This window comes from Hibiscus syriacus, unplaced genomic scaffold (assembly GCF_006381635.1).
Source record: "Hibiscus syriacus cultivar Baekdansim isolate YM2019G1 unplaced genomic scaffold, ASM638163v2 tig00111772_pilon, whole genome shotgun sequence".
Classification (NCBI taxonomy): Eukaryota; Viridiplantae; Streptophyta; class Magnoliopsida; order Malvales; family Malvaceae; genus Hibiscus; species Hibiscus syriacus.
In genome coordinates, this window is record NW_024063173.1 from 502,620 (window position 1) to 574,708 (window position 72,089).

At 35.1% G+C, this 72,089-nt stretch overlaps 1 protein-coding gene across 3 annotated transcripts; it reads right to left on the bottom strand.

The window, feature by feature from the left end:
- Nucleotides 1–51,228: 51,228 nt before the first annotated feature.
- LOC120170143 (receptor-like protein 43) lies at nucleotides 51,229–57,157 on the bottom strand. Of its 3 annotated transcripts, XM_039178150.1 has the most exons (6): nucleotides 56,386–57,157; nucleotides 54,918–55,208; nucleotides 54,387–54,458; nucleotides 53,624–53,983; nucleotides 51,875–53,025; nucleotides 51,229–51,450 (listed from the first exon to the last, which is right to left on the bottom strand). In XM_039178150.1, exons 1-6 carry the CDS (start codon nucleotides 57,029–57,031, stop codon nucleotides 51,439–51,441), a joined length of 2,532 nt encoding a protein of 843 aa, XP_039034081.1. In that variant the 5' UTR covers nucleotides 57,032–57,157; the 3' UTR covers nucleotides 51,229–51,438. The 3 variants fall into 3 exon arrangements, with proteins under 3 accessions (XP_039034081.1, XP_039034080.1, XP_039034082.1); XM_039178149.1 differs by lacking the exon at nucleotides 51,229–51,450 and having other exon boundaries at nucleotides 51,482–53,025; XM_039178151.1 differs by lacking the exons at nucleotides 51,229–51,450; nucleotides 54,387–54,458 and having other exon boundaries at nucleotides 51,482–53,025; nucleotides 56,386–57,156.
- Between the last annotated feature and the right edge of the window lie 14,932 nt (nucleotides 57,158–72,089).

A 72,089-nucleotide genomic window follows, 5' to 3' on the forward strand; every position in this document is an offset into this window, starting at 1 on the left:
TAGTACTAGTAGAATGAATATGCCATGACATTAGCAACTGTTCAAGTTAGTTTTTTGGAATAAATTAATGATGCCCGATGATGATGAACTCTTTATGGCTAGAATTGAATGTACATGACTGTGGAGAATGATAGAACCAACTCTAGAACTTGTTTTTTTGTAACTTTTTGATACACGATTGTATGTTTTCTATGCTTAAAGAACATATAAATGTTTTATAAGAGAACTCTTGCATGTATTGGTATAAAACTTTGACAATGACCTTGAATGATGAAAACCCCACATGTTTCTGAAAATGAAAAAATGATGAAAAAATGAAATTATGAATAAATGCTTCGGCATAACTGTAGAGGTACACTCTGCTATGCTGTGGCATTGCCTGGATACTGCATTTAAATAAATGGAAGCCACAACATATGAGTGAATGAAAGTAGTCACGAGATAACTCTGCCCAATAGGCTAGAGAATAGAGTGTTTGCTCCACCTCATTGTCAAGTCTAGAACGGTAGGTATGATGAGCTGACACCCCTCTCGTAGCAGTGTAAGGAAAAAAGAGAGAAAAAGAAAACATTTTGAGAGTAAACTTGTATTTAAGTGACTAATAAATGTCGTAGCAAAACAAGAGAGCTTGCCTAGAAATTTTCTAGATTTGTTAAGAATATACTAGATACAATCACGCACACACACACAAAGGATCTTGCCCTAGTGAACAATACTTTGATTTCTCAAACTAGTCCAGCATATTGAAGCCAACTATTCCGAGGGCTAAGATTTTATCCCATATGACTATCTTAAACCTGAACTTTTCCATGGTATTTTTATTTTTCTTACTACTATCCATTGCTTGAAGACAAATAATAGCTTAAGTTTGGGGATTTGATAACTCCGTAAAAAGGCTATATTTATGTCCTTTTCACTTAAGTTATCGATTGTCTAAAAGCTCATATAGGGTCATATAGATGCATATAGGAGCATATAGTTGCATGTGGTGGACATTTTATTTTGAAAACGATGTTGCGTTATGGGGAAAGGGCTTTGTTTGATGATGTGCAGGATTTGGGAGCAAGGATGCGCGAGGAAATTTACCGTGACAAATTGGGAATGCTGAGCACAATGCAAATACAACGATAACTTGGACGGCATTTTTGGAGCAAAAAAGACAAAATAAGATGTTTTTATAAAAACCCAGATATCCTTGACTTCTCATGCTCTCAGCGGCCAACCAGCTGTCCTTGTCTTCACATGCTCTCAGCTGCCAACCACCTAGGAGGGGACCACTGCCACCTTTGTACCACCCCTCACGTGAAGGGAATGAACCTTGGGGTATCATTGAAATTTTGACAAAAATCCCTAGGTTTATTCTCCACTATAAATAGGAAATGAGGTCACAAAATTTGAGAGACTTGATTTTAGACCTTTTGTGCTTAAATTCTTGAGAAAAGAAATGAGAGGCGGCTGGAAGAAAAAAACTTCCACCTTTTTTCTTTCCTTCACCTTTGCTGTGGTGTTCCTTCATTAGCAAGTTTGAGGGAGTGGCAAGCTAGGCATCCGAGAGGAGCTAGTGAGATAGGGCAGTTCGTGTGGCCGAGGGGGAACTCTGACAGTTCTCGTCGAAGGCTTTTCCTCTATACCTTTACTATTTTTATCACTTATCATATTTCGATTGTATGGAACAGATGATTTTCATGTTTTGTTTCATGGAATTTGAACCCCACCATGAACTAGCTTTATTTGATGGGAGTTCACTATGGATGCTTAAGTTTTTTCTTTAAAGGATGGGTGTTTTTCTTTATGTTTTTATTTGTTTTGCTTATGGTGCTTAATGACTTAAGGTTGTAGGAGCTATGAGAGTAGTCATTCCTTAGCAGACTACTTACTGTTCGAGAGAAACTAAGTAACTCATCTTTAGTATTCGAGAGAAACTAAGGAGGATTAAGATAAGCAATGGGTTTTAGATAGTAACTAGACCTAATCCACCCTTAGACATAAGGCTAGGATTTCAATCGACTAAAAGGAGTAGTGCTTGTTTGAGAGGTTAGATGCTAGTGCTGACGCTGCATAGTATTGTCGTGATATATTTTGTTGATTTGAACTGATGGGATCCCTGCACCTACTAATGCCGAGAGGTATTGCCATGGAACTCTAAACTTGTCGAGTCCCTTGACTAGAGATAGCATAGGGCACCTTTAGTAAACTCCGTCAGGCAAGTAAGGCTTAGAATTAAGACCATCCTGAGAAGATAGACTTAATTTTCCTAAGTGATCCCTATTATTCATTCCCATAGTAGCTTGTTGTGCGAGGATTATCAAGTCATTTTATTCAAAACCATTGTTTACATTTTGTTTTGCCTTTACTTTCTCATTTGATTTCACTACACACAATTTATTATTCCACGACATCTCCATTTGCTTCCACATCACACTATCATTCCATCCCCACTAACATACATTTCACATTGCCTCAGCATTCTCATTAGTACATACCATCACACTAACTATACTTAGATAAAGTGGTTCTTTTCTTTGATTGAACTTATAAATTTCCTCCGATCCATGTGGAGACGATACTCGCTCATCACTTTATTACTTGTTCGATTGTGTATACTTGCACATACTTCGAGTCCATATTTAATACTCGCAAAATGCGGACAATAGACCTATGAGATCTACTAAGACCAAATCTACTATCAGAAGAATAAAATTATTTGCTCTACTAGCCTATTGATGATAATCATTATAAACCTAGGCCTAACACCATCATTAAGGGTCAGTCTGAAGGAATTCTTCCCAACATGCATTACTCATCTTTCGCTCACCACTCTTCAAAAACCCACTGATTACGACTCTTTTTCCAAATCAGAATGGGTGACAACCCAAATATTACCACTAATAACTAATTTGGTGAACATGTAATTCCTTCTTGATCGAAAGAATCAGCCAAAATGAACCAACAAGAGAAAAACAACAAATTCAACTTCCCATCCTCTTCTCAAAATCCACTCTGATTTACCTTGTTTTTCCTACCAATATTAGCAACCCATCTACGATTCAATTTACTACCAGACTTACCAAGGTACCTACTACCAAACCAGTCAGCAGTAACCATCAACCTTATCATTAGTTCACATACTCCTAAGATCAGAACCTCCTATAAGTTTACAACTTATAGAATGAGTTGTGAAACCTACTTATGTAGTTACAAGCCTCTAAGGTGGCCCAACTATAGTTGCAACAACAAGAGTTGATAAAAAAACTCTTTATGAGCATTTTATCTCCTATTTCCAAGGGAATGGACTCCAAGAAGAAGAGGAAGAAGGGACTCTAATGCTAAGTATAGATGTCTAGAAATACGTGATTGCTCACCTGGACATATTATATGACAAAATTCCTCATGGGCTTTGGCCAGAGGGGGACAACCTTGAAAATATACCTCATCATGACGACCCAAGGGAGTAGGAGTGGAGAAATAATATAACAATCATGATTATTAAATTTGATGATCTATGGATATTAACAACCCTAGAGGGGGTCGAGTTGTAAAAGAGAAAAGTCCTATAATGTCCCATTTACTGGCTGCTTCTTACCCCTATATTTCAAGATATCTCAGGAGGCCTATGGTGGGACTAGAGAACCCACTGAGTACCTATCACAATATAAGAACTATATGGACATTATGTGGGACTCTAACGAGCTAAAATACAATTATATTCCGGACCATCCTGTGAAGGACATCCAAAAACTAGTATGACTCTTTACCCACATCAATTGTAGGGGATTTTAAGTAGTTTTCACACATGTTCGCCAATCAATTTTTGGCAAATAAGGAGTTCCTCCACTCAAAAACTCGCTCGTTCACTGTAATATAGAGACTTAGTGAGCTTTTGAGGGAATACATGATGATATTTTCTAAAACTACCCACAACATCTATAACTTAACTAATAAATGGACAATCTCTACATACAACTCTAAAATTTGGCATAAGCCCCTCAAGTATGCCCTAATAGACAATAGGTAGACAAAAATCAATTAACTTTATGTGGTAGCCAGTTGATACGCTAAAGTGGAAGATATGAGGTCTATACCTAACAATGGTAAAAGTTCCTCTTCCTTATACCAAGAAGAATCAAAGGCTCTACTGAGGTTTTATGACTTTTTGAGGTTGAATTAAGGTAGAAAAATTTCCTTTTCCTCGATTATTAGAGGCAAAAATAGTGACTTATTAGACTATCATTGGCAAGTTCTTATGACCGATAGGTAGTGGAAGGGGCCATTTGGAGCCTATACCAACTACAAGCTCCTCAACACGTTCTTGTCTAAGATCTTCTGTTAAGTTAGAGATTCAATAATTCTAAATTCATCTCCCCCTAAAAGGAATGACTCCCAATGAAACACCACCCACTACTGCAAGCATTATAAGTAGAGGGGGTAAGAGGCCAAACATTGTGTCTACCTTAAGAATACGATGGAAGAGGTTGTTAGAAAAGGGGCGTTAGACCAATTGATGCATATGAGCGTGCACATAAATGAGTTCCAAGTAGTGTATCATGATAGACTTGTCCAGGGAATTATTGATTGATGTCTGTTACTGCACAATTGGTGTAAAAAGCACTGAATTAGATCAAAACCACGATGACATAAAATGCCCTTTTAGTTTGATTCTCATATGACAACCTTAGTAATCGACACCCAATCCCTGATGATGGGAATTATTCCTTTAATGGCTCTCCAAGAAACTCCCCAAACAAGTACAAAGAGTCACCCTCTTAATACATTGTGTCATGCTGAGGCATCTCTAATATACTAAAATATCAAAGTTCTTTTTCCTCTGCTTAAGCATCATAATCTTCCAAGAGTATTTTCCTCACAATTACTCTAGGAACTTAATATCCTATTCCATGTAGCCATAATATTGAGACCCCTTCGTTATGTAGCCATAATATTGAGATACCTCATCTTTGGCCAATAGCATTGAGCTACCTCTGCTATGCTCTTACTGAAAAGATTTATATACTATCTCTTTATTATTCGTCTAGAAGAGTTGAGACTCCTCCTTTACAAATAAGTAACGTTGAGATGTCTCTACCCATTTTTTTTAGTGAAAGTGTTGAGATGTCTCTGTACTCCCTGCAATCTCTACAAGGGCATAGTGTTGCCTTAACCCCAAGCTTATTGCTTATGAAATTTACCCAATGGGTCGAGTTGCATCTTCTATAGAAATAAGAGTTATTTTTATTGTGTTTTAATGAGTGTTGAGATGTCTTTTCCCTAGCAAAGGGAAGTTAGAAATTCCATATTGCTTATACTAATATAAAGATGCCTCCACCTATTCGTCACACTTCTTTGAGGGCATTGAACTGCCTCCTCTATTTACTAAGGGCGTTGAGACACCTCTGCTCCTCTCTAATTTAAAAAGACTTGTCTACTCCATCCCTAAAATCATATAAAATAGTAGAGATGCCTTCATTTTGGCAATATGAGCCTCTCCATTGTCGCTCACAAAGCACTAATATACCTTCACCCCTAAAATGTTGAGATACATCCGCATTATGTAATATTCTATCGAGTAAGAGTTTTCTTACACTTTAGATGTTACAACTAAAAGGATCATTCAAAGAATGATGAGATGCTCCCGCTCTAGCAATATGCTTGACGAGCATTCATTGGACTTCTCTAAGGGTGTCGAGTTACCTCTTCTACTGGTCGAGAATGCTGATAACACGTCTATTCCTCCATAAGTTAAAGGAACTTGTATGTTTCATCCTAATATCGATCGAAAGATTAGAAATTCCTTTATTTTGGCAATAGGATTCTTCAAAGAGTGTTGAGATGTCTATGCTCTAGCAATAAGAATCTCTCTATTGCTATTATGAGGGTCTATATATATTTGCCCTAGAAAGGGGATATTGGAAATTGCCCATTGCTTCTACCAAGACGAAGGTACATGCACCCCACATCTGGACTTTTCTAAGGGCGTCAAGTTTCCTCCTCTCTAGCTGAAGGTGCGGATATGCCTCCACTCAATCCTAACTAAAGATATTATTGTGATCTCTCAAATGGCCAAATAGAGTTGAGATGTCTTCGTTTATATGTATTTATCAGTAGTCCCTAAAAGGCATCGAGATGTGGTCATATTCTCTAATGTTTTACTAAAGCATTGAGAATCCTCTGTAAGATATATGTATAGGCATTGAAACAACTCCACCAAGTCTAAAAATTGTCAACTTAAATTTTACAAAAATTAACATAACAACTCATCCAAATTATGGAGTTAGGCAACTTTATAAAAGAAACATAGAGGCCCTTCACAACACATTTAGAATATATATGCCTACGTCCATTCACCAATTTAAATATTTAAGAGCCAGAAAGTTTCAAACTCATTTGACAAAACGTATGATCAACAAGAGAGAGCTTCAACTAGCCATAATTCGAAAGACAAATTAGGGAAAGAATCAAAACCTTAATAAAAGCAATAATTATTTACAAAACCCTAAGTGTTTATTATAGAAAAGGGCTAAACTAAAATATTAGCACCAAGAGCCTCTAAGTCAACTGTTGGGTCACGTGAAGAAGCATTTGGAGCACGATTAGGATTATGTTTCAGAACAGTCTCCACTTTAGGACTCGAATGAGAGCCAGTATCAACCTTATGCCAAAAATACAGTTTCACACACTTACAAAAGTCTTCTCATCCTTCCCGAAAAAGGTTATATGGGTATAAAAATAATTCCCCATGGGAAACATCCCACCAACACCGAAGGTCCCACTTCGATCTATTTAAGGGAGCAGAAATAGTTTGGAGTGCAAAAACCAAGATGAGTTCGTGATTGTCCCCAAAATCTTTAAACCCTAAAACTTTTACATGGCCTCATCAGCCACCTTCTTGACATCGACTCTTATAAAGAGTGACTACTAAATCTTTACATTTGAAGCTTCTTTTAAGTATGCTTTATCCACTTCGATGACTTCTAGAGCTTTCCCCTTCTCCCTATGACACTCTCTTCATAATTGTGAAAAGAAATTTTGAAGAAAAAGAAAAAGTTTTGCTAAAATATCATAGAAAATTGTCGAAACGCTTTTTCTTAAAAAACATATTTAATTTCTAAGTGTTTTAAAAATCTCCGTCTCGAATAATTTGGTGTTTCCTTTTAAAATAAAAGAAAACACGGTTCGAGGAGTCGCTGTCAATCTTTGATTAGGGTGTGATTGGGCACCCAAAATGTTTTGTCATTTTAATAAAATTTTAATTTAAAAATTATTAAAACAACATTTTTACGATCTGCGTTGTCAAAAATTTGAGTTCAGGAGTCGGTTATGCATGAGGAAGGATTAGCACTCCCACAGCGCCCTAAATCGGTACTTAGTCGAGTTTAATTTAATTTAAGATCTATGCCAATAATATTCTTTGAATTTTAGAACAAAACACAATAATATTTGATTATTTCCTATCGAGAAGAATCGACCTCTCATGCCTTAAAGCAGTTAATTCCTACCCCAACTGAAATTCAAATGTATAAATAAAATAAAATAAATTAAAATTAAGAATCCTTTTTGAACATATTCCTTGAATTTTAAGATGGAAAACGACAATATTTAATTATTTCCTATCGAGAAGAAATGACATCTCATACCTTAGAACAATCATTTCTTATTCTGATAGAAATAAAGAAATATTACTACTTCGTTCTAAAATTCATTATTTATTCGAGTGCATAAATGATGACAAAAATTAATTAAATACGATTTACAAATCCTTTTAGAAAGAAAAATGATATTATATTATTTAAAGACATCAAGATCGAACCTTTTACAAGTCCTAACGATCTTTTCTCGATATATTTAAATAGATGAACATTTCTTTTTATCACGTTCCCAAATTTTACATGTATTCAATTTTTTTAGTTTTCACTTAATGGGATACACTTTCATTTTAAATTTATCGAAAGCAACTTTCTTATACGTTAAGACATTCACTTCACAACAATCCTAAAATGAATGAATATTACCCTTAGTCAAATTATTTCAATTCGATTCAAGTAATGCTTATGAAGTTTCATATACTCAAATATTTAAATTTCATGATAACAATATATTTTATACATGGATAATATTCTAAGCACATACTATTCGTATTATGCAAATATAGGGTTATATAATAAAAATGGAAATTTTAGTGTTACAACAACAAGTCAAACAAATATCATAAGATATAATACAAGAGTCATACATTACAAGCACTAAAAATATTATAAACCCATATATTTAGGAACAAAATGAAAATATTTAAAATTGCAGGCTAGAAATTAAAATTAACAAAAGCAACTAACATAAGGTGACCAAATTGTAACACGTGCAAAATGAACAGGCAAAATCAAAAACTCTAAAAACCTTTTAATATGGATTAAAATTGCAACTTTATAAATTTAAAGACCCCATTCAAATAGTTTGCCCAAATAACATCAACTACATATATGGTGAGTGAAATGTAAAGCCAGCAAAATTCAAAGTTCAAATGCCACTAAGCAAAGTTTACATTCGATTACCAAAGTGCAAATGTAAAAAACTCGGATGACTCCTCACACAATTAACCCATAAAATCCAAATTGGGTTGCCCTAAAACACCAAAACGGTGTCATTTTATTTGATATATATACCATATTATAACTAAAAAAACCTAATCTTCTCATTCTCCCCTCGTGCTATTTTCATTCTTTCTTTCCTCTCTATTTCTCCCTCATCTTTCTTATCTCCACCAAGAGATTAGGATGTTTCCTCTCCGGCCACTATCTCTGATGGCCCCAAAAAGGGGTCAGTGACCCTGTGGCCTCTTAGAACCAACCCTCTTCTAGAAACCAATACTAAAATTAGCCTACCCCCAACCGACCGACCTCTCAAACTCTAAAAAAAACCCAAAAAAAAATTACCTTTGGTTGGACGGTCGGTTCTCTTTTCTCCGAAGAAGGAAACAACGACAACTTGTTTAATGGTAAAGGTAAGATCTTTCTTTCTTTTTTTCTCTCTTCTTTCATTTTTTTGTTTGTTTTTCGAACTTCTCTCTTTTCTTTTCTTTTTTTGAATTTTTTCCCTTTTTTTCCATTTCAAGAATTGAATCTCCCTCTCTTTCTTCTTAGTCACATGTTATTTTTCCTCTGTTTGGTAGATGATATTTTTCTGATTTGTTTTGCTATAGATGACGATGGCTAGTTGAAACGACGGTTTTTAGATGACGAGAACCGATGACAGAAACAGTGACAGCGACGAGGGCATCTTTTACTGGCGGTAGCGGCTCCTGGAAATCCTAGGGTTTCGAACCCTTGTTGTTTAGATTTTTCTAGGTTTTTGGTTTGGGCTTGCTGTGTTGGGCTAGGGTTTGGGCCGATTGGCCCTTGAGTTGTATTTAGGCGAAAACAAGTGTCTACAGCTGCCCCTCTTTTCCCATTCTTGTGTTAACAAGAATAGGGCAAAGACGAAAAGACAATGAGTTTTGATCCGATCAAATCTATGCTTTGAAATTTGATATTATCTTAAGTGAGACTGGAAATGAACAACATTTCAAGAGAGATTTTTGAAGATCAAATCTAAAAAGAGATCTACTCCATTGCTCTTCAGGGTATATCATATCTGGAAACATTGATTCACTTCACTACTGAACCGAGGCAGATTTCTTCCACTACTCCTCATGGAAGATTAAATATGAAAAAGGGATACGCTTCGCTACTCTTCAGTGTAGATCATATTTGGAAACGTTGATTCACTCCACTACTCTTCAGGAAAGATTGAATCGAGGCTGATTTGTTCCACTTCTCCTCACGGAAGATCAAATCTGAAAAAAGGATTTGCTCTGCTTCTCTTCAAGGTAAATCAAATTTGGAAACGTTGATTCACTCCACTACTCTTCAGGAAAGATTGAATCGGGTTTGATTTGTTTCTTTTGTCTTCAAGAAAGATCAAATCTGAAAAAGAGACGCAGAACACGTGCGTCTAGTCAAGCCTTCCCACCACAGTAAGGTAAAAAATTTTCCCTTTCCATTTGCATTTGCGTTTGCATTTAGATTAAGGTAGTTTGTTTTTATTTTCATGCATTGAAGACAATGCATCCCTCAAGTTTGGGGGAGGTGTTGTGTCTCATACTTAGTCAATAGCAATTGATGATAATTGGTTGAATATTTTGGTTATCATGGCATGAGTATGTTGAGACTATTTTTTGGAATGAATTAAGGATGTCCGATAATGAAAGCATAATTTTATTACCTAGGCTAAAATTATTTTACAAGACTGTCGAAGGATAAAACTGACCTTAGGCTTGATTCTTTGTAAACTTATAAACACGATTGTATGCTTTCTCTGCTTAAGGTGCTTAGTAAATTTTTAGGAAAGAACTTTCTGCATGCCATGGCATTGAAGAATTGTAAAGCTTAAGTTGAACTTTTTAGTGTTTAAATTTTGTGGAATAAAAGGGACACTCCTCTATGTAATGGCATGACCAGAAAACTCCATAAAAATAAATGGTTGCCTAGCATATGAGTGAATGAAATTAGTCACATGATGACTTTACTTGACTAGCTCGGGGGTGGAAGGTATGCTCCCTTTCACTTAGAGTGTGGAAGGGTAGGTGTGATGAGTTGACTCCCCTCAAAATTATAAAAAAAAGTGAATAAATAAGTAAAAACTGTGCTTGACGAATAATTTAATGCCTTGAAAAAAAAAGTACTTACTTGAAGTTTTCTAAATATGTTAATGCATAGACTGAGTACAATCACGTACACATACTAGCAAAAAATCCTAACTTAGGAAGGTACTTAAATTGTATGACAGTCCGACATGTTGAGTCTAAACTTTTTGCTGAGGGCTGAAATTTTAAACCACATGATTGTCTTTATATAACTTTAACGTGACAATTTTAATTTTTCTACTAATTATTATCCATTGCTTGAGGACAAGAAATAGCTTAAGTTTGGGGGGTGTGATAACTCCGTAAAAAGACTCTATTTTTAGTCTTTTTACTTAAGTTATGTTTTTTTAAACATTGTTGTCATAGCATATTAGTTTCATTTAGGTTATAATTGTATGTGGTGGATAAGTTTTGTCTAGGAAAGATTTATTTGGCTTAACTGATGTTGCTAAGGAGAAAGGGCTTTTATCAGTTGTGTATGTGCAGGAATTAACTTAGGAGGAAAATTTTAGTCGTGACAATATATTTCACAAGGGCCAGTGGAACACAGAAGACAAAGACAGTGAGGAACAAATTATTCTTTCCAAGACAAGATTTATCTTGCAAGTCTGAAGTGGATCTGATGAATTGTTGATGTCACCTTCTAGCTGTACGACTGACCTCACGTGCAATCATTCCCCCAAGATTCTGACCATATCCATCCGCCTTTCCATCTATAGCATGGACAAGTTAACATGGGTATTTAGGGAATATTTAATTACACAAAATACTAGGAAAATTCCCTTAATAAATACCCAGTCACAGTCGCCAAAAAGAGGAGGCAAGGAAGAAGACAATTTCCTTTAGGCGTGGAGTAAGCAACTGCAGTACCTTACCTTCCACCGTTCTCCAACCCGACCATCCTTGGTTCCCTCCATAGCTAGGCTATAGCAGAGTGGCGGTCAGGCCTCGCGAGAGGCTGGCCGCTAGAGCAGGTGCGGTGTTGGTCAGAGCTGTCACGGCAGAGCCCCATGTTTTGGGAGTCGTTCTTCCTTTTTTCTTAATTTCTTTAATTTGTTTTGGGGTTTGTATTAAATGATGATACTCTTGGATGACACTTTGGAAACACCATGAATTGCTTTACTTGGTGTTGGTTTTTGTTTTGACGAGACAATTATTTTATGGTTTATGAATGATGCGTTATGATTTTGCTTATGTTTGTTTTGCTCATTGTTTTAATATTTTGTCTTGACATTGTAAGAGCTTTCAAGAGAGGGCCATATGCCTAGGCGAAACACTTCTAGACCTTGTAAGAACTTTCGAGAGATTGTCATTTTTCTAGAAATTGATTCTTAGATTCGAGAGAATTAAGATAAATCTACGTGAGCAATAGAATAGATCCGGGATGGTGATGTTCTAACCTACCTACCTTAGAGATAAAGAGAGGGTTTTAATCGAATAAAAGGGATTGAAGCTTGAGTAGGATAGACAATGACTATAGTTCACGCTGAGGGATATTGCTACAACAACAGTCTGACAAGCCAAGGGTTGTAGCTAATGCTGAGTAGTATGGCCATAGCAACCGACTTAGAATACTCAGTAATCCTGTCGGACATCCTAAACATAACATAACAAATCCTTCCAGACTTAGAATTATTTCTTTCCACAGTATAAGACTAACCTGAGTGCTCTATGAAAAGTATGAATATGTAAGGTTATTCTAAATATATTTGAATCAATGTGTTTCCTTGTTTTGCCTATTTTTATTTGTTACTTTTTCATATTTTCTTTGCCTCGACCAAAATTTTCTACACCCATACTTCATAATATTCTCTTGCTTTAGTAACGTTCTCCATTGCTAATTGTTTTTCTATTTTGACAATGATACAGAAACTAGCTCGTGACACCTAGTTCTAGTTGTGGCGAAATATCAAAACCCCTACCAATCCCTGACTATGTATACTTGCACAGATTTGCTTGCCTTATCATATACATTTACAAGCGATCAAGTTTTTGGCTCATCACACCTACCCTTCCACACTCTAAGTGAAAGGGAGCATACATTCCACCCCGAGCTAGTCAGGTAGAGTCATCATGTGACTATTTTCATTCACTCATATGCCTAGGCAACCATTTATTTTTATGGAGTTTTCCATTCATGCCATTACATAGAGGATTGTCCCTTTTATTCCACAAAATTTAAACACTAAGAAATTCAACTTAAGCTTTACAATTCTTCAATGTCACGACATGCAAAAAGTTCTTTCCTAAAAATTTACTAAGCACCTTAAGCAGAGAAAGCATACAATCGTGTTTATAAGTTTACAAAGAATCAAGCCTAAGGTCAGTTCTATCCTTGATTGCTTGTAAATGTATATGATAAGGCAAGAAAATATGTGCAAGTATATACAAACAAATCAAGTAATAAAGGGTAAGTAAGTTATCGTCTCCTCAGGGATTGGTAGGGGTTTTGATATTTCGCCATAACTAGAACTAGGTGTCACGAGCTAGTTCCGGAATTCTTGTCAAAACAGAAAAATAATTAGCAATTAAGAGCGTTACTAAAGTAAGAGAATATTATGAAGTATGGGTGTAGACAAGTTTGGTCGAGGAAAAGAAAATATGCAAAAGTAACAAATAAAAATATACAAAATAAGGAAACACGTTGATTCAAATAAATTCAAAATAACCTCACATATTCAGACTTTTCAAAGAGCACTCAAGTTAGTCTTTTGCTATGGTGGAAAATTATTCTAAGTCTGGAATGATTTGTTATGATATGCTTAGGCTGCCTGACAGGATTACTGATTATTGTAAGACGGTTTCTATGGCAATACTACTCAGCGTTAACTACAACCCTTGGTTTGTCAGACTGTTGTTGTAGCAATACCCCTCAGCGTAAACTATAGTCGTTTTCTATCGTACTCAAGCATCTATCCCTTTTAGTCGATTGAAACCCTCTCCTTATCTATAAAGTAGGAAGGTTAGAACATCACCATCCCAGATCTATTCCATTGCTCACGTAGATCTATATTAATTCTCTCGAATCTAAGAATCAATTTCTAGAAAAACGATAATCTCTCGAAAGCTCTTACAAGGTCTAGAAGTGTTTTGCCTAGGCATATGGACCTCTCTCGAAAGCTCTTACAATGTCAAGGAAAAATATTAAAACAATGAACAAAACAGACATAAGCAAAATCATAACGCATCATTCATAAACCATAAATAATTATCTCGGCAAAACAAAAACCAACACCAAGTAAAAGAATTCAGGGTGTTGCCAAAGTGTCATCCAAGAGTATCATCGTTTAATACAAACCCCAAAACAAATTAAAGAATTTAAGAACAAAGGTAGAACGACTCCCAAAACAGGGGGCTCTGCCGTGACAGCTCTGACCAACACCGCGCCTGCTCTGGCGGCCAACCTCTCGCGAGGCCTGACCACTGCTCTACTATAGCCTGGCTATAGAGGGCACCATGGATACTCGGGTTGGAGAACGGTGGAAGGTAAGGTACTGCAGCTGCTTACTCCACGCCTAAGGTAAATTGTCTTCTTCCTTGCCTCCTCTTTTTGGTAGTTGTGACTGGGTATTTATTAAGGGAATTTCCTAGGGTTTTGCGTAATTAAATATTCCCTAAATACTCATGTTAACTTGTTCATGCTATAGATGAAAAGGTGGCTGGATATGGTCAGAATCTTGGGGGCTTGATTACACGTGAGGTCAGTCGTATAGTTGGTAGGTGACATCAGCAATTCGTCAGTTCCGCTTCAAACTTGCAAGATAAATCTTGCATTGGCAAGAAAAATATGTTCCTCACTATCTTTGTCTTTTGTGTTCCACTGGCCCTTGCGAAATATATTGTCACGGCTGAAATGTTTATCCTAAGTCAATTCCTGCACACACACAACCGACAAAAGCCCTTTCTCCTCAGCAACATCACTTAAGCCAAATAAATTTTTCCTAGGCAAAATTTATCCACCACATGCAATTATAACCTAAATGAAACTAATATGTTGTGACAACAATGTTTAGATAAACAATAACTTAAGTAAAAAGACTAAAAATAAAGTCTTTTTATGGAGTTATTAGACCGCCACTAAGGTCATTCAATCAGGCTTTTATTATCCTTCACTGTTCAAGGATGCTCATGAGTATTGCAAAGCATGTGATAGATGTCAGCGCACTAGGAACATTTCCAAATGAAATGAAATGTCATTGCAAAACATTCTAGAGAACGAGCTCTTTGATGTGTAGGGAATTGATTTCATAGGACCATTCTCATATTCTTTTGGAGACTTGTATATATTTCTTGCAGTGGACTATGTGTCCATGTGGGTTGAGGCGATTGCAACACCGAGGAATGACTCTAAGACAGTGCTTAAGTTCCTTCACAAGAGCATCTTCACACGATTTGGAGCACCTAGAGCAATCATTAGTGATGAAGGCACTCATTTTGATAATAAGTTAATTGCCAAGGCATTACAAAGATATGGAGTGTGACACAAATGTGCCACGACATATCACCCACAAACCAATGGGTAAGATAAAGTGTCTACCGTGAGATTAAGCAAATCTTGGAGAAGATGATGAATCCTAGAAGAAAGAATTGGTCCCCGAAGCTTGATGAAGCACTTTAGGCTTATAGAACGACATTCAAAATTCCATTGGGCATGTCATATTTCAAGTTGGTGTATGGGAAAGCATGCCATCTACATGTGGAGTTAGAGCATAAGGCATATTGGGCTATCAAGAAGCTTAATTTTGATGAGCAACTAGCTGGGGAGCAAAGATTACCAGACATTGATGAAATAGAAAAGTTTAGAGCTCAAGCATATGAAAATACCAAGCTTTACAAAGAAAATACCAAGAAGTGGAATGATCGAATGATTTTACCAATTAGCCAGCACGTGCTCCTCTACAACTCGAGGCTGAAGCTCTTTCCCAGCAAACTAAAGTGACAGTGGTCAGGACCCTTTGAAGTGCACCATGTCTACCCTCATGGCACTGTTTACATAAAGAATATAGATGATGGGACCACTTTCAAAGTCAATGGTCAACGTTTGAAAGTTTACAAAGGAGACCCTTCCTTGCGTGACAAATCGCCGCTCTTCTTGAAAGATGTCTGAGTTTTCCTGTGACGTATTTTGAAGATACCACAACATTTTGGATTTAATTCTGTGTATAAATAACATATTTAGTTTATTTTATTTTATTATATATTCAATTATTTTTTAGTTAAGGGATTTATTTTAAATTTTTTAGGACCCACATAGATGGCATGTAAGGGAGAGGAATGCTAAGGACAAAGCAAGGACAATCCCTAGCTTTTTGGAGTAAGCGAAAAGAAGACAAAATAGGAGGTTTTCGCAACCGAGAGATGAGAGACTAAGCCTCAACCACCAACCCTGACAGCACCACCAACATAAATAGTCAAGGTACCTTGCATTGCATTGCACTGTTTGCATAACATGTAGTCTAATTTTAACTTAGTTTTTATTTAGCATTGAGGATAATGCTTCTCTCAAGTTTGGGGGAGGTAGGGTTCTTAATTCATTTCATGATAATATTAGTATAATGAATATGCCATGACATTAGTAATTGTTCAAGTTTGTTTTTTGGAATAAATTAATGATACCCGATGATGATGAACTTTTTATGGCTAGAATTGAATGTTCATGACTTTGGAGAATGATTGAACCAACTCTAGAACTTGTTTCTTTGTAACTTTTTGATATACGATTGTATGTTTTCTATGCTTAAGGAACTTAGATTTTTTTTATAAGAGAACTCTTGCATGTATTGGTATAAAACTTTGAAAATGACCTTGAATGATGAAAACCCCACATGTTCCTGAAAATGAAAAAAATGATAAAAAAATGAAATTGCGAATAATTGATTCAGCATAACTGTAGAGGTATACTCTGTTGTATTGTGGCATTGCCTGGATACTGCATTTAAATAAATGGCAGCCAAGATATTTGAGTGAATGAAAGTAGTCACGGGATGACTCTACCCAATAGGCTAGGGAATAGAGTGTTTGCTCCACCTCATTATCAAGTATAGAACGGTCGTGTGATGAGCTGACACCCCACGTAGCAATGTAAGAAAAATAGATAGAAAAAGAAAACATTGTGGGAGTAAACTTGTATTTAAGTGACTAATAAATATCGTAGCAAAACAAGAGAGCTTGCCTAGAAATTTTCTAGATTTGTTAAGAATTGACTAGACACAATCACGCACACACACAAATGATCTTGCCCTAGGGAACAATATTTTCATTTCTCAAATTAGTCCAGTGTGTTGAAGCCAACTATTATGAGGGCAGAGATTCTATCCCATATAGATGCATTTAGGATCATATAGTTTCATGTGGTGGATATACATTTTGCCGTGGTATTTTATTTTGCAAACGATGTTGTGTTATGGGGAAGGTGCTTTGTTTGATGATGTACAAGATTTGGGACCAAGGATGCGTGAGGAAATTTACCGTAAAAAATTGGGAATGTTGAGCAAACTGTGAATGTCGCGACAACTTCAACGGCATTTCTGGAGCAGAAAAGAAAAAAGAAGATATTTTATAAAAAGCCAGTTGTCCTTATCTTCTCGTGCTCTCAGCTACCTGCCAGCTGTTTTTGTCTTCACGTGCTCTCAGCTGCCAACCACCTAGGAGTGGACCACTGCCACCTTTGTACCACCCCTCACGTGAAGGGAATGAACTTTGGGGTATCATGAGAATTTTGACAATCATCCCTAGGTTTATTCCCCACTGTAAATAGGAAATGGGGTCACCAAATTTGAGAGACTTGATTTTAGACCTTTTGTGCTTAAATTCTTGAGCAAAGAGATGAGAGGAGACTAGAAGAAAAAACTTCCACCTTTTTTCTTTCATTCACCTTTGTCGTGGTGTTCCTCCATTAGCAAATTTGAGGGAGTGGCAAGCTAGGCGTCCGAGAGGTACTAGCGAGCTAGGGCAGTTCATGTGGCCAAGGAATTACATGCCCCCTAATTTCATGTACCATACTCTATAAGCAACGCTGGAAGAACTCCCTTACTGATGTCGATAGATGCATTGGTACGATTCTTTTAACCTGCAATGGTACTATTCTTTTAACATGCAATGGTGAGTAATAGAGTGAGCTTTTGGAAGCTCAGTAATACAATACTACAAGTTGATACTACATGACATGCAGATAAATGGAAAGTTATATAATTTCCTTATTAAATAAGACATATACAAATTTTTGGGATAATCTAGAGTACCACTGGTAGTTTATCGGGTAGAAGCCATGAAAATATCAGTTCATAAGAACATTTCATACTATCACGTTTTCATGAGGTCGAATAAGATGCCTAGTGTGTTCCAATCACAACCAGTGAAAAGATATAAATCTTTTAAAACCATGCTGGAACCCTCCAACCATATTCCATTATGTAGTTTCCCATAACTACATCTATAAGGGCTTACCCTAAGCACACAACAAAAGGGAGCCAACCTAATGGAGTATCTTGGGGCCTGAGAGCCTACCCAAGAAAGATCTCAGGGCTACATGACCTACCCAAGAAAGATCTGAGGGCCACAGGGCCTACCTAAGAATGATCTCAGAGCCACGGGGCCTACCCAAGAAAAATCTCAGGGTCGCAAGGCCTACCTAAGAATGATCTCAGGGCCGTAGAGCCTACCCAAGAGTCACATTAGGTTCGTAAAGATTTACCATCTTGATCATAGCAGTACCTCCATATACCAGTTCTATCCAAAATCAATACCTCAAAGATACAAGTTGTACAGTAAGCAACATTTTCATAAATCTGTAATCATCGTAATCATATACCAGTGAAAACCAATAATCAAATAATAGTCATAGTCTATAAGCCATCACCAATAAGACGGTGCATCAAAAAAATAGTAAACCTTAGATTTCGGTGTACCACACTTCAAAAACAATAAACCAATTAAGTAATACATAGGGAACACACTAGAGGGTCCAAGTATTTTTCAATTACACTTAGTAGTTATCAAGCTGGATAACATGAAACTGATGTCTTTTGATCAGATCCCTGGAACGAGGTCCTATTGAAAGGAATCAATTACTATTCGTTCTAATCAGATATTTAAATCGATAATTTAGAATCCCACTATGATTCAGGTGCATTCGGAATGTGTTCAAGAACCTTTATACAGAATGAATTCTAGATTCATATTTATGGAGAGTGATTTCATTACTCATCCAATATGGGGTATCTAGAAATCTTTGCATCCAATATGACCGGATTGATTTGAGCTGTTAAGGGAGAAACACAGATTCATAACATTTACCATTTATATTGATCGATCGAATTATCGAACAACTCCCAGAACTGATGCCTGTTGACTGGTCAATTCCTTGCCCTTCTAGTGTATTCACTCTTTAATACCAAAAATTTATTGTCCATAGATCCTCTTCATAATCATCACTGAATAGATCTTAAGGGAACGAACAGATATTCCAATGGTCGTTATTTCATTTTCACATTTCAACGATATTAGGAAATGCCAACGTACTTGATTTATGGTTCATAACCCATATGAATGATACACTATATAAACTCATCAGAGTTTCCAGACTTATATAAATCATTTACTTAATCCTCAGTCATTGAGGTTACTTAGTTCATTTAGTAGTCAAGTCTATTCTAGTTACTTCGGGGTTTTCCAGAGTAATTCAGAAGTTTCTGAATTTCGGATACATATTGTACTTCTGTTCAGTTCAATTTGGTTTTCATGATTGATTTATCTAACGAATATCCATTACTTAGTACCGAATGCGCTCTAGAGTTTAGTTGAGCTGATGAACAACATTCAAGTTGTATCTATGCCGTCCAGGTACTGACATAGCATTAGCGTTGGTCGACCGACTTAAGGTGTTTTCCATAACTTTTTAAGGGCAATGCAACATCCATGTTTATTTGGATTCCTTAATTAATCCAAGACATTTACTTAGTCTAGGCCATAAGGGCATTTTGGTGCTCAATGTTTTTCCTTTCATTTCAAAGCTTGAGGATATCTATTCATTCCTGAGCTTGATGATATTCTTGAGTCATTTCCATTACAAGGGTATTTTGGTCATTTTATAGATCTAGGGTATTTCAATCCTTTCCTCCCGTCCAGTCTTATTATTTAATTCAAATTTATCATTTACTTCAGTCCTTTCGAACAATTCTGTCAAAAGAGCACCATCGATAGTTTATTCTTCAAGTATTTTCTCATAACTCAGAGATTTACGGATTATCAGGAATTTTCTGTATAAACATATGAACTTAACGATGAAACTAGTAATTCATCGATATAGGCATGACTTATTGAGTACTTTTCCATTCAGGGTCAATTTGGGCTACTTTTCCATTCAGGGTCAATTTGGGCTACTTTTCCCTCTCAAGGGTAATTTTGTAATTTCTTAACCATATAATTTCGGTATTAAAACTCTTAACAAAGATAATTATTATTTAGAGATTCTATTGTTAATCTCTTTTCCGGATAATCTCTAAACTTTAAATTATTCCATATCAAACTTCTAGTATCTTGTACAAGTCATCTTGGGTTTAGAAATCGGTTATCCATATTTCCTAAGCAAAACTAGTATTTTTATACACATCAGTAATTTCATCAGATCAATATGTCTTTACAAAACTTCTTATCCAACTTCCAGGGTCAATTATTATCTTTTTACAACATAAGGGTATTTTTGTAATTTTACCTAATCGAAGTATTCTCATAATTTATCATCCAAGTACTTTTGGCATTTAACCTTTAATGAGATAAATTATAATTTACATATTCAGGACTGATTCTTTTATCACTTAATGACAGAACTTGTAATTCAATAGAGTCTTAACTAATTTATCACTTAAACCGTATTCGGTTCGAGTCCATCCATAATCAAACAAGCATAATAGTTCAATCATATACATCCATGCATTTATCCATTATCAACATGTTCCATAAAGCATAAAGAGGTAGTAAAGTATTACCTCGATTTTTGTGCCATACTGAACGACCATTTAAACTATATTCGAATGCCCTCGATCTTGAAATCAACTTCCAATAATTCCTCACATACACAACAACAAAAATTTCATCAAAAACGGAGCTAAATTCCGAAAACGGATCGAATCAGGTGATTAATTAGTGAAAAAAAGCTTACCAGATTTGAATTTGGCAAAACGGACCTCAAAAATGGACCCAGGACGTTGAAAAACGTTGGGATAGGTATACCAGGAAAAAGTCAACGGTCGGTCAACGGTCAGTCAATGACGATCAACAGTCAACAGCGATCAACGGTCCGGTCCAGGCGGTTCAGTCCAGGCGGTTTTGTCCGGCTCGATCGGCTCGGTCTACTCGGTCCAGCCCAGTCCGACCGGTTCAGATCGGTCCAACCGGTCAATGGGTCAGGTCGGGCAATCGGGTCGGACAACCAATTACAAGCTGTCCCCCCACTTTCGAACCTTCCCCACTCGTAGGGGCGGCACGTGGGGGCACGTGCAGCGTCGTACGACGTCCTAAAATTTACACAAAAATTCCTAAAATTATTTTAAGATATTTTGAGACACTTACCAATCTCGGTTCACAATTTTGAACGGCGGAGAGCTCGATTCCGAAACATCAGAAACTTTAAATTCCTCACCTCCCTCATGCACTGGCGACAAAAGAGACAAGAAGGGCACCAGTGGACTCGGAACGATGCAAGGAACACGATGGTGCGGGAGGTGTCAAAAACGGGTGGCCGGATCGACTTGAATCGACGGAAAACTAACGGCTATTGAGTTAAAACCGACGAAACTTCCGGTTGAGATTTACGGTTAACGACGCCGATTCACGATGAAAGGTTTAAGGGATTTTGTTCATCGGTCGACAACGAACACGATAGTGGTTTCGGATCGACGAACGGTGGCCGGACGGTGGAGAAATTGGAGGTCAAAGGAGGGTTGGCGGGGGAGAGGAAATGGGAAAAACAATCTGGTTTTTCCAGATTGTCTCGGGGGAGAGAGAGTTTATAATTCAACACATAAGAAAAATGGATAAATTCAGGACTGGGTCCCTGAATTTCCTACCCTTCCTAAAAATGGTCTACCAACTTTGCAATTTTATAATTTAATCCTCAATTTCTTCCAAAGTACCACTTAAAATCAATACTTTATAATTTCTAAAATTTAGCACCCTAAATTGGGGTGTTACACAAGGGGAGCTCTGGCAGCGTGCGTCGAAGGCTTTTCCTATATCCCTTTGCTGTTTTTTATCACTTATCATATTTAGGTTGTATGGAACGGATGAATTTCATGTTTTGTTTCATGTAATATTCGAACCCCACCATGAACTAGCTTTAATTGTTGGGAGTTCACTATGGATGCTTAAGTTTTTCTTTAACGAATGGGTGTTTTTCTTTATGTTTTTATTTGTTTTGCATATGGTGCTTAATGACTTAAGGTTGTAGGAGCTGTGAGAGTAGCCATTCCTTAGTAGAATACTTAGTGTTCGAGAGAAACTAAGGAGGATTAACATAAGCAATGGGTTTTAGATAGTAACTAGACCTAATCCACCCTTAGACATAAGGCTAGGATTTCAATCGACTAAAAGGAGTAGTGCTTGATCGAGAGGTTAGATGCTAGTGTTGACGCTGAGTAGTATTGTCGTGATATATTTTGTTGATTTGAACTGATGGGATCCCTGCACCTACTAACGCTGAGAGGTATTGCCATGTCACTCTTAATCTGTCGAGTCTCTTGACTAGAGATAGCATAGGGCATCTTTAGTAAAATCTGTTGGGCAAGTAAGGCTTAGAATTAAGACCATCCTGGGAAGATAGACTTAAGTTTCCTAGGTGACCCCTATCATTCATTCCCATAGTAGCTTGTTGTGTGAGGATTATCAAGTCATTTTATTCAAATACATTGTTTACATTTTGTTTTGCCTTTACTTTCTCATTTGATTTCACTACACACAATTTATTTTGCCACGACATCTACATTTGCTGCCACATCACACTATCATTCCATCCCCACTAACATACATTTAACATTGCCTAAACATTCTCATTAGTACATACCATCACACTAACTTTACTTAGATAAAGTGGTTCTTTTCTTTGATTGAACTTATAAATTTCCTCTGGTCCCTGTGGAGACGATACTCACTCGTCACTTTATTACTTGTTCAATTGTGTATACTTGCACATACTTCGCATCCATATTTAGTACTTGCAAAACACGGACAGTAGACCTACGAGATCTACTAAGACCAAATCCACTATCAGAAGACTATAATTATTTGCTCTACTAGACTATGGATAACCATTATAAACCTAAGCCTAACACCATCATTAAGGGTCAGTTTGAAGGAATTCTTCCCAACATGCATTACTCATCTTTCGCTCACCACTCTTCAAAAAACCACTGATTAGGATTCGTTGTCCAAATCAGAATGGGTGACAACCCAAATGTTACCACTAATAACTAATTTGGTGAACATGGAATTCCTTCTTGATCGAAAGAATCAGCCAAAATGAACCAGAAAGAGAAAAACAAAAAAATCCAACTTCCCATCCTCTTCTCAAAAATCCACTCTGTTGTACCTTGTTTTTCCTGCCAATACTAGCAACCCATCTACGAATCAATTTACTACTAGACTTACCAAGGTACCTACTACCAAACCGGTCAGCAGTAACCATCAACCTTATCATTAGTTCACATACTCCTAAGATTAGAACCTCCTATAAGTTTACAACTTGTAGGAAATGTGAAACCTACATATGTAGTTACAGGCCTCTAAGGTGGCCCAATTGTAGTTGTAACAACAAGAGTTGATAAAAAAACTCTTTATGAGCATTTGATATCCTATTGCCAAGGTAATATATCTCAGGAGACCTATGGTGGGACTAGAGAACCCACTGAGTACATATCACAATATAAGAACTATATGGACATCATGCGGGACTCTAACGAGCTAAAATACAATATATTCCCGACCATTCTGTGAAGGACATCCAAAACTAGTATGACTCCTTACCCACATCAATTGTAGGAGATTTTAAGTATTTTTCATAGATGTTCGCCAATCAATTTTTGGCAAATAAGGAGTTCCTCCACTCAAAAACTAGCTCGTTCACTATAATATAGAGATTTAGTGAGTTTTTGAGGGAATACATGATGAGATTTTCTAAAACTACCCACAACATCTATAACTTAACTAATAAATGGGCAGTCTCTACATACAACTCTAAAATTTGGCATAAGCCCCTCAAGTATGCCCTAATAGACAATAGGTAGACAAAAATCAATTAACTTTATGTGGTAGCCAGTTGATATGCTAAAGTGGAAGATATGAGGTCTATACCTAGCAATGGTAAAAGTTCATCTTCCTTATACCAAGAAGAATCAAAGGCCTCTACCGAGGTTTTATGACTTTTTGAGGTTGAATTAAGGTGGCAAAATTTCCTTTTCCTTGATTATTAGAGGCAAAAATAGTGACTTATTAGACCATCATTGGCAAGTTCATATGACCGATAGGTAGTGGAAGGGGCTATTTGGAGCCTACACTAACTACAAGCTCCTCAACACGTTCTTGTCTAAGATCTTCTGTTAAGTTAGAGATTCCATAATTCTAAATTCATCTCCCCCTAAAAAGAATGACTCCCAATGAAACACCACCCACTACTGCAAGCATTATAAGTAGAGGGGGCAAGAGGCCAAACATTGTGTCTACCTTAAGAATACGATGGAAGAGGTTGTTAGAAAAGGGGCGTTAGATCAATTGATGCATATGAGAGTCCACATAAATGAGTTCCAAGTGGTGTATCATGATAGACTTGTCCAGGGAATCATTGATTGATGTCTGTTACTGCACAATTGGTGTAAAAAGCACTGAATTAGATCAAAACCACGATGACATAAAATGGCCTTTCAGTTTGATTCTCATATGACAACCTTAGTAATCGATACCCAGTCCTTGATGATGGGAATTATTCCTTTAATGGCTCTCCAAAAAACTCCCCAAACAGGTACAAAGAGTCACCCTCTTAATACATTATGTCATGCTGAGGCATCTCTAATATACTAAAATATATATCAAAGTTCTTTTCTCTCTGCTTAAGCATCATAATCTTCCAAGAGTATTTTCCTCACAATTACTCTAGGAACTTAATATCATATTCCATGAAGCCATAATATTGAGACTCCTCCTTTACAAAAAAGATTTTTATACTATCTCTTTATTTTTCATCTAGAAGAGTTGAGACTCCTCCTTTACAAAAAAGTAACGTTGAGATGTCTCTACCCATTTTTCGTAGTGAAAGTGTTGAGATGTCTCTGTACTCCCTGCAATCTCTACAAGGGCATAGTGTTGCCTTAACCCCAAGCTTATTGCTTATGAAATTTACCCAATGGGTCGATTTGCCTCTTCTATAGCAATAAGAGTTCTTTTTATTGTGTTTAAATGAGTGTTGAGATGTCTTTTCCCTAGCAAAGGGAAGTTAGAAATTCCATATTGCTTATACTAATATAAAGATGCCTCCACCTGTTCGTCACACTTCTTTGAGGGCATTGAACTGCCTCCTCTAGTTACTACTATCGGGGAAGAGTTTTCTTACACTTTAGATGTTACAACTAAAAGGATCCTTCAAAGAATGATGAGAGGCTCCCGCTCTAGCAATATGCTTGACGAGCATTCATTGGACTTCTATAAGGGCGTCGAGTTACCTCTTCTACTGGTCGAGAATGTTGATAACACCTCTATTCCTCTATAAGTTAAAGGAACTTGTATGTTTTATCCCTAATATCGATCGAAAGATTAGAGATTCCTTCATTTTGGCAATAGGAGCCTCTCCATTACCGCTCACAGAACATTGAGATGCCTTCCTATATTGTACAATTTTCCATTAGATTGTTCTTGCCTTATACTCTAGTTATTACAGCTTAAAGGATTCTTCAAAGAGTGTTGAGATGTCTCCGCTCTTGCCTAGAAAGGGGATATTGGAAATTGCCCATTGCTTCTACCAAGACGAAGGTACATGCACCCCACATCTGGACTTTTCTAAGGGCGTCAAGTTTCCTCCTCTCTAGCTGAAGGCGCGGATATGCCTCCACCCAATCCTAACTAAAGATATTATTGTGATCTCTTAAGTGGCCAAATAGAGTTAAGATGTCTTCGTTACAATATATGTATTTATCATTGGTCCCTAAAAGGCATCGAGATATTGTCATATTCTCTAATGTTTTACTAAAGCATTGAGAATCCTCTGTAAGATATATGTATAGGCATTGAAACAACTCCGCCAAGTATAAAAATTGTCAACTTAAATTTTACAAAAATTAACAACATAACAACTCATCCAAATTATGGAGTTAGGCAACTTTATAAAAGAAACATAGAGGCCCTTCACAACACATTTAGAATATATATGCCTATGTCTATTCACCAATTTAAATATTTAAGAGCCAGAAAGTTTCAAACTCATTTGACAAAACGTATTATCAACAAGAGAGAGCTTCAACTAGCCATAATTCGAAAGACAAATCAGGGAAAGAATCAAAACCTTAATAAAAGCAACAATTCTTTACAAAACCCTAAGTGTTTATTATAGAAAAGGGCTAAACTAAAATATTAGCACCAAGAGCCTCTAAGTCAACTGTTGGGTCACTTGAAGAACCATTTGGAGCACGATTAGGATTATGTTTCAGAACAGTCTCCACTTTAGGACTCGAATGAGAGCCAGTGTCAACCTTATGCCAAAAATACAGTTTCACACACTTACAAAAGTCTTCTCATCCTTCCCCAAAAAGGTTATATGGGTATAAAAATAATTCCCCATGGGAAACATCCCAGCAACACCGAAGGTCCCACTTCAATCTATTTAAGGGAGCAGAAATAGTTTGGAGTGCAAAAACCAAGATGAGTTCGTGATTGTCCCCAAAATCTTTAAACCCTAAAACTTTTGCATGGCCTCATCAGCCACCTTCTTGACATCGACTCTTACAAAGAGTGACTACTAAATCTTTACATTTGAAGCTTCTTTTAAGTATGCTTTATCCACTTCGATGACTTCTAGAGCTTTCCCCTTCTCCCCTATGACACTCTTCTTCATAATTGTGAAAAGAAATTTTGAAGAAAAAGAAAAAAGTTTTGCTAAAATATCATAGAAAATTGTCGAAAAGCTTTTTCTTAAAAAAAACATATTTAATTTTTAAGTGATTTTAAAATCTTCGTCTCGAATAATTTGGTGTTTCCTTTTAAAATAAAATAAAACGCGGTTCGAGGAGTCACCGTCAATCTTTGATTAGGGTGTGATTAGGCACCCAAAATGTTTTGTCATTTTAATAAAATTTTAATTTAAAAATTATTAAAACAACATTTTTACGATCTGAGTTGCCAAAAATTTGAGTTCAGGAGTCGGTTATGTATGGGGAAGGATTAACACTCCCACAACGCCCTAAATCGGTACTTAGCCGATTAATTAGTTGTCTTTGCAATGAAATTTACGAATTTGAATTTAATTTAATTTAAGATCCATGCAAATAATATTCTTTGAATTTTAGAACAAAACACAGTAATATTTGATTATTTCCCATCGAGAAGAATCGACCTCTCATGCCTTAAAGCAGTCAATTCCTACTCCAACCGAAATAAAGAAATATCACAATTTCATTCTAAAGTTCATTATTTCTAGATTCAAATGCATAAATAAAATATAATAAATTAAAATTAAGAATCCTTTTTGAACATATTCCTTGAATTTTAAGATGGAAAACGACAATATTTAATTATTTCATATCGAGAAGAAATGACATCTCATACCTTAGAACAATCATTTCTTACTCTGATAGAAATAAAGAAATATTACTACTTCGTTCTAAAATTCATTATTTATTCGAGTGCATGAATGATGACAAAAATTAATTAAATACGATTTACAAATCCTTTTAGAAAGAAAAATGATATTATATTATTTAAAGACATCAAGATCGGACCTTTTACAAGTCTTAACGATTTTTCTCGATATATTTAAATAGACGAACATTTCTTTTTCTCACGTTCCCAAATTTTACATGTATTCAAATTTTTTTAGTTTTCACTTAATGGGATACACTTTCATTTTAAAATTATCGAAAACAATTTTCTTATACGTTAAGACATTCACTTCACAACAATCCTAAAATGAATGAATATTACCCTTAGTCAAATTATTTCGATTCGAGCCAAATAATGCTTATGAAGTTTCATACAATTTAATTTAAACTAAACCATAAACCTATATGCACTAAATTACACAAATATTTAAATTTCATGATAACAATATATTTTATACATGGATAATATTCTAAGCACATACTATTCGTATTATGCAAATATAGGGTTATATAATAAAAATGAAAATTTTAGTGTTACAACAACAAGTCAAACAAATATCATAACATATAATACAAGAGTCATACATTACAAGCACTGAAAATATAATAAACCCATATATTTAGGAACAAAATGAAAATATTTAAAATTGCAGGCTAGAAATTAAAATAAACAAAAGTAACTAACATAAGGTGACCAAATTGTAACACGCGCAAAATGAACAAGCAAAATTGAAAACTCTAAAAACCTTTTAACATGGATTAAAATTGCAACTTCAAAAATTTAAAGACCCCATTCTAATAGTTTACCCAAATAACATCAACTACATATATGGTGACTGAAATGTAAAGCCAGCAAAATTCGAAGTTCAAATGACACTAAGCAAAGTTTACATTCGATGACCAAAGTGCAAATGTACAAAACCCGAATGACTCCTCACGTAATTAACCCATAAAATTGAAATCGGGTTACCCTAGAACACCAAAACGGCGTCATTTTATCTGATATATATACCATATTAAAACTAAAAAAAAACCTAATCTTCTCATTCTCCCCCGCACTATTTTCACTCTTTCTTTCCTCTCTCCTTTTCCCTCATCTTCCTTCTCTCCATCAAGAGATTAGGATGTTTCCTCTTCGTCCACCATCTCTGATGGCCCCGACAAGGGGTAACCAATCCTATTCTGGAGACCAATACCAAAATTAGCCTACCCCCAACGACCTTACCTCTCAAACTCTAAACAAAACCCAAAAAAATTACCTTTGGTTTGAGGGTCTTTTCTCTTTTCTCCGACGAAGGAAACAACGAAAAATTCTTTAATGGTAAAGGTAAGATCTTTCTTTCTTTTTTTCTCTCTTCTTTCATTTTTTTTGGAACTTCTCTCTTTTCTTTTCTTTTTAAATTTTCGTCCCCTTTTTTTTCGTTTTGAAGAATCGAAACTCCCTCTCTTTCTTCTTAGTTGCATGTTATATTTTCCTCTTTGCGTGTTTGGTGATGGCTCCTTCATATGGGCATGATTTCCCTAAACTGAACAGTAATAACTCCCAATTTTTTAGGATTTTTTCAAAAACGTTTAATGGTTTTTGCTGATTTGATTTGGTAGATGATATTTTTCTAATTTGTTTTTCTATAGATGATGATTGGTAGTTGAAACGACAGTTGTCAGATGACAGGAACCGATGACAGAAATAGTGATAGCGACGAGGGCATCTTTTACTGGCGACGGTGGATCCTGGAAATCCTAGGGTTTTAAACCCTAGTTTCTTAGATTTTGCTATGTTTGGGTTTGGGCTTGCTGTGTAGGGATAAGGTTTGGGTCGGTTGGCCCTTGATTTGTATTTGGGTCCAATTTGGGCTTGTAATTTGGCCTGCAATAATAATAATAATAAAATAACATAAAAAAATAGATAAATAAATAAATAAATAAAAATAAAAGAATCGGGTGAAAACAAGTGTCTACAACTGCTCCTCTTTGCCCATTCTTGTGTTAACAAGAATAGGGCAAAAGACGAAAAGACAATGAGTTTTCATCCGATCAAATATGTGCATTGAAAATTGATATTATCTTAAGTGAGACTGGAAATGAACAACATTTCAAGAGATATTTTTGAATATCAAATCTAAAGATAGATATGCTCCGCTTCTCTTCAGGGTAGTTCATATCTGGAAACATTGATTCACTTCACTACTAAATCGAGGCAGATTTCTTCTACTTCTCCTCATGGAAGATTAAATATGAAAAAGGGATCTGCTCAGCTGCTCTTCATTGTAGATCAGATCTGGAAATGTTGATTCACTCCACTGCTCTTTAGGGAAGATTGAATCGAGGCAGATTTGTTCCACTACTCCTTAGGGAAGATCAAATCTGAAAAAGGGATATACTCCGCTGCACTTCAAGGTAGATCAGATCTGGAAATGTTGATTCACTCCACTACTCTTCAAGAAAGATCAAATCTGAAAAAGGGATATGCTCTACTGCTATTCAGGGAAGATCAGATCTGAAAATGATGATTTACTCCACTACTCTTCAGGGAAGATTGAATCTGGTTTGATTTGCTTGACTACTCTTCAGGGAATATCAAATCAGATTTTTAAATGTTGATTCACTCCACTGCTCTTCAAGGTAAATTGAATCGGGTTTGATTTGTTTCTTTTGTCTTCAAGAAGATCAAATATGAGAATTAAACATTACCACTTGTTAGTATATGTTTGAAATTTTGAAAACGTCATACCTGAAGGTTTGGAATTCAAGAGAATCTTTGAAAATCGATTTCTCTTGTGTAAACTTGTCTCGCAACCACTAAATACAGGAATCTACCTCAACTTGAGTGTCATTTAAACATCTCCTTTTTTGGGACTTTGAATTGGTTACTTTTATCTTGGGGTTTCAGCATCTTTAACCTTTAACTTTCTTTTAGAAGACCTGTAAGTACTCAATTGCATTTATCATCATCATGCATTTTATGAATGTCATGATCCTATTAATGCCTAACATGTATGCAACTTTTGGTATATTTTTGTCTTCAAATGAGAACCCTCTGTTGTCAATCGCCTTGTGATTTAATCTAATATTGGGTATGAAAATCATCACCAGTTCACCCCAACTGACAATCCTAATCACGTATAATTTTGGTTGAGTATGATATTGTTTTTTCTTTCTTGAAACCAGAAAGTATTCATGATCAGTTGCTTAATTAGTGAGAAACATCTTGGATTGTCCTTAACTTGCTAAACTTTTTATGTAGCCCAATGTTTTAATTTCATGTAGCCCACTATCATGTAAGCCTTATGCTAAAACCATTGTCAGCTTCATAATAGCTGCACTTTTCCAAAACTTTTTTGTACAATAGTACAAGATGATCTCATTTTAATTTCAAAGTAGGATACTTACAACAGGGTTTTAACAAGGAAAAGATCTATTTTTATTTATATAAATGTAAAAACTTTTTGGGTAAAAACATGGAAAACTTTTTAACTGAAAAAAGTAAAAGAAAATGAAGTATGTATCCCCATATATCAATAATACGAATGCTTTTGAACTGGCATGCCGCAGAGTGACTCAAGTGTAGCTTCTGTGAAAGGAATCTTGAGAACTGTGATGATGCGCATGGGTGTGAAGTTCCCCATGTACTACCAAATTTCCAAATGTTGAATGCTATAAACCAATATTGAATCTCGTGTGCACTCATTTTATTTTCTGGTTATTCAAGCCTTTTTCAATCTCTAGTCCCAACCATGATCACCATATGATATTACTGCTCAAATTAGGAGTTCTTCAAAATCAATTCAGAACCTTCACTATGCACGAATCCTGAATTTAAATGACACTCAAGCCGCCCTTTGTGGGTTTTCAACTTGAGATCTCCTTTGGTTTCAAGACACCCATTACAGATTTTCATCTTGAACCCCCTTTTATTTATTTTTCTCTATTTTCTACTTCCTTTATATTTTCTTTTTTCTTTTTTCTTTTTTCTTTTTTTCTTTTTTCTTCTTCTTCTTTTTTTAGGCAAAATAATTCTTGACCGCATCAGAGTTCACTGTGTTTGGTAACTCTGGTTCATCTATCTCAGTAAGGATCAAAACTCCTCCAGAAAAGGCTTTCTTCACAACATAAGGTCCCTCCCAATTTGGCATCCATTTACCTCATAAATCTTTTTGAATTGACAGAATCTTTTTAAGTACCATATCTCCTTCATGAATATCTCGTGGGTGAACCTTCTTATCATGTGCCCTCATAATACGCTTCTGGTACATCCAACAATCACATATAGCTTTTAATCTTTTCTCCTCAATCAGATTCAGATGGTCATACCTAGCTTGTACCCATTCTACTTCATCTATCTTAACCTCTGATAGAACTCGAAGTGACAGAATTTCTACCTCAATGGGTAGCATTTCTTTCATCCTATAGGCTAAAGAAAATGGAGTTGCCCTAGTTGATGTCCGTACCGAAGTTTGATAAGCAAACAGAGCAAATGGTAACTTCTTATACCAGTCTTTATAAGTCTCAGTCATCTTCTCTATAAGCCTTTTTGATGTGATCCAATTCAGCATCATGTTCAACATTACATTTCCAACCTTTCAAGGGAAGAAACTTTCTATTTTTTTACATAATCATGCATATTTCGTTTGCTATAACATATCTATATTCATATATATATACTACATCTATAGCTATAATGATAAAACTTATTCATTACTATGTGAGGCATAAGTTATTATTATAACCTATAGTACACATATTTATTATACACATATTAATATAGTTCATGTACTTAACTTATTATTTATGTTTTGAATGTAGGTGCATTCGGCCACAACTTGGGAGCTATTTTGGAGCTAAATGGTGAAAGCAACAGTAAGGAAACTTACATGGGGACGTTTAGGAGATTATAAGGAACATTTGGTGAGAAGTTGTCCAGAGACCATTGAGCTCATAGTTGGATTGAGTTGAAGATTTGAGCTACAAGATGACTTCAATTCAGCTGGGGAGTTGTACCATCATCATCACCACTTAGGACACTTCAAATATGTTCTAAGCCAATATTTTTGAAATCGTACCTTTTCTCGAATAATTACCATCCTAAGAGGTACCTTTCCACAAGGAGCTGCCATAATGTTCATCATGTTACAACTCACCTATGACCAGCTCACCTCCAGCTCATTCACCTTGAAACTAGCTAAAACATGAAAGGTTACCTTCCAACAATTTTGACCTTTCATGAATGATGATGTCCATGAAGATGCCCTTTCATCAAGGTGAACGTTGGTGAATAGATTACATCAATTGGATGCCTAAATCATAAAGAGATATGAGACAAAGCACCATGCCTATTCGGCCACCATCCACATGCCTTGCATATGAAGACATTGGCGCCAAGATGAGCAAGCATATCACTATTCGACCAAGGGAGAAGTATCTTTATCCTAACCGAACCATCATGCTCCTTTATGAAGGATTAGTCAAACCATCACCAAGCCTAAAGACATATTCATTCACTTAAAGCATTATGTATTTTCATTAGAATCATGTACCTAGCCGAAACATAAGATGTCTATTCGGCCAAGCCCTCTCATTTCCTATAAATTGAGAGGCTTGTTTTCATTTGTACTCATCTCATTCATATTATTAACAATTTATTATGAGTTAAATCTCTCTTCAAAGTTCTTGGAGAACGTTATCGATTAAGAAAGTATATTTCTATACTTGTGGCGTCATTACTTCACCTTGATTCTTATAATTCCTAGATTTTTATATCTAGTGGGTTGAAGACAATACTACCATCCCTCAAGCAAGTTTGTGAAGACCGGGGTTGTGCTTTATAGCATAGTTTCTTCTTTGGCATGTTTGAGATACATTATCATCACCATCCATCATCCAATATCAACACAATCCTCCATCCTCCATTGAAGACACCAACATCATTATCTATAATTCTACAACCAACTCTTTCTTATTCTTATTTCATTATTTATTTTATTTATCCATATTCTTATACCATACTAATACCATCTATTTATCATCTTTGTTGCAGCCATACTTAGAATTCAAGAGCATTACTACTTGTCATTCCTACATCGGGACAACAATAAGGCTATCTATTCACTTTCCTTGAAGAGTGTAGATTCGTCTTATATCAAGTGGTATTCAGAGCATAGTTGGATTGACAACAAAAGTGCCATTGTCGTTCAACAACAAAAGCAAAAAGAAAAGAAGTTCAACAAAGGAGTGCAAAAAAAATCAAAAAGGAAGAAAAAGAATTTTCAAACAAAAAGAAAGGTAAAGCCAAGGAAAAGTGCTATACCATTACAAGTCATTCAAGGAGGCATATCTACATTGAGGAAGATAACCTTATTGTGTCTTGTGAAAGGGTGAAGTAAGTGTTGTTCTTGGGTTGTAAGTCGACTTAAGTGATCAACCACCAAATTCTCGCATCCCTTTTTATCCTTGATTTCCAAATTAAACTCTTGAATGAATAAGAACCAACAGATTAATCATTGTTTCACCTCTTTTTTGCTAAGCAGATACTTTAAGGTTGCATGATCAGAGAAAACAATAACTTTAGTGCTAAAAAGATATGATCTAAATTTTTCTAATGCAAAAATGATAGCGAATAATTCTTTTTATGTTGTTGAATAATTTCATTGTGTGGAATCTAAGGTTCTTTATGCATAGGCGATAACATGAGGTTCTTTTCCAATCTTTTGTCCGAGCACAACCCCCATACTTCTATCTGAAACATCACACATGACTTTGAAAGGAAAGTTCCAATTAGAGGTTGGATTATGGGTGCCGAAACTAATTTCTCCTTCAAAACGTCAAACGATTCTCTGCATTCTTGACCGAAATCAAAGACTTTTTCTTTTTGCAACAATTCGTATAATGGTTGTGCCACTTTAGAGAAGTCTTTGATGAACCTGTGATAAAATCTTGCATGACCAAGAAAAGAATGAATTTCCCTCATAGAAGTGGAGTATGGAAGTGAGCGTATTACATCGGTTTTCGCTTTGTCTACCGCAATCCCTTTTGAAGACACAATATGTCCAAGTATTAATCCCTTGTTTACCATGAAATGACACTTCTCATAATTAAGAACCAAATTAAATTCAATGCAATGTTTAATCACATTAGTTAAATTTAAAAGGCATTGATTGAAAAAGTTACCATACACAACAAAATCATCCATAAATACCTCGATTCCTTTTTCAACAAAGTCAGAGAAAATACTTAGCATACATCTCTGAAATGTGGCAGGTGCATTGCAAAGGCCAAAAGGCATTCTCCTATAGGCGAATGTGCCAAAGGGACATGTAAATGTAGTCTTTTCTTGGCATTCTGGCCCACCAGAATCTGGAAAAATCCTGAAAAACCATCAAGGCAGCAATAGTAAGATTTACCAGCTAGCATTTCTATCATTTAATTTATAAATGGAAGGGGAAGTGATCTTTTTGGGTTAATGAGTTCAAATTCCTGTAATTAATGCAAACCCTTCATCCATTATGAACTCGTGTTGGCACCAATTCTCCTTTGGAATTTTCGATCACAGTAACTCCAATATTTTTAGGAACTACATAGACCCGACTTACCCATTTATTATCCAAAATCAGATTTATAATATCCACATCAAGGATTTTTTTAATCAAATTTTTTACCACTTCCATTATCGGTGGATTTAACTGGCGTTGGTCTTCCTGTTTTGCGCCTTCTTTGATTTTGATTTTGTGCATACACATGGATTGACTTAATCCCTTTATATCAGCTATGGTTCATCCGATAGCCTCCTTGTGTGCACGTAAAACCGTTATCAAATCTCTTTTTTCCTCCTCAGACAATTCTGTTGATATGATCACTGGTAAAGTGTCGTTTGTTCCGAGGAAAGCGTATTTCAAGTGATCTGACAATTGTTTCAGTTCTATATCAGGTGCCTGCAAAACATAAGGCATGACTTTAGTTTTAGATGAAATCAATTTTAAATTAGAATAAAATGAAAACATGTTTTCCAACTCCCTGATTTCATCATCGTGATCTTCCAACTCTCTGTATAAATCAAAAGAAAAATTAGTCTCTAAAAACTCATCAGCCAAAGGATCAATTATATCAATAGAATTTATGCTTGCCACTTTGTCAGGATATGTCATTGCTTTATATACATCGAATTTAACGATCTCACCATCAAACTCCATGGTTAAAATCTCGCTTCTTACATCAATTGTTATATGCGCAGTACTTAGAAATAGGCGCCCCAATAGAATATCAGAAGAGGTATTGGTGCGATCATTCTCCATCTCAATTACATAAAAATCAGCAGGAAATATTAAGTCGTTTACATTTACCAGCATATTTTCCAAGAGTCTTTATGGGTAAATAACAGATCTGTCGGTAAGCTGAATTGATATTTTTGTATCCTTCAAAGGCTCATTAGTAATCGTATGATAAACAGAGAGAGGAATTACATTAATAGAAGTGCCAACATCACACATGGCCCGCTTAATCCCAACATTACCAATTTTACAAGGTATTGCGAACATACCTTGGTCTTTTAGTTTTGGTGGCATTTTCCGTTAGAAAATAGCTGAGACATGTTCTCTCAGATTTAATTTCTCGCTCCCGGTAAGTTTTCTATTTGTTGTGCAAAGTTCCTTAAAAAATCGGGCATATCGTGGGACTTTTCGAATAACCTCAACGAGAGGTATATTGATTTCCACCTTCCAAAATACATCTAATATTTCATTTTCCTCGGCTTGTTTATCCCTTTTTACTAGCCTTAATGGAAAAGGCCGTGGCACATCATAAGAAGATGGTGTTGGATTCGCTTGTAATTCATCTTTATTCTTTTGGAATCCCGAGTCAACGGTTTTCTTTTGAACTGCTTCACCTTCTGGAATAGGTTGTACGATAACTGTACCACTCCGAAGAGTGATGGCACTGATATTTTCCTTTAGTTTTGCTTCAATTTGAGATTTAACCTATGATTCCAAGCGTCCCATAGACTAAGCCAGTTGACTCATTTGCTTGTCTAACTCCTACAATTGGGCTTCTGTGTGAGTTTGGAACTTTTCTTGGGAAAGAGCCAACCTTTCGACAATTGATTCTAACGATGAATTCTACGGCTGTTGGGTGGTGGAGGTGGCATTACTTGATAAGCTTGATTTGGGCTTGAGTTTTTTGCATAACTGAAATTGGGATGATCCCTCCATCCTGGGTTGTAAGTATTTATGTAGGGATTATAAGCCCTTTGGGGAGGTCCTGGGAAGTTCCCCACCACATTTATTTGAGTAGATGTGTCATCTTGAATCAATGGATAGATGTCTGTTAGATGATCAAGTAATGCACATATTCAACATAATCTGTTGGTTCCGATCTTTCCTGCAACAAGAGAGTTGACTACTTCAATTAATTTATCTATCTTATTTTCCAAAGAAAATGAACTTATCTCATGAACCCTCTGAGGAGGTTCATTAGTTGGGTAGGACTGTTGAGAATTTACATCCATCGTGGAAATTAAATCCCTAGCCTCAGTAGTAGTCATGTTCACAAAAGCTACTCCGTTGGCAACAACGATCATGTTCATTTCCAGGGGAGTTAATATTTCATAAAAGTATTGAATGAGTGTTGACTTAATTAACCCATGTTGTGGGCAACTAGCTCATAATATTTTAAATCTCTCCCAGTAGTCATAGAGTTACTCTCCCTCTAGTTGTTTGATTCCAAGTATTATCCTTCGTAACTCGCTCGCTTTCGCCGCAGGGAAAAACTTGTCAAGAAAAAGGCGAGTCTTTAAGCCCATGTGGTAATGGAATTAGGAGGTAAATAAAATAACCACTCATTAGCCGAATTGGCTAAGGAAAAAGGAAAAGATCTAAGTTTGATTTGGTGCTCAGATACTCCCTGTGGTTTCATACTGGAGCAGACCAAGTGAAATTCCGTGAGATGTTTATGTGGACTCTCATTTGGTAATCTGCGGAATGTAGGGAGGAGATGAATAAGACCAATTTTCAACTGATATGGAGTTTTTCCTTGGGGAAAATCAATGTACAAAGGGTCTTGTTTAGTAGGAGCGGCGTCTAGCTCTCTAATAGTAGGATCCACCATCGGATTCAATTTTGTATCAATGGATTCACTTGAACTTGATTCTGAATTTGATTCTGAACTCGATTCTGGATCTGATTGTTGTTGTCTCCTTCTTCCTCGAAGCATCTGTGCATGAAGTCTTCGAGCTTTGGCTTCGATTTCCGGGTCGTAATCCAATAATCTGCCCGAGTTTGTCTTGTTCATAAATCAAAAGCAAACAAAAATTAGTAACTTTGGCGAAATCCCTGGAAACGACGCCAATTTGATAACCTTCGTTTTTATATCAAAATAAATTCCTTCTTCCCAATAGAATATAAGAACTACGTAGTAAAGAGAAGTAAGGGTCGATCTGCAGGGACTTAGAAAATACATGAACTTCTTTTTTAATTGCTTAAACCAGGCGATTTGCAGAAAGAAAATGGGGGGTTCGAATTAAAAAAGATTGAATATAGTAAACTAATTTAAAGCGAAAGTTGAAAAGAAAACAAAGATTTGGAAAACTATTATAGTAAAAAGCACCCTCAAGCCTCGCTTTGACTCAATTCGTTTATGGTCATCAAAAATGGATTTTCACTTCGGGATTCATGCCGGTTACAGTCTACGAGGCCTTATCCTCGTTACTTGCTTATTTCTTTGGTAACCAATTTTCCCAAGGCCAATCTTTGGAAATCCAGTTTTTATTTGAACCAACTATGACAATCGTTGTTAGCGCAAAAACAATTTTAGTTTAGGAAAAGCTCGACTCGAATTATGTTGTCTCTCTGATAATCGAACCCGATCTCAGATTCCCTTAACAGACCGCCGTTAAGTGTGTTCATAGGAAGGCGAATTTTCTATTCACCGATCTTTCCTCCCAACTTTAAATCAGAACAACATCCTGACCAACTAGCTCTTTTTGAAAGAAAGTGTTTTGATTTTTAAAGCATAGGTCGATTACCTTTCCAAGTTTCCAGAAAACTGAGAATGACATCCCGAAGATGTTAAGTGCTTTTCAATTCTCACATATTGAATTGAGTCATCGCTTAGCCTTTCATCTTATAAGAAAATTAGATAAGCATGCCACCAGTCATACTTAGCATGTTAAAAATAGTAATAAAGTATAGATGAAAAGAAAAAGAAAAAGCTTTTATAAAACCAAGAACCTGAAAACTTCAAAATCAAAATAAGAACAAGTGTGTTTTTAAACTTACCCAAAGGGGGTATTTATAGCTTCTAAACCCTAGAAATAAACATAGAAATTAAAAGAAAAATAATCCTAAAGATAATTCCAAATGTTTTTCAAATTCAAACTTTAAAAATAAATCTCTTAAGATATCTCTTCCCGTTCACCTTCCAGAAGGTGCTTACTAGATCTTCTAGAAAACTAATACTGGCTAGACCTTCTAGAAATTTCCACGTCAGACCGTGTCATACCCAGAGTCGTGCCCATGTCTTCAGTCTTGACCAAATAATAAAAAAAATGCAGAATGTGACATTTTTACTGCTAATTCTGAAAAACAAGATCCTGAACAAAAATAAGCATAACACAATCAAATCAGCAGTAATAAATCCATAAGATCAAAGAATTAACGAGCAAATATTATCGATTTAGAACACTCATCATGTATTTAAACTAAAATGCTATGTGGTGACGAGTGGTGTTATGGAGCCAACGAATGTGCATGATGCCTGGAAGTTTTCTAACTGGCGAGCTACAATCCATGCTGAGTTTGATTCCCTGCAATGAAACGGTACTTGGAAGGTAGTTAAGCTGCCTGAAGGAAGGCCTGTGGTTAGCTGCAAGTGGTTGTTTAAGATCAAGACTAATCCAGATGTCTCGTTACATCGATACAAGGCCAGACTAGTGGCTAAGGGCTATTCGCAGATTTCAGGGAAGGATTTTAATGAAACCTTCAGTCCAGTTGTCAAATTTGCAACCCTTAATGTTGTGATGTCTCTTGTGGTGACAAGACAATGACATCTCCTTCAAATCGATGTCAGTAACACTTTCTTGAATGGTCACCTTGAATAGGAAGTGTTTATGCAGCAACCCCTGGGGTTTGAGCAGTACTCGTATGATGGCAGTCCTCTAATGTGCAGGTTGAACAAAGCCTTGTATGGCTTGCGTCAGGCACCAAGGAACTGACATGATCAGTTGAAGAGTTATCTACTTTGTTTAGGGTTTGTAATGTCTAAACAGACCGTCTTTGTTCATTCAAAATGATAAGAGTGTATACACGTATATGCTTGTGTATGTTGATGGTATTATCATCACTGGTTCGACGAATATTGTGATTGAGGATGTGGTTCTGCTGTTAGATGCTGAGTTTTATGTCAAAGACCTTAGTGAGCTAGGATATTTTTTGGGGTATTGAAGTTCGGCGATGGTGTAATTCTCTTATACTTAACCAGCGTAAGTTCATTTTGGAGCTTCTGATGAAGGCCAAGATGGATGGTGCAAATCCAACGTCAACTCCAATAGTGCTATCCAAATTGACACAAGATGCGGGTGAGTTATTGAGTGATGCCCGTGAGTATCATAGTCTAGTTGGAGCTTTATTGTATGCATGTCATACACGTCCTGACATCACCTTTAGTGTTAATAAGGTGGCTCAATACATGCATGCACCAGGTGAAGGACATATTCAAGCTATGCGCAGAATATTGCGTTATTTGTAGGAACATTGGATTATGGTTTGCTGTTTGTTCATATGCAACCTTTGCTTAACGCAACCTTTGTGTTATCTCCGGGCATTATGTTTTTGTTGGTAGTTCTCTTGTTTCTTAGACATCGAGGAAGTAAAATTCAGTCTCTCGATCTACCATGGAGGTCGAATATCATAGTGTAGCTGATGTTACAGTCGAGGTGGCTTGGATAGGTGCGCTTTTAACTGATATGGGTTTCGAGCAGTATGATATATCGGTGGTGCGGTGTGATAACAGTGGAGAAGTGGCCATGAGTAGTAACCCCATTTATCATGCCAAGGCTAAACATGTGGATCTTGATGTCCACTTTGTGAGGGAGAAGGTGGCTATCAAACAGGTGGTAATTAACTATGTACCAACTTATCATAAGGTGGCAGATGGCTTCACTAAGTCGTTGTCACGACCTGCTTTTGAGGTTTTTCGGTCTAAGGTGCAGGTTCAGTTGTGTGGAGGAGAAGAAGAAAAGCAGGGTGAATGTTAAGCAATATGTATACAGGCTACGCTGGCTGTTAAGGTGGTTAGAGTTGTTTGGGTTGTTAGCTTATTCTGTTAAGTGCCAGTAGTGGTTACTGTGGCTTATATAAGGCATTACTGTTTTCTAGAAAATGATGAAGATTATATTTTCTCTTTCACTTTCTTTCTATACTTGTATTTCTTTGGTTTCTTACTATTTATCAGCTCTGTAAAATATAAAACTAAAATATATTAGATCAATAATTATCAACTATGACATTTTTCATAGTTGCATGCATGTATAAACATGCGTAAAGCGATATCAACGTAAAATACGACATGTGTAATAGACGAGATTTAACATGGTTTGACATTGTCTACTTTTACCAGCGAGAAGAACATTAACCCATTATATATGTATAGATCATGAAGCTGTTGGGACCGTCAGCACACCCCACGATGCAGCAGAAACAAAACACGACAGTCTCATCAGCGATCAAAGTATGCAAAACCGAAATCGGGAGGAAGAGATATGAATACTTACAGCGAGTTCCTTGAAAAACAACAAGGACAGCAGTGAGAAGTGATGATCATGAACTGTTCGAATCCAAAGCCTCCACGAAAACACGTCTCGGCCTCTACTTAGTTCACCCGATTGAGAGAAAAGTTTTCTTTTCCCAAAATCTGTTTTGAGAAAATTCCTTTTTATATCTCAATTACCCTAACATCTTAGGTTTTTAAAGTATTTCGAATTAATAAATAAAATATTATTTAATTAATTCAAATTAAATATACATTAAAGGCTTATAATCTGAATTATAATGTTTAATGTTTATTTAATATTTAATTATTCTGAATTATATATATATATATATCAATTAAAAGATTTTTAATCTAAATTACATTCTTTTAATGCTTAATTAATTAATATATTCGGGATAATTAAAATCGTATGTATTTCAAATATACATATTTTAACTCTAGATATATTTTAATAGCATACAAAATATTGTACATCTTTGCTCATTTCAATCATAGGGTGTGACCTTGTAGGTTCTTTTAACGTTAGTAGTAATTATTAGAACAATTCTAATATTACATACAATGAGTGACATCTAGCAATATATCATTGTCACCTAAGTTACAAGAAATTATGATTCGATATATCATCTTCGTGATTAATTCTTTTATGTATTACATTCTTTTGTCCTTTATATCTAGAATAGGCACAAGTCTTAGAACAGTCACACTTGTATAGCCCATCTATTGCTTCTTGATATCTAGATTAGACTATAATTAACGAATAATTTATGATATCACATATCAACTTATTCGAGCATGGCCATGCACTTCTAGTCTCACTCAATCAAGTGGTTTGTGATATATTTCTTATTATGTAGGAAGGACAAATCATATCTTAAACATATACACCCCACTACATATATGGAGATATATTCAATAACAGTTTTTATAGTGCAACAAGTTACGGAGCATATTTAACTGTATCAAAATATACAACAATATATGTTGGGATGAAATTGATCTCAAGTCTGAGGATCATACATATAGTTATCACCATGAGCAATGTTATGACCGTTACATAATAATCCAAGACGTATGCTCATGATGGGTCAATCCAATACATTGTTCTCTAACAATATAATCATGTATCAATTCTTACATCTCTATGTCAATGACAACTCCTTGTCATCAATCAATAACATGTTAGTCTTAAGCGTATTATTATTGTCCATGCCCATAATAATACTTGACTATGGATCTTTTAATAATGTTATTATATGGACTTTATTATCTTTCAGTTTATGTTAAACATAGACATCTAACTGAAAATAATAGTGGCAATGCCTTTATTCAATGAAATAGGTAAATAAATGTATTATTACAATCATCATATGATTGGTCTTTAGGCATACTCTAACAATCTCCCACTAGCACTAAGACCAATCACTCATATATCTAATATCGAGTGACTCAGTGTGACGATCATGCTTTTTCTATATGTAAGAGGCTTCGTCAAGGGATCAACAATGTTGTCATATGTGTGTACTTTGCATATTTCCACATCTCCTCGATCTATGATCTCTCGAATGAGATGAAAGCGCCTAAGAATATGTTTGGATCGTTGATGAGATATGGGTTCCTTTGCTTGTGCAATGGCTCCATTATTGTCACAACGGAGTTCTACATCGTCTGATATGTTGGGAACAACCCCTAATTCCAATATGAACTTCTTGATCCAAACATCCTCTTTTGCTGCTTCACTGGCTGCAATGTATTTCAGCCTTTGTTGTAGAATCAACTATTTTGTCTTGCTTTGAACTTTTCTAGCTAACAGCACCTCCATTAAGACAAAACACAAAACCCGATTGCGATCGTGAGTCATCCTTGTCAGTTTGGAAGCCGGCATCAGTATAACCTTTTATACTAAGCTCTTCCTCCCCTCCATAGACAAGAAATTTATCCTTAGTTCTTCTTAAGTACTTAAGGATATTTTAACCGCAACCCAATGATTTTCACCAGGGTTTGCTTGATATCGACTCGTCATGCTTAAAGTATACGATACATCTGGTCGAGTGCATATCATGGCATACATGATAGAACCAATAGCTGAAGCATATGGAATCTTATTCATCCGTTCTCTTTCTTGTGGAGTTGAAGGACACATTTCCTTTGAAAGAGAAATGTCAGGTCTCATAGGCAAAAATCCTTTCTTGGACTCTTCCATACTGAACCTTTTCAGCACTTTGTTTATATATGTACTTTGACTCAGACATAGTAGTCGTCTTGATCTATCTCTATTGATCTTAACTCCTAAGATATACGCTGCCTCACCAAAATCTTTCATAGAAAAACAACTACCTAACCAAGTCTTAACAGACTGTAAAGTAGGTATATCATTTCCTATGATGAGTATGTCCATCTACATACAAGATTAGGAAAGAAACAATGCTCCCACTAGCCTTCTTATAAACACAAGACTCATCTTCATTTCTGATAAAACCAAACTCTTTGATTGCATCATTGAAATGAAGATTCCAACTTCGAGAAGCTTGTTTTAGTCCATAAATAGACCTATATAGCTTACAAACCTTTCCAGAATTTCCTGGAATGAAAAAACCTTTTGGTTGTGTCATATACACATCCTCTTCAAGTTTTCCATTAAGGAAAGCAGTTTTGACGTCCATTTTCCAGATTTCATAATCATGGAATGCAACTATTGCGAGCAAAATCCGAATGGACTTAAACATAGCTACAGGGGAGAATGTTTCGTCATAGTCTACACCATGAACTTGTCGAAAACCTTTAGCGAATAATCAACCCTTGTATGTTTGTACATTACGATCCATGTCGGTTTTCTTCTTGAAAAGCCATTTACACCCTATAGGTTTGACCCCTTCAGGTGGTTCAACCAAAGTCCATACTTGGTTTACTGACGTGGAATACATCTCAGATCTCATGGATTCAAGCCATTTCTCAGAGTTTGGGCTACACACTGCCTCTTGATAAGTCCTGGGCTCATCTTGATCCATAAGAAGAACATCTCCATGTGCAGTAACGAGAAATATAAATCTCTCAGGTGCACGACGTTCCATTGTGGATCTGCGCAGTGGTTGTGTTTCTAAATTTTTTGAATGCTCCTCAACAACTTGTGAGACATGCTCAACTTCAGGTTCATTGATATTTTGTTCTTGAACTTCTCCAAGTTTAATATTTCTACCCTTCCCTTTCTTTAAGATAAATTCTCTTTCGAGAAAAACTCATGTTCGAGCAACAAACATTTTGTTCTTGTTAGGGTTGAAGAAATAGTATCCCTTAGTTTCTTTAGGATATCCAAAAAATATACACTTATGAGATTTAGGTTCAAGATTTATAGACATCTGATGTTTTACATAAGCTTCACAACCCCAAATCTTCATAAAAGACATACTAGGACGTTTCCTAGTCCATATCTTGTATGGTGTCTTTTGAATCGATTTAGATGGAACACGATTTAGTGTGAAAGCGGTTGTTTCAAGTGCATGTCCCCAAAAAGAAGTCGGAAGATCACTATGACTCATCATTGATTGAACCATGTCTAACAGTGTTCGATTCTTTTTTTCAGAAACTCTATTCCACTGTGGTGTACCAGGTGGTGTAAGCTGTGAGACAATCACACATTCTTTCAGGAGTTCATCAAACTCTATGCTTAAGTATTCTCCACCTCGATCTGATCAAAGTGCCTTAATACTCTTGCCTAGTTGATTTTGTACTTCATTTTTAAATTCCTTAAACTTTTCAAGGGCTTCAGATTTATGGTGCATAAGATAAATATACCCATACCGACTGAAGTCATCGGTGAAAGTAATGAAGTAATGGAATCCACCTCTGGCTTGTGTATTCATTGGTCCACATACATCACTATGTATTAACCCCAATAAATCACTTGCTCGCTCACCTTTACTATTAAAAGGAGCTTTAGTCATTTTTTTCAACAAGCAAGATTCGGATACATCATATTGTTCGAAAACAAATGGATCTAAGAATCCATCTTTATGAAGTTTTGATATGCATTTCTCACTTATATGGCCTAAACGACAATGCCAAAGATAAGTTTGATTTGAGTCATTTGTTTTTGATCTCTTAGTATTTATGTTATAAATGGTGTTTTCTTGATCCAAAATATAGAGACCATTAATCAATTATGTCGAACCATAAAAGACATTATCGAGATAAAAAGAACAACAATTATTCTTAATAATAATCTCAAAACCAATCCTGTCCAAACAAGAAATAGAAATAATGTTCTTAGTCAAACTGGGCACAAAATAACAATCCTCTAAATTTAAATCAAGTCCACTAGGCAAAGATAAAACATATGTCCCTATAGCTAATGCATCAATTCTTGCTCCATTTCCCACTCGTAGGTCTACATCTCCTTTAGCCAGATTCCTTCTCTTTTGTAGTCCCTGTACAGAAGAACAAATATGAGAACCACAACTGGTATCTAATACCCAAGAAGTAGATATTGAAAAATTAACATCAATAACATAAATACCTGAAATAAACGTTCCGTTTGCTTTTGCCTTCTTGACCTCTTCAAGGTAAACAGGGCAGTTTCTCTTCCAGTGTCCGGTCTTATCGCAATGGAAACATTTTCCTTCCTTTCTAACTCCTCCTTTGGGTTTCAATGCATTTTTTCCTTTCGGTTTGGCCTTACATTGCCCTTAGACTTTGACACTACCTTTTTCTTTCCCTTTCCTTTGTCCTTGTGGACCATCAGAATGGGCTTAGGTCCAACCTTTTTCATGTTACTTTCAGCAGTTTGTAACATGCCAAGTAACTGTGGCAAAGTCTTGTTAATTTCATTCATGTTGAAATTAAGGACAAAATGGCTAAAGTTATCTGGCAACGATTACAGGATAACATCAGTAGCCAATTCATCTTTGAGAGGAAATCCCAACTTCTCCAACGTTTGGATGTAGCCCATCATCTTGATGACATGAGCTCCTACAGGAGTTCCCTCTACCATTTTGCATTTAAAAAGAGCTTTAGAGGTCTCATATCTCTCTTGACGTGCTTGCCCTTCATATATTTCTTTAAGATTTTGAATAATCTCATATGCAACCATGTCCTCATGTTGCTTCTGAAGCTCAGGAGTCATGGTGGCAAGCATTAGACATCCAACATCTAACATATCATCCATATGTTTCTTGAATTTTTCTTTGTCAGCTCTTGAAGCATTAGCTGCTGGTTCATCAGGAACAGTCAAGGAGTGATCGCAGTGATAAAGTGTTGTTTGCCATGAGCTCCTTTCCTGTTTGAGAACAATTCTCAAATTACGAAATCAGTCAAGGAAGTTTATGCCATTAAGTTTATCCTTCTCAAGGAGTGATCGTAGTGATAAAGTGTTGTTTGCCATTAAATCTACAACAATGGAAATATTAAAGTAAGTAAATTTACCAAATTAAAATTTATAAATAGGACTTTATTTACAAATTACTCCTATTAATTTATTCAAAATTAAAAACCCTCTCTGTTTTAATTTCGGAAAAATTCAATGAAAATTTTTCTAGTGGATGAGGATCCATAATATATCAATTTCCAAAATCAGCTTTGGCTTTTCTTTTAGGATAGTGATTATTTAGGTAAGTAACACTTTACTAGTTACATCTCATGTAACTCCTCATTTTGGTGAACAACTCTTGTTCAAGTCATCTTATGACTTATCCAAATATTTAACCTCTAGGTTTCTAATCCTATTAGAATAACCTAGCTATGTTATTACCAATATCTCAACCGGTTAATATCACTTGCTTATTCTTCGCGTTTAACCAAGATAGATTTATGTGCCAATGCTTTGGCAAAACCCACACAAAATTGATCGAAGCCTTAATGAGGGTAAATATTGGACGGTTAATTTAACTTAGATTATAAAGAGGGATTTGCGTAATTATATCATCATTGCTCCTTTTAATATTAGGCCCTTATTGATCTCATCAATATTTATTCTTATCTTATCATTTGATGCATTGCATACATAACAAATATAGCAATAAATAAGATGCAATGGTTATAGCCCAAAACAATGACTAAGGTGGCCCATCCCAAGCCAATGGGAGAACCAAAAAACCCTAAAGCCTAAGACTGCTCTCTAGGTATCTTCTCGCCATTCTTATGCTCCTTTTGAATCTTCATAGGTTTACAATTTTAAAAGAAACTCGTTTTAGATACGAGTGAGTAAGATGAGAAGAGAAATACAACAGAGATATAGAAAGGCACGGCTCGCAGACCGTATTTCAAAATAAACCATTGTAAATTTTAAAAGGGCTATAATCATGCATGTAAAACACCATGCAAAAAAACATATATATATATATATACACGTTGTTACACATTTGTTAAAAAAACATTAATATGGGCCTTGAATTTGTACTGCTGACGAGGGGTCAAGGGCTTTTGGGATTTTCAATCCCGAAGGTTTTCTGCATCGGAACAACCATTATTCCACTGCCAAACGCGATATGCTATCGCACTCCCACGGATCATCATGTCAACGATTGACATATGGAATTCGTAAAATCCTTGCAGCAACAAATCGATTGTAAAACATATTAACAAATTAGCATATTAATCGTTGCGGTTATTGATTCGAACAATGATATCATGCATATTTACCGAAAACGATAAAACTAGAACATGCATACCATACATATCGCATCAACCAAGAATTTAACCCAAATTCGGATCGTACAAGTGGCTCTGATACCACTGCTGGGACTGTCGGCGCCCCCCACGGCGCAGCGGAAACAAAACACGACGGTCTCACCAGCGATCCAAGTACGTAAAACCAAAATCGGAGCAGTGAGAAGTGGTGATCACGAACTGTCGAATCCAAAGCCTCCACGAAAACACGTCTCGGCCTCTACTTAGTTCACCCGATTGAGAGCAAAGTTTTCTTTTCCCAAAATCAGTTTTGAAAAAACGAATGAAGTGTGTGAGGCTGCTAGACCTTACTTCCTGTTTATATCTCAATTACCCTAACATCTTAGGGTTTTTAAAATTATTTCGAATTAATAAATAAAATATTATTTAATTAATTGAAATTAAATATACATTAAAGGCTTATAATCTGAATTATAATCTTTAATGTTTTTAATAACTTATTTAATTATTCCGAATTATATATATATATCAATTAAAAGAGTTGTAATCAAATTACATTCTTTAATGCTTAATTAATATTCGGGATATAAAAATGTATGTATATCAAATATACATATTTTAACTCTAGATATATTTTAATAGCATACAAAATATTGTACATCTTTGCTCATTTCAATCATAGGGTGTGACCTTGTAGGTTCTTGTAACATTAGTAATAATTATTAGAACAATTCTAATATTACATACAATGAGTGACATCTAGCAATATATCATTGTCACCTAAGTTACAAGAAATTATGATTCGACATATCATCTTCGTGATTAACTCTTTTATGTATTACATCCTTTTGTCCTTTATATATAGAATAGGCACAAGTCTTAGAACAGTCACACTTGTATATCCCATCTATTGTTTCTTGATATCTAGATTAGACTATTAACGATATTTATGATATCACATATCAACTTATTCGAGCATGGCCATGCACTTCTAGTCTCACTCAATCAAGTGGCATTTGATATATTTCCTATTATGTAGGAAGGACAAATTCTATCTTAACTTTATACACCCCACTACATATATCGAGATATATTCAATAACAGTTTTTATAGTGCAACAAGTTACGGAGCATATTTAACTGTATCAAAATATACAACAATATATGTTGGGATGACATTGATCTCAAGTCTGAGGATCATACATACAGTTATCACCATGAGCAATGTTATGACCGTTACATAATAATCCAAGACATATGCTCATGATGGGTCAATCCAATAATTGTTCCAACAATATATCATGTATCAATTATGACATCTCTATGTCAATGAACTCCTTGATATCAATCAATAACATGTAGTCTTAAGCGTATTATTATTGTCCATGCCCATAATAATACTTGACTATGGATCAATAATAGTGGCAATGCCTTTATTCAATAAAATCAGTAAATAAATGTATTATTACAATCATCATATGATTGGTCTTTGGGCATACTCTAACAGAAGCGTACAAATATATGATATCATATGTATCTTAAAATTCGATATCTAATACCAAAATCCTAAGTATCCTAAATCACTCTTTTAATATCCCTATCAAACTTAATTCTGTAACATAAACCCTAAGGATAACATTGCAAATGTGAAAGTTGAAAAGGATTGATTGTCTCAGCCTAGTTTCAGTGTATTTCGAGGAAATTAGGGAATGGACAGAAACAAAGACTTATAGAATAGAGTTGACCGAAAAGACTTTTGTTCATAAAATGAAATTGACATAGCGAGTGCCGTGATTCACACAAATCAAAGCCAGCATGTTTCACCACTGTACCCCAAATCATACGTCTCAATACATCAATCCTTTTCAACTTTCACATTTGCAATGTTATCCTTAGGGTTTATGTTACAGAATTAAGTTTGATAGGGATATTAAAAGTGACAAGATTTAACATGAACAGAACCAAATGTGTGAACCATTTTTAACGATTGGACCAAATCAACATTTATTGGAATTTTCAATTCGACTCGACTTGAAAAAAAAATATTCTAATTCGAATAACTCAAATTTTTTAGTAATTCGTAGATTAGTTTTCAAGTTCGAGTTGAGTACCTCAACTCTGTTTGATATATGTAAATCACACATGAAAAAATATGAAGATATATATATATATATATATATATATGGATTTGGATCTACTTACACAATGGTACTATAATATTATAAATATTTATAATTAAATTTAAACAGAAACTCAAACAACTCCATCCAACTCGAAAAAATTTTAAATAAGTTTTGAGTTATAAAAATTTTATAGCTGGAGTAGTAGCTGTCTTTGTTGGAAAGTGTTAGTTCGGTTAACTAGTTTGGAACAGTGGCGGATGAGGGGCCAAGTGCATCCCATTATTTTGAAAAAATGGTTAAATTTAGCTTAATGTGTTAAGAAAAAAGAAAAAATTAAATTTTTTGCATACCCATTGTTTTTAAGAAAAGAAAATTAAAATTTTAGACCCCATTCTTAAATTTCTGGATCCGCCATTGGTTTGAAATGGTAGAGTGTAAGCTTGTCTTGGGGTCGAGAAGCTCGTTGTTGGTTTGGCTGGATAATTTTGTTTTGGTCTGTCAAGGTTTGGAATCTTTTCGTGTTGTTGTACAAGGGAAGTGTGAGCTAGTGAGTGACTGAGTCTTAATAGAAATATCCTCAAAGTAGTATTGAAATCAATCATGCTATTTTGAGCATGGTTGTTGTCATCTTTTTGCAGCTAGATTATTGAGTGTGGTTGGTTGTAGTATATGTGTATGGTTGTATTTGTTCTGCAGATAGATCATTCCTGGTGTTGCTTCTGAGTTGTCTGGGGTAACACCTTTTGCACTGTTGTTGAGTGTTTCGTGGCTGATTGTTTTTTGGTAGGTGTTGCTCCTTCGCTTGCAGCTGTGGTTAGTGAGGTCCATTATTTTGTTTGATGCTGAGGTAGTTTAGTCTGTAGGTGCTATGTGAAACTAGGACCAAATGTGTGGACTCGTTTTTCGTGATTGGACCAAATAATTGAATGATTTTTTCATCTCTCGTTTTCCACTTGCTGTCGTAACTTTTCGTTTCAATTATTTTTTCCTTTTGCAAATTAATCAAACCATAGACTGCAAAATTCTACCGAAAATCTAAACGCATCAATTAAGTAGCTAGTGCCGTGACACAAACTCTTAAATCTCATATATATATTTTTATCGGCAAAGGATTAATTTTATTAAAAGAAGCGACTTAGTTCAAAGCCTCATTAAAAACCTACCTAAGCCAAAGTAGAGGAAAAGAGTACTTTGACCCAGGAACACAAAACACAATCTAAGGAAAAACCCCAGAATAAAAGGGCTGCCACAGCACCCGCCTACCTAATAGCTACCTGCTGCACAAGAAAGCAAACAAAAAAGAGAAATAAAGCAAAACTAAACCCCTCAAGGGATTCGATTTCGAACAAAGATTTGAAACAACCAACACTAGCAAAGCTTAAGCCAACTGGTCTCGGACAACAACAAAACTAGACCACTCATACAAGATCCTGCACGAAAATAAAGACAATACAACTAAATCATCACTAATAAATTCACAAAATAGAAGAATTAACAAGAAAACATCATCAATTTAGAACACTCATCATCCCTCATCAATACCACAACTTTTTGATAACGGCATCCCTCTGTTTCAATTCTTATTACCTACCTTGATTCTTGCCAAACTCTATCTTTGAAAGAAATTAACCCACGATAAATTTATTTAAACGGAAGTGAAACGCCTAGAAAATACCGATTAAGATAGTCATTACAAGGTGGAAATACTCAACGGAACGCTGCTATATGAGAGGATGCAGGAAAACATAATACATACAGAAAAGCACCCACGCGGCAATAGATATATATGAAGTTTTCTGCTCTCTCCACTGCTTGTTTTGCAACACAAATCCGTCAAAGAGATCTCTTTTTTACCTTTTTTTCAAATCTTTGTCGAACTCTCTCGTAGATCTTAATGAACCACCATGGTCTTCCAGTTGCAAATACAATGTATCCCGTACTCAGTCCCAGCACCAACCCAGATCCATACCCCATCAATATTGAAAATTTCCAATTCAATCCATCATCATCTCTATCAAATTTAGTTGGATTTCCCTCATCATTATGACAACTTTCTGATAACGGCCATCCACATAAACCCAAGTTTCCTATGTAGGAATCATTATTGAAAGTATCCAATTGTTTGCCTTGAGGAATAGGTCCCGTGAGATTATTATGAGAAAGGTTTAACACCTCTAGGAATCCAAGATTTTTTAACTCTGTTGGAATTCTTCCATGGAGCTTGTTTGATGAGAGATCTAATGATTCAAGTTCTGACAAATCATCTAATGATGATGGGATAGGACCTGTTAAACAATTATGAGAGAGATTTAGGACAATTAGTGAGTGAAGCTCTCCAATTGTTTTAGGAATTTCTGCGGAGAATTGGTTGCTGGAGAAGTCAATAAGTGTCCATATGGTTGATAGTTTCTCAAACTTTGTTTCCAATCCTTTTGTTGTAAAAGATAAACCTATCACAGTATATTCTGCTGTAAAAGCTCTTGCATCTTTCATGTACTCTGGTTTAACTTTCTTTTCATTCACTTCTCTAATGGCATGTAAATTTTCAAAAAAGTTCATAGGTAAGTAGCCACTGAAGTTATTACGAGAAAGATCAATGATACGCAAATGAGTGAAGGTATCATCAGAGCTATCCACCTTACCATAGAATCTGTTCGATCTCAAGTCAAGCACTTGTAGCTGATCCAAAATTCCTAACCAATTTGGGAAAGTGTCATTTAAATAATTGTTGCTGACATCCAGAAGCTTCAAGTTTTTACAATTACCCAAAGATCGTGACAGTAACCCTTCTACTTGGTTATTGTTGACTCGAAAACTTTGTAAAGTGCAACCTTTAACAAAATTTTCAGGTATTTTACCATGAAAATTATTCATCCGTAGGTCAAGGGATGAAAGGGAAGAACTCAAGTTTCCAATGCACTCTGGAATTGTTCCATCCAAACTATTGTTCGATAAAGAGAGCTCCGTAAGGGAACTCAAATTACATAATGAGGAAGGAATTTGACCTTGCAGAAAATATGGAATAGGGTTAGAATTAGGAGTTTGAATAATCTTTGAAACAAACAAATAATGTTTCTAATGTAAAACATTCATCATGCGTATAGCCAATAGACATTATTGTTTAATTTACTTCAAAACATCACGCCTTTTCTTAGATGAAACCAATACCCTTTATGAAGCCTAAATTTAAGCAAAATATATAATTAGTTTTAAAATGATTTTAAATATTTTTTTTCATTAAACAAAAGGACAACAATGGAAAATCGGTTCACTCTCCAAAAGCTAGGTATGTAAAATAAATACCATTTTTGCTAGAGAATCAACAAATATATTTTTAAAAATTCACTTGGATATCACATTATATGCTACAAATTACCAAATTGTGGACAGAAAAATTTCCAATGAAATAAAAAAAAGTTACCAAATTACGAGCAATTACATCTATCTTGTATTCTAATTTATCTTTCTTTTCAGTCCATTCTCTACTGGCATGCAAATTTTCAAAAATATTCACAGGTAGGTAGCCACTGAAACTATTACGAAAAACATCAAAGATATCCAAACAAGTGAAGGACATCATAACATCAGAGCTATCAACCGTACCATAGAATCTATTTGATCTCAAGTCAAGCCCTTGTAGCTCATCCAAATTTCGTAACCATTTTGGAATAGTGTCATTTAAATAATTGTTGCTGACCTCTAGAAGCTTCAATTCTTTACAGTTACCCAAAGATCGTGGCAGTGACCCTTCTACTTGGTTGTTGTTGATTAGAAAACTTTTTAAGCTGCAACCTTTAACAAAAGATTCAGGTATTTTACCATGAAAATTATTCATCCCTAGTTCAAGCATCGAAAGAGAACTCAAGTTTCCAATGCATTCCGGAATTGTTCCATCCAAACCATTGTTCAATAATGAGAGAGCCATAAGGGAACTCAAATTGCATAATGAGGAAGGAATTTGACCTTGCAGAAAATATGAAATAGAGTTTGAATCAGAAGTTTGAATAATCTTTGAAACAAATAAATAATGTTTGTTAATTTACTTAACAACATCAGGCTTTTTCTTACATGAAACCAATACCATTTATGGAGCATGAATTGTAGTAAAATATATAATTGTTTTTAAAATGATTTTGAATATTCTTGTCATTAAACAAAAAGATGACAATTGCAAATCGGCATTTGTCAGAATAATTTGAGTTTAATTTGGTATAGTTAATTTCGAGTTGAAAAAATAAGATATTTTAAATTTAAATCATTTTAGAATGGATTTATCTGAGTTTAATATTTAAATGATTTATCTTATAACTAATTAATAAATATATAACAAAATAACAAAAAAATAGGATAAAAAGTTATATTATACCTGTCAAGTTGTTATCCGAAAAATTAATAATCTCTAGAGAAATTATATTTCCTATAACCGATGGAATTGTACCTGAAATATAAAATTAAATTTGTCAGAATAATTTGACGAAATAAGTATATTATGTCTATAGTAGTGTGATTGAGTCTTTATGTTTATATTTTTAGAATTTAGGTAATTTTATATGTTCCGTAACTAGATCTAGAACTTGTATACTCTATTTGTCTCATATTAAATAATAGGACTCAAGGAAAACGTACAATTGGTTTATTGATCTCCACATCCAATTGCAAGACATGAATACGTTTTATTATTTTCATCAATTCAAGACGTTATATATGTTGCACAAGTTTGGCCTAATAAAAAGTTAAAAGATGTATTATTTTCTTATGAGCTAAGAATATTACTATGTTAAGAAAATAAATTTAAAAAACTAAAATAAATTAAGACAATATAAATTAAAAAATTCAATTGAAATATCTCTTTTATATTTAAACACATTATTAAAGTAGGATGTGTTATTTAAGTTACCTGAAAAGTTGTTTCCTTGGATGCCGAAAAGTTGAAGTGAAGTTAAATTTGAGATTTCTAATGGCACAGTTCCCTCCAAATGATTATCATACAAGTATATATATTTTAACTCTTTGCATTTGAATAAACTCATTGGAATTCTTCCAGAAAGTTGACAGCTTTCCAAATCAAGAATAGATAATTGAGGAAGATAATCGAACATATTGGAGGAGAGAGAACCAAAGAGATTGTTGAATCCCAGAGAAATTACTTGCAAAGAGGAAATGTTGTAGATTGACCAAGGAATATGACCTGCGCAATAAATAATCAGTCCAACCTTTAACTTTGCACTCGTATAAACTATTGGGAATGCTACTAGAAATATGGTTTTCCTCCAAGCTTAATACTTGCAATTTAGAAAGGTTATCAAATATTCCCGACTCTAGATGACTTGCAGTGAGATTGTTAGTTTCAAGATTGATAAAAATATAAAATCTTATATCTTTAAAGTTGTTGTTAGAAGAAAGACTATTATTCTCAAGATAAGTAAAGTTTGTAAAAGACTATTATTCTCAAGATAAGTAAAGTTTGTAATAACTAATGAAATTTCACGTTAAACATGTAAATAAATTAATCAAAATTTATTATTATTTTTTCTAACAAAACCTTAATTTTTATGTTGAGCACTAGAGGCATTTGTTCTCCATTTCTTTCCTTATTTCTTAAACTTGAAAATTTTATTCAGTATATTTCATTAGTACTTATGAAAGTTGCAAATAGTTAAAATTATTCAGTCCAAAAACGTATTTACCAAAAAAAATCGTTATTAGAAAAAAACATTATGTATGCGAGGGAGGTCAGGTTTTCAACAGCTATAGATATATGTTTTGCACTTCTTTTATTTTTTAAAAAAAAAATTAAATTTATTAAATTGTTTTACTACTTATGAAAACTCCAAATAGTTGGAAATATTAGGTCTGAAAAAAAAAATGAAGCATCCAAAAAAAATCAAGCACTAAACATGACAATATTACATACAGTTTTTTAATATCATATTCAAGTAGTTAGAAGTCTGAAAAGTGAAACTAATTTATTTTTTCATAGCCAAAAGTATTACTATATTAAGAGGGTAAAGATTTAAAAAACTACAGAAATATAAAAATAGCTCTAAGGTATTTGATTCAAAGAAGACTAACAATACAACTTATTTCAATGTGTAGGTTATAACTTATTCATCTAGTCTGCCCTAATTTGATATTAAATAATTAATTGATGGTTCAAGTGTATATAAAAATTAGATAACAAAAAATAAGAAAAAAATTGAAAATTTTCAAGTGAGGGTAGATGGCCTGCAATAATTAGATAACAAAAAATAAGAAAAAAATTGAAAATTTTCAAGTGAGGGTAGATGGCCTGCAATGATAACGTTAGTTATAAAATAAACTTTTTACTAGTGAAAATAAATTCAAGATTGAGAAAAGAATGGGACCTGAAAGAGAATTATAACCCAGATATAAATATTCCAAGTTTGAAAGGTTTCCTAGAGTCATGGGGATTTGCCCTTGGACACTGTTGCTGAGCAAGTTTAACTTTTTAAGTTTTGACAGATTGCCAAGAGTGGACGGGATAACACCAGTGAAGTTGTTCATGTACAAAAACAGGCCTTGAAGTTGAGCAAAGTAACCAAACCATGATGGGATTTCTCCACTGAAGCTGTTGTTACCAAAGTTCAATTGTTTCAGCCGATGCAAATTACTTAACTCAATTGGTAAAGCACCATTGAAACTATTGCTACAAATTTCGAGGTAGGCAAGGAAAGATAAATTTCCCAATTGAGATGGAATGGTGCCTGAGAGATCCATAAATGATAAATTTAGAGAAGTGACTCTGTGGTGTCTGGATCCACAGGTGACACCAATCCAATCGCAAACAGAGGTAGAAGTGGACCAGTTGGTTGCTAGGAAGTTGTGGGGATCATGAGTGATATGGGATTTTAAGGCTAAAAGGGCAGATTGATCAGTGGTGATATTGACAGACAAAGTAGTCTTAAAAGTTGCAAATAGCAGCAGAAACATAAGAGGAGGGAGGAAGGGAGTTTTTGCCATATGGTTGGGTTTGAGTATAATGCAAATCATGAAGAGAGAAACAACTGGGTTTAATGCTTCTCTATTGTTAGTTCAGTGTCTTTAAATAACATGGATTTAGGCAGGGTATCCTTTGAGTCATAATTTGGATAAGAAGGCACCAACCACAATACACGGCACATAATGGAAGGCCTAAAATGCAAGACTTGGTCTCGAGTTGAAGAGTAAAACTGATATACTTTTTTTAAGACTTCATGTCTGGACCCATATTTCACGATTCAATGACTTTTTTCTCTCTATCGTTTTCTACTTCATGTGGTATGTAACTTACCATTTTAATTTTAATTTTGTTATTCCAATTATTCAAACCATGTACTGCAAACCTTGCTTCTCAACGTATTATTTCAGTAATTTGAATATTTAAATTATTACAAGAATTAAATTTAAATACTTTAATATGCAATTCGAATAGTTTATGATTTTTTTTAATATATACTTTTATTATTTTCAATTAGTTCTAAGAAAATCTCAATTCAAATTATAAATTGAATTTGATCATAAATAATCTAACTTGAAACCAATTTTCTCTTTTTCTATCTTTTTCCTTAATTGTGAGCCGTCGTTAGTCTCTTTTCTTCTTCATCTTTGTGACAGCGACGACACCAGTCTTGGTACTGATTGTCGACCGTCGGTATTCATTATATTTTCTTTGCTTTATTATAGCGTATATTTGTGTTTAATTTCTTTTTTTATTCTTAATAATTTTGCCTTTTTGGCACATATTCTTCTGCCTTTATGGCATGTTTTTCTCTGCCTCTATGGCATGTTTTCGATTGTTTGGCCGTTGTTTTTTTTTCCAGGGTTGGATTTAACATCATCACATTTGATCAAGATGACACCTATTTTTTTTATCATGGTGATCTTCCCTACTTTGGACCATCAAATTGAATTTGGATATATGATTTGCGTTTGTGGATAACATTTTCACATCGCTCGATTTTGATTTACGGTTTATCGGTGGTCTTTTAATAGCTTTATTCTCTTTTGTGGTTCGCTTGCCGATGCGGTCAAATATGTTAGTATTTTCCTCTTGTTCGAGTTTATTTGGTTAGGTTTTTTAATTTTTCCTTGTATGGCCCTTGTGTGATTTTAAGTGACTAGTTTTCTTGTGTTTAAGAAAATATTCTTATCATGTGTTTAGTTTACGATTGTGGTTATAAACTTTTATTATAATTTAAATATTTTCTATTTTTAATAAAATTAGAGTCCTCTATAAAAAAAAACTTAGAAACCGATTTTACTAAAAACACTCATATCAAGTTATTACCGTGGAAAACAAGTCATATTCAAATGAAAATTACAAGAATATATTCTTTTTTAAATGGTGATACGTCATTATCGTTTAGATGGGAGGAATCAAATAGTATTATAATATCAAATGTTTAAATTAATTTAGTTTATTAGCTCTATAAAATATAAAACTAAAATATATTAGATCAATAAATATCAACAATGACATTTTCTATAGTTGCATGCATCTAGAAACATGCACAAAATGGTACCAACGTAAAATAAGATATATGTAAGAAATGAGATTTAATGTGGTTTGACTTTGTCTACTTTTACGAACAAGTAGAATATTAACCCATTATATACGTAGAAATCATGAAGCGTACAAATACATAATATCACATGCATCATAAAATTTGATATCTATACCAAGGTTTCAAATAGCGACCGAAATAGCGGTATCGCGGCCGTTATATCGTGGTCGCGGCAGTGTCTGAAACCGCTATCGCGGAAAATAATGGTGTGAAGCGGGATCACATCAATAACGGCGGATCGCGGCTACAATTTAGGGGATCGCGGCTAATCGCGGCAATAGCGGACCGTTATTCCGCTATTATTCCGTTATTTTAATTTTTTTTAAAAACAGATTTTTTTATTAAAAAAATCGGCTCATTCGAAAAAATTCATGATTGCGATATCCACAATGATCTCAATAGCATCCGTTGATCCGCAACCGTGATAAATGCAATGCAACCGAAAACGTGACCGCGAACGCTATTTAAAACTCTGATCTATACCAAACCCAAAGTATCCAAAATCACTCGCTTAATATCCCTATAAAACTCATCTTTGTAATATAAACCCCAAAATATGTAGAGAGTACAAGATGATTATATCTCTCAAAAATAATTTTCTCATTATTTTAAAGGACTCTATTCCATAGGAATTATTGTCTAAAATAAATATTTTCTTACTAAATAAACTTAATTATCAAATAATCCTCAACCACTATAATTATAATAAAATCCAACTTAAATATTGATTATAATTTGAGTCAAAAAATAATTCATACAAGGATGCAAATGTGATTGTTGGAAAGGATTGATTGTCTCAGTCTAATTTCAGTGGACTTCGAGGAAATTAGGGAATGGATGGAAACAAAGACTTCGATGACTTTTAGAACATAGTTAATCAAAAAGACATTTATTCATAAAATGAAATTGAGATTAGTATTTAATGTGTATTGTTATTTTGTTGAGCATTGGAATCAAACATATCCATCAATCAACAAACTGTCACAATTGGAGTAAGACATACGCAAAATTATTGGGCACAAAAGGAAAACCAAATATGAAAGACTTAGTCTCAGTACATCAATTGAGAATCTTATTTTGTGGTTGTCCTTTCGGTTCTTAAAGTTTTATCTTGATTAATTCGGATCAACTCGGGTCGCACACCTGGTTTTGGTGGATGAGTCTCCCAGCGGAGACTTTTTGCATACACAAGGACTCGAATTCAATATTAACTTAAGCGATATCAAGTTGTTTACCACTTGAACCGACCCATTGATAGAATCTTATTTTGATTGAAGATTGGAATCAAACATATTCATCATTTGTTATTTACGAGTAGTTTCAAAATTTGTCACATTCACACAAATCAAAGCCAGCCTGTTTCACCATGGACCGTACCCCAAATCATACGTCTCAAGGCATCACTTAGGACCAAATGTTTGGACCCATTTTTCACGATTGTGCCAATTAATTCAATGGTTTTTTTCAACTCTTTTATTTTCCACTTGGTGTTGTAACTTTCTGTTTCAATTACATATTGTTTTGCAAATTAATACTGCAAAATTCTACCACAAATCTTGGATAACAACGCATCAATTAAGCAGCTAGTGCCGTGACACAAACTCTTAAAATCTCATATCAACCATTTATTAGAATTGATCTTGACATATATAAGTATTCACGTAACCACGGAAAGAAAAACTTGATTCGACTTGAAAAAAAATGAAATTCTTTATTGGACTCGACTCAGAAAAACTTAACTCAATTTTGGAAAAAATTCTAGTTGAGTTATAAAACAGAACTCGAATAACTCAAAATTTTTAGTAATTGGTGGATTAGTTTTCAAGTTTGAGTCGAATCCCTCAACTCTATATGATATATATATATATGGTTATTAAAAATTGATTAAATTGGAATCAAAGAAGATATGAAAAAGTGAAAAGACCCCTAGACCTGATGGCCGATGTAGATACCCATTTTGTACGGGTTGTTATTAATATTAATATTATTATTATTATTATTATTTATATATTTTTATTTTTATTATTTTGCATACAAACGCGAAGTCGGCCCATTTACAATAGCCCAAATTAGGCCCCAATTACAAATACAAGCCCACAATTGGGCCCAGATCAAAGCCCAACTCCTAGGCCCATGATCAACCCTGTAAAACCCTAACCCAAACCAATTAGGGTTTTATGAAACCCTAGGGTCCTAGTCGCCTTCGCTGCTAGCATAAGTCCTCCGTCGTCGTCACTGTTCCAGCCATCAATTCCCGGTGATTCCACCAGCCATTCAACGTCAGCAGATCAAGGAAAACAGGAAACTAAATCAAAAAAATAATAAAAAAATCAACCAACCCATTTTAAAATCCAAAGATCCCGGAAAATCCAGATCTTTTAATGCATGCTTAGGGGAAATCATTCCCTACCTTCTGCTATCACCAAATCCATCACAAAAACCGAGCCAAACAGAGTGATATATGGATGGATTCGATTTTTGAAAGAAAATAAGGAGAAAAAAGAAAAGAAGCGAGCAAAAAACACTCGAAAAACAGAAAAGAAAAAACGAAAAAAATGAAAAGAAGGGAAAAGAGAAATCATACCTCAAATTTTTAAAGGACCTCACCAGCGACGAGGGGGTTGGTTTAGCATCAAAGGTAGTTTTCTTTCATTTTGGGTTAAGGTTCAAAGGAGTTTTAGGGCTCATGGGGTTTGGTTTAGAGAAAAATGAGGGTTAAAGGTTGGCGTTTAGATGGTTTTGAGGGGTGATGACCCCTTTGTGATAATCTCTGTTAGCTTTTTAGGGTTTTTTTCAGGAATCGATCCGACTTAATATTGAGACATGTTGAGTTTTAAATAAATAGACAAATTTGGAGTCTCCAATTGACCTTTGGGTTAGGTAAGTCGAATACCTAAAAATATCTTTTAAAATAATTTTAAGAAAAATAATTTTAAAAGATAAAAATTTTGATCTGCGATTGACCCTTAATATTGAGACATGTTGAGTTTTAAATAAATAGACAAATTTGGAGTCTCCAATTGACCTTTGGGTTAGGTAAGTCGAATACCTAAAAATATCTTTTAAAATAATTTTAAGAAAAATAATTTTAAAAGATAAAAATTTTGATCTGCGATTGACCAAAGATTCATTTTGAAATCGGGTTCGGGATTCGGTTACGTGTGGGGAAGGATTAGCACCCGCAACGCCCAAAATTGGTACTTACACGATTATACGTCATCTCAATATTAAAATTGACAAATTCGAATAATATTTAAATTATGATACGAAAAATGTGATATTATTTTATATGAATAATCCTTAGAAACACACTCCTTGTTAGTTAAGGTGTGTTTCTATAAATTCTTCGAGTAAAATAACGTTTAAAAATGTTATAATTAATAAGGGATTAACAAATATATATAAATACTAAATTAAAATAATGAATATACTAAATTTAGTGACTAAATTATAAAACTACAAAATTCAAGGTAACTATTTCAAATAATTAATAAATTAAGTATTATAATTGTAAATAAACACATAATATTATTTAAAATTAAAATATTAAAATTCAGGGATTAAATTATAAAGCCTCTAAAGTAATATCCCTAAACATAAATATCATGAAATAAAGGTATTGAAATAATAATTTAACCCTAATTACTATTCAAGGTTAAAATATAAATTATTAAAATTAAAGGATTATATATGATATTTTACCTAAAACAAACATACATACAGTTAGTGACTAAAATAGAAATAAAAAAAATTAACATCCAAATTACAACACATGGAAATCAAATTTAGTGACCAAAATGGAAAGATTACAAAGTTTGAGGGACTGCGAGAATGATTTTCCCATTCGTTAATTACGTAGAAACCCCCTCCTCAAAACGATGTCGTTTGACAAGGTGTATTTATACCTCTTAAAATCGGTCATTAAGGCCATTTTCTTCATTTTCTCCTTTTCTCACTCTCTCTAAGAGAGAAGTAAAATTTCTATCTCGCCTCTCTCTAGAACCCTTTGCTGGAGGGAAATCGGCCACCAACTGGCCACCGTACACCAGCGCTGGTGACCACTGTCGGCCGCCATCCATGGTGGCTAGAAATTAGAAAAGTACATCAAATTAATCCTCGGCCTTCCCTAAACTTAGATTCGACCTCCCTTCTCTTAAAAAACCCACCATAAGTAGTAGATCTAAGGAAATACCTACGAAAAATCCAGCGGTTCCACGCGGTTTGAAGAACTTCGATGATGGGTAAGTTTCTCTCGGTCTCCCTCTCTATTTTCTTTGTTGTTTCTTGGTATTTTTTTGTTGTTGTGGTTCGTTTTTGTTTTCTTTCTTTTCTCGTTCGAATCGTTGTTGTTTGTTGGTTTATGTCGTTGGTTCTCCTCCTCTGTTTGCAGGTGATGGAGTCCCATTTATATTACTCGAGATGCGCCCTTCGGACCAGTTAAATGAGTAAACCCGATGAGTCACTGGGATACGGTGGTGACTCACCATAGGGACAGCTGGGTGCATTTAATGCACCGAGATCTCCTGGATCTAGCCGGTGAAGCGGCGGTTGCGTGGCAGTAGCTGAGTATAGCACCTGGAGACAGCGGCGGTGGATCTTTATCGTCGGGCTAAGGCAACGGCTGGTATAACCCTAGGGTTATGATAAAACCCTAGGGTTTCCTCTGGATGAATCTGGGCCCTCTATTTCCATCTTGATCGGATGGTTAAGGAGGCTGGCGGCGTTGGGACCTTGAACAGAAACCCTAGACGGATTTTGAACCTGCTGGGTTGTATGGGCTTGGATCGGGTCTGGGAGTGGATCAGGTTTGAGCTAGGTATTTGGGTTGTTATCTGTAAATGGGTTTTGGGTTTGTTTATTTTGGGGCCCAGTTGGGTTTATTGTATAGGGCCCTAGATTTTGTAATATTTGGGCTTGTAATAATAATAATAATAATATTAGTATAATATATATTAACTGGACAAAAATGATTGTCTACAGCTGCCCCTCTTTGCTCATTCTTGTGTCAACAAGAATAGGGTAAAGACAAAAAGACAATGATTTTTTTGTCTAGTTGACTTTATGTTTTGATGGGAAATCTGTTGTACTCTTCTTTCAGAGGAGATCAGACTTGATCTGTGCCTCTTTTTTGGGTAGTCAGATCAATTTTGGAAGACGTGTCTGCTCCAATATTCTTTCAGGGGAGATCAGACTTGATATGTGCCTCTTTTTTCGAGTAGTAAGATAAATTTTGGAAGACGGGTCAGCTCCACTATTCATTCAAAGGAGATCAGACTTAATTTGTGCCTATTTTTCGGGTAGTCAGATCAATTTCGGAAGATGTGTCTGCTTCACTATTCATTTAGGGAAGATCAGACTTGATCTGTGCCTCTTTTTCAGGTAGTCAGATCAATTTCGGAAGACATGTCTGCTCTACTATTTATTCAGAGGAAATTAGACTTGATCTGTGCCTTTTTTCGGGTAGTCAGATCAATTTCGGAAGACGTGTCTGCTCCACTATTTATTCAGGGGAGATCAGACTTGATATGTGCCTCTTTTTCGGGTAGTCAGATGAATTTCAGAAGACGTGTCTACTCCACTATTCATTCAGGGGAGATCAGACTTGATTTATGCCTCTTTTTCGGGTAGTCAGATCAATTTCAGAAGATGTGTCTGCTCCACTATTCATTCAGGGGAGATCAGACTGGAGGTTGATTTGTTTCACTACTCTTCCGTGGATACCAAATCTGAAATAAGAAGAATTTGTTTCTATACTCTTCCGAGGAGATCAGACTCGAGATTGATTTGCTTCACTACTCTTCTGTGAAGGCTAAGATTGACTTGCTTCACTACTCTTCTGTGAAGGCTAACATTGATTTGCTTCACTACTCTTCTGTCAAGGCTAAGATTGATTTGCTTCACTACTCTTCTGTGAAGGCTAAAATTGATTTGCTTCACTACTCTTTTGTGAAGGCTAAAATTGATTTGCTTCACTACTCTTCTATGAAGGCTTAAGGATTTATTTGCTTCACTAATCTTCTGTGAAGGCTAAGATTGATTTTCTTCACTACTATTCTGTGAAGGCTTAGATTGATTTGCTTCACTACTCTTATGTGAAGGCTAAGATTGATTTGCTTCACTACTCTTCTGTGAAGGCTAAGATTGATTTGTTTCACTACTCTTCTGTGAAGGCTAAGATTTGAAGTTGATTTGATTCGCTGCTTTGACAGGAAGACCAAATCTGGGATGAGAAGAATATGTTCCACTACTATTCCGTGGAGCTCAGACTCAAGGTTGCTTTAATTTGCTGCTTTGCCAAGAAGACCAAATCTGGGATGAGAAGAACATGTTCCATTACTCTTATGTGAAGATCAGACTCGAGGTTGATTTGATTCGCTGCTTTTCCAGGAAGACCAAATCTGGGATGAGAAGAATCTAATCCACTACTCTTTCGTGAAGATCATACTTGAGGTTGATTTGATTTGCTGTTTTGCTAGGAAGAACAAATCTGACCTAATTTGCTTCATTGCTTTTCATAAATATCAAATCAAAAAGATTGATTTATCTTCACGAGGAAGTCAAGGATTGACTCTACCGTGGAATCAAGAATAACAAAGGTTTACTTCTCTTTACGAGGAAGTCAATTATTGACTCTACTGGGGAGTCATAAATAACAAAGGTTGACTTCTCTTCACGAGAAAGTCAAGGGTTGACTCTACTGGGGAGTCAAAAATAACAAAGGTTGATTTCTCTTCATGAGGAAGTCAAGGATTGACTCTACTGGGGAGTCAGAAATAACAAAAATTGACTTTTCTTTACGAGGAAGTCAATGATTGACTCGACTGGGGAGTCAGGAATAACAAAAGTTGACTTCTCTTCACGAGGAAGTTAAGGATTGACTCTACTAGGGAGTCAGAGACAATAAAGATTGACTTCTCCTCATGAGAAAGTCAAAGATTGACTATAGGAAACAAGATTAAGTTTCCTAAAAAGATGTTCCCAGACATCCATGATTGGATTTCTAGGGAAACTATTATAAGAGAGACAAAAAATTTCTCCAAACATATTTTGCATACATTATCAGGAGAGAAAAAAATTTATCATGTATGTATGAAATGATGTATGGTGCAATGACATATATTATGTATAAATGTAAGTTTCTTGATTTGTGAATGGATGACTGCAAGAGTGATCTTCATTCTCTTCTTATATTTTGCTTGCATGAATGTGTACTTTTGCAAGTCCAGAGCTATACCAATTTCTTCTTACCCCCAGCAAATTGTTTCCCCTGATAAGATTGGCTTTCTTTACATGAAATTGTATAGAAATCCAATGAAGCTCTTATCTATGAAATGATGATCTTCCATGTTAGGAGATCAGCGTCTGTTTTGATTTGACTCTTGAAACACATCAAAAAGAGGGTATATCCTCATTCCTTTCATGTCTCCAAATATAATCTGATCTTGAACAAAGCTATTTATACCATATCATGTCGAGACATTTAACAACAACCCCTCGTTCATAGACAACCTTCATCTTGGGTAAAAGATGAAAACACCATATGATCGCAACATTAGTTTAGCATCTGGTTACTGGTTAATACAACATTCAACAACACATTCATCCTTTCATGTGTCTTCTACCTATATTTTTTAACCAGGGGAGTTTCTTGCATGATGTGCAGAGCTTTTGTATGGTGTTACAAGGACACCAAAGAACAAAGCTTAGTGGGAACACAAGTGGGATGCTTTGGCTTGCCAATATTAATGTAGGTGAAATTACCAGAATAATGTAATTGTATGATGGACAAAATGATCATATATGATAAGCTCTATTGTCATTGTTTCACCATTTTCATTCTTCATACCTTTCTATCTCACTGAAAATATTTGCTTAATTTAATGATATTTCCACAAGATGATATGGGCCTTCAAAAATGCCCACATGGATGATATGGGCCTTCAAAAATACCCCCAACATTCCAAGTCGTAAGGTTCACTCTCAATGTCTATTGGATTTGAATCTCATGATCCACACAAGGTCTAACTTTGGTAATGCCCCATTGTGGGTACTCGTGGCTCTCTTCGTGCCCAAATATCTTAATCTTGAATGTTCTCATTCTGGCGTCACTAAATAGTAGTGTTGTAAAATAGCTTGAGGGCTTCTCTTCATGTGTCCACAAACACTTAAGAAGTGATCAATTCTTCTCACAAAAATGTCTTCTATTTTTATATGATCTGAAATATGTGTCCTTTTCCGAACAAGGTGATCGTGTTCTTGACAGGTTGTTGACAATGTCACATGGGAGTGTTACAAGTTCTATCTTTCAGCCCTTTAGATCTCCCAGAATACTTGCTTTCAAGAATGTGAAATGCTTCATCATTCTGGTATCACTTATTCTTTTTCTCCAGTAGAGGCAGAATAGGCATCACCTGCTTCAAGAACCTTTCTCATTTGAGAATGTCTTGTTTGAAAATGTTTCTCTTTTTTTTTATTTAAAAAAATCAAAGAATGAAAGAATTTTGTAAAGTGTTACTTAATTCAGGTTCACAATTGAATCAAATCATAAAACATGAGTTAATGAATATTAAAAGAATCAACAACTATTTTAATCTTTCAAAAAATCATAGCCCATTGGCAAGTGTCAAAATTACTGACAAATTTAAAGTATAGGTTGATTCCGAAAAGGTAATGTCTCTCAGGTTGGTCTTTTTACTACATCATATATGTCTATTTGAGTGTCCACTGACTTGAAGAAGTGGTTGTTATACTCATCTTCTAGAGATACTTATTGTTTCCAACTCTTAGAAACATCTTTGGGATGTGCTATACTTCATGAAGAGCTTAAGATTGTATTTTTATGTCGTTGTTCACAATTTGATATTCAAGCCGCCTTTTCAGGTTTTCAACTCAAATCCTCCTTTGGTTTCAAGACATTATTCAAAATTTTACGTCTTGAACCCCTTTAGTATTTTTCCTATCATGCATTAAAGATTTTTAGAAAACCAATTTTTGCAAATAAAAAATCAATCAGGAGAAGCAGAATGAAATCTGAAGATAGTCTCTTTCACTTAAAAATCCATGTATGATCAGAATGGACTTTTCAGGTACGTAACATAGGCAATGGTTCACGGTTACGAAAGAAATGGATAAATAGGCCCAAACAAGTGTTTAAGGGTAATTGAACCAAGGATCAATTTGTTTTGATGCCTTCAATCTTGCCTTGCTTGACTTGGATATGCTTTGCTACTTGTCTTTCATCATTGCTTTTTCTGGATCCCTCTAGACTGACCATTTATGGGTTTTCACCCTAGAGTTCATTTCCACTTTCTTACATCTTTAGCATTTCTTGCTCTTCTTGTTGAATATGAATCTTTAAACTGATTACACTTGATCAACCTTGTGGCTTGAGGCTCAATGAGTCACCCATCTTTGAAATACTTGATTTATTTTTTCTCGCTTTTTCATTTCCTCTTCTTTATTGGATGAGTTTAATTACTTTGAGCAGCTTCTTTTCCTCTTTGTTTCTTGTATTTGGAACTTCTTTTATTGTTCTCGACTAGATTTGATCTCTGAGCAATTTGTATTTGATTTACCTTGTGGTTCCTTATTTATTCCTCTTTATTTCAAGGAGACTTGCCTTTATAATAAAATTGAATTGATGATCTTTACTTCTGCGAGCATATATCCTTCACCTTGCCCCCCAGTGTAGAGGGTGATCCTTGGTTAGGGTTGAAAATAATTTAGGCTCAAATGTGGACAACAAGGGATATATTTTTCTCTTGCGAATGGATAAATGAAAGAAGGTCGTTCATCATTTCATACACAGAAGTCCTTGTAAAAAGAGGAATCCCTAGGGGGATGAATATTCAGTATTATCTTTTATTTACATGAAAACAATGTAATTAATGCATGATATAATTATTTAAATCAATCCCTTTATTTTTTTTCTTCTTCTTGCTTCGAGCATGCCCCAATTATTCAAACTTCTCTTCGACACGTTGATCCATAATGCCCCATCTTGTTTCTTCTTGCAGGAATATTCACGGATAAATGAAATTTTTGTACTTTTGAGGCCATTCGGTTTTACTGACATGATGGTTTTGTATCTGAACAGAAAAAGGTATGACTTCTGAAGTCGTGTATATGGTGGAAGGTAGTGTTAAAATTTGGGTTTTGGTAAGGACCAAGAATATATCAAATAATTGTATTTTTGGCTTTGGACGGGATATGAAAGGTCTAATTTTTACCACTTGCCAAATATCTATAATTCTTGAAAAATTAAAATAATCTTTAATTAATTTCATACTAAAAAAATTCAAGATTAAAAATTTGATTCATTGCTCATGACCTTAAAAAGTAGCATAAGTTCATTTATATATCCTTACAAAAATAAAGATGATAAAGTACAAAAAAACAAGTTCAAACAAGATACTACAAACATAAACTGTGACTGTGATGGATCACGACCTTCACTTATTCATCTAGAATTCCCTATTACTCCTAGAATGTTGGGTGTGTAATTGGACTAGGTTCTTTATCCTCACTTGTTCCCCACTTTTCAATCATTTCTCTTATCAGGGCTCTTTTGGATAATCCCTTGGACGCACAAATCTCTGTTTTTTCCTTAGCGGTTTTTTTGTAAAATCTCACTTCCTTGTGATATATCAAGTTTTTCTTTCCTGGTTGGAAGTTGGGTCCAAATTTAGATCCAAAACAATTCTCCTTTGTGATGATAGTTTTGTCCTGGTTTTGAAAGCATATTGTAGCTGTGATTGGCATAGTATTTGTCATGCTCTCTAAATTGCCCAAAGCCCTACTTGTCCTTAGGAAATCTGATATAGGTGTTTGAGATGTCTTCAGGGTTGCATCTGCCCAATTCATTTTTAAACCTATGGGCCAGTCTCAGATTACATTCATGGGAGCCTTTTTGCTTGGATTTTCTTTCCCATTTTCTTGTGCCCTACATTCTTCATGGGATTTGACGATATTAATCTCTGTTGAGGTAACAATTTCTAGGCATTGAACCTTAACGTCTTTCTCCTCTATCTTGCACCTTTGAATTACTTGCTCTAAAGGATCATGGAACTTTCCCTCAAAGTTGCTAGGAACCTTAACTGAATAATCTGGAGTTTCAGTTTGCTTTATCCAAGGAACCTCCTTATAGGTCCACTTCTCATTCAGAGACCACTGTGGCTGGACATATCGCGGTGTAATCAATCTGGTTGTGAGCATTTTTTAATGCAATTTTTCACACGAAAAGTGGAAAGGAGGAAATTGAAAACCCTGCACCTTTTTAGCTTTCTTGATCAGCCTTCGACCCTTTTCTATGCCCCTCTTCTTTGAGTAAAGCTTATCTATTATAAGAGAACCTTTATTTCTTATTACTTCTTCATTCATTGTTGATATAGTGGGACCCTCTATGACCATATCTATTTTTTGGAAATGGCTTGAGATATCATGCTCCTTAATAGGTCCTTGATCTCCTGTCACTGTTATTTCGGCTTCACCACTGACATTCATAATCCTATTCAAATCCTTTACAACATGATCCTCTAGTGGCTTTTCTCCATGTATCACAACATTCACCATCTCCATTAATTTGGTCTTTTGTTCTCTTGATCTGAACATTTTTTTATTGATTGACCATCTCTTGTTGGGTCTTTACGAGTTGCTCTTGAATTTGCTCGATCCTACCAACACGTGTTAATATCTCATTCATTGCTTTCGATCTTTTTAGAAACACGTCCCATGTGACTTTAATTTACTTTCAAATCTTCTATCATAATATCCTGCACAAATTACTCTCATGTTTTCATAATTGACGCATGTTAATATATTATGCAATGTATGACGTATATATGAGAATGTAAAGATGCAAAAAATACGAAAATGCAGAAATGGGAATGCAAATGCATGTATGCAAAAAGGTTTTATTTGAGAGTGGCCATTTTAAAACAACTTTTCATTGAACACAAAAAGTTTCAGTACATCAAACAAACTTTACATATAAGGGATAGCTTTCACTCCTAATTTTTCTATTTCTTTCAAAAGCTAAGTTAACTTCCACTCATACTCAGGTTTGGAGTTTTCAATTTACTTTAATTCCCTTGTAAAACCAGCTAAGTCAACCAGTTTATGATCCACATTGTTTGCTTGAGCAGCATCTTCCTTCATGATATCGTCTTTTTCTGCATCTTTTCTGTTAATTCTAGGAGTTGTAGACAATGTTGCTCATTCTCCCTTGTAAGAAAGGCTTTGTGGTCAAGAAGTCCTTGTACATGATCTCCATAATTAGCTGCAATCTTCATCAATGTATTGTTCTTGGCCCTAGTGGCTTCTAGTTCAATATCATTCTCATACTTGTGGTGCTGATATGAAGCTTCCATGTTGGTTATAGCCCTCTTCAGATCATTTTTTCAGTTTAATGACCCCTGTAGTCCATTCTTCTGGGGTGTTTCATATGCCAATATTTTTAAAGGCTGGACTAATCTTTTGGAAACCCTCACGCATGAATTCCTTATCAATGCTCAGTTTCTCGTTTTCAGTTTTTAAATGACATATTTGAGCCTCATACTTCAGCAAGCATTCTTCCTTCTGGATGCCCCTATTGACACTTTTACCTTTGAACATTTTTTTGTATCAATATAATAGGACCATCAGTTACCAAAATAGGCCGATCTTTTACATTAAACTCTAATCATATCTCCTTTTACTCTTCATCTATCATACGATCTTTGGGTGCATAGCTCTCCACTATCCTTGGAGTTTCCTCCAGATGCCATTTCCTAGCTGTGTTATAGCTTACTTGATCATGAAACCTTTTTTCCATTATGAAAAACCTTTTACTTTGATGACCACTCACAAATGAACACCTTTTGATTATGTCATGATCATGCAATGCAATCAAAAAAGAAATCAATAAGTTGATATAAATAACAAAATTAATAATTTATTGCAAAACAAAAATGTAAATACAAAATAAGAGACAGATAAAAACAAGACAAGAAGCATAGTTAGTACTAATTAATGGAAAGAAAAGATTCTACCCAACATGGTATCTACCCTAACATGCTTTTATTAAATAACAATCCTATCTGTAGATGTTTTATACCTCCATGCTTTGTTATTTACAAGAAAACAATCCTAACCGCATGATATCTAGTTCGCATGAAAAAATGAACCTAACTACATACTTTTCTAGTTCTAATGCTTCTTGAAAAATAAATAGATTCAAAGAAAGGTTATAATGAGTTCCCCTATATACAGAAATTCAGTATAAAATGGGCAGAAATTTGGTACTACTAACAGGGTACTCGAATTGTCCTTTACTGGTGCCCCCTTGAGCCTGTCAGACCCTCGATACTAACCCATTATAGGTTTAAATGGATTGAGTTCAATTCGAGAAGATTCATTTCCTCATGTCAATGAGAGAAAACTCGATGTTTCACTCGTAAACATAAGGCATATGTATCCTAGAGGTTACTTGCTAAAGCCCATACAGAGAAAAATGATTTTTCTCACGT

What these genes read in the sequence shown, in the direction of transcription:
- LOC120170143 (XM_039178149.1), bottom strand. Translation starts at nt 57,031, where the DNA reads ATGATTTGCATTATACTCAAACCCAACCATATGGCAAAAACTCCCTTC. An exon ending in TTCGGATAACAACTTGACAG is followed by an intron (nt 53,984 to 54,386) that starts GTATAATATAAC and finishes ATTTTCTGCAAG; the next exon opens with GTCAAATTCCTTCCTCATTA. An exon ending in GAGATCAAATAGATTCTATG is followed by an intron (nt 53,026 to 53,623) that starts GTACGGTTGATA and finishes ATTTTCTGCAAG; the next exon opens with GTCAAATTCCTTCCTCATTA.